Source organism: Mytilus trossulus, chromosome 4 (assembly GCF_036588685.1).
Source record: "Mytilus trossulus isolate FHL-02 chromosome 4, PNRI_Mtr1.1.1.hap1, whole genome shotgun sequence".
In the NCBI taxonomy this organism is placed as follows: domain Eukaryota; kingdom Metazoa; phylum Mollusca; class Bivalvia; order Mytilida; family Mytilidae; genus Mytilus; species Mytilus trossulus.
This window is the reverse complement of record NC_086376.1, coordinates 65513226-65585314: the sequence shown is the minus strand read 5'-3', so window position 1 is coordinate 65585314 and position 72089 is coordinate 65513226. Positions and strand designations below refer to the sequence as shown.

The 72089-nt window shown below is 30.6% G+C and overlaps 1 protein-coding gene across 4 annotated transcripts; it reads left to right on the top strand.

Annotated features, from left to right (window-relative positions):
- The first annotated feature begins 14886 nt into the window (after positions 1-14886).
- On the top strand, positions 14887-62564 carry LOC134715769 (furin-like protease kpc-1). 4 transcript variants are annotated; one of them, XM_063578196.1, is made up of 21 exons: positions 14887-15309; positions 17934-18038; positions 26683-26772; positions 28958-29110; positions 36822-36898; positions 38479-38567; positions 39616-39788; positions 41020-41232; positions 42334-42434; positions 43304-43407; positions 44928-45045; positions 46158-46489; positions 46873-46994; positions 47473-47561; positions 48499-48686; positions 49659-49802; positions 50148-50244; positions 53732-53841; positions 54047-54147; positions 54810-54981; positions 58754-62564. In XM_063578196.1, exons 1-21 carry the CDS (start codon positions 15082-15084, stop codon positions 59023-59025), a joined length of 3078 nt encoding a protein of 1025 aa, XP_063434266.1. In that variant the 5' UTR covers positions 14887-15081; the 3' UTR covers positions 59026-62564. The 4 variants fall into 4 exon arrangements, with proteins under 4 accessions (XP_063434266.1, XP_063434269.1, XP_063434267.1 ...); XM_063578199.1 differs by lacking the exon at positions 58754-62564 and adding an exon at positions 57041-58633; XM_063578197.1 differs by lacking the exon at positions 58754-62564 and adding an exon at positions 56156-57018.
- The last annotated feature ends 9525 nt before the right edge of the window (positions 62565-72089 follow it).

Below are 72089 nucleotides of genomic sequence, written 5' to 3'. Positions count from 1 at the left end.
ACTGATGAGGAATGCCTAGTTGTTTCTCGGGTGTATAATGACATTCATGGGTCATTTTATTAAAAAGATGACCAACCTTGACCTGGTATTGATTTTTTAACAATGAAAAAAAAGGCATGTTACATGTAGCAAATCACAAGTTCAAATTTGGGTGGCATCACTTTTACTGTTCTTTAATAATGCCTCTTTATAACCTAATATTTGCTCTGCTATTATTTTGGGTTTCAAATCAAAAGAAAAAAATCAAGACTCTGCTTAACTTTTGTTAAATGACCTTTAATGAGCTATATTATATGAAATACTATATTATATATTATATGAAAAGTGAAAGGGGTGTTAGGGGCAAATTAATTTACCTTGTATTGTATTAGAAAAAAAAAGAAGCAGTCCTAACATTGAACACAAATTACTTAACCTAACCTATAAGTACATCCTTAAATACTATTTTTTTTACAGATTTTATTGCTGAGATGTCAGTTTGATCCAAAGACATCTGAGAGAAAACCAGGTGTGAATATTTTTAAGGAATAGAGAAATAGAATTTCCATAGTTTTTCCAAAGAAAAGGGTGAGTGAAATGATATTTGACAAAAATATTAAATATATCATAGTCAAACCATGTCAATGCATTTTAACTGCTCAATTATATCTGCAATATATGTACATTTTTGGAAAATATATAATTTATTTGTATGAGGTTATTGAAACTGGACGAAAAGCCTCAGGAGTTGCACTACACATGTTTGATCAATAAATAATTCTTATATGATTTGCATATTAGGGAATACATTGATATAATTGGTGAAGAGAACTTCCGGTAGTTGATATTGATGTCGGTTATTTTTCGATAGACGATGTTGACCAAATTTCTTTTAGTAACCAATGTAAACAAAATGATGGCCATCAAAACCCTGACATTATTAAATTAATTTCCACTATACGTCACTAATACACAAAAACATTCGTTTGAATGATAACACAAGTTTTTGCAGTCTTTTTATCAGATAGCAAATTTATTGAGTACATATTTTTGCGTTAACCATCACATATATTCATGCGCCAGGCATATTCAATGGCATAAATATACAATTTACATGTTATAGAGGTTCAACAAGTGTGGAAAATATATTTCCTATCTCCAATTATTAAGATTTATAAAGAGTAAATGCCTTTTTAAAGTCACTCACAAACATATCATTAAAGTCTTTCAGACTTTTGTTGTTTGTGAGTGAATTGGTCAAGATTATTTTAAAATATTTCCTTCATATTTTAATTCCATTTCAGAACATTAAGAGCATACAACTCTGATTAATATAACAATGGGAAGGGCCAGCATTTTTATATATAGAACACAAAATTGTTTACGTAAATTGGTATCATGTCGACATCCGCAGCAGCGTCATCGTCGTCCCAAGACATGGTTTCCGAATAATAATTTTAGTATAAAAATAGAAATAAATAAAATTTTAGCACAATGTTTATAACCAATAAAGAAAGCTTGGGATTGATTTTGAGGGTTATGGTCCCTAAGGTTTAGAAATTTGGGGCCCTTTCAATAAGTTGTGTATAAGTATTTCAATTGCTCTGAAATTGTACCACAATGTTTAATATTATAAGTATAGAAGGTTGGGATTTGAGTTGTGGAGTTATGACTCAATCTGTTTATCAATTAGCGGCTGAAAAGGGGAAAAACAAGGGTTTCCTTGTCAATGGACAATTACTATGGCTTTGTTTCTTTCAAGCTGGGGTAGTATAAAGCTGTGCCATGTGGAGCATCTGGTTGACAAAGTTTTGTCAGAATTCATAAGTTATTTGCAGATCATAATTTGAAGGACCAAAAGCAAAGGGTATATCAAAATATGATAATTTGATTAAGATAAACTTGATTACTCAACATAATTCAGAAACACTGACAATTTAATTAACTGAAAATCAGAATTTAAAACATAATACATCAAATATTAGTAAATAGATATTTGAATGCATTGTAATACAGCTATGATTCCACCAGGACATTTTTTCTTCATCAACTATTACAAAAACCTCACTTACTCACAAGAACATGCGTTTAATATGAATTGGTTTAATAAAAAAATGCTTTCATTTAAATAAATTGATGCTTATTAACAAAAAATGATTGGTAAACACATAAAATATATTAAGATGAGTTTTTTTAACAGAATTAAAGTACATGAAATGCACAAAAACCAGTATATATGTATTTATATTGCATGGCCAAAGTTTATTGAAATACGTAGATACAGAGGTAATCCACAATATAATTGAAAGTCAGGTTATTTATACATAAAGAAACTTTTATAACATGTAATATTCAAAACTTTAAAAAGATTTGTAATATTTATCATTTATAGAAATCATCAGCAGTAACAGAACCTGGTTTAAGGTGGTACCAAACACTACAGGGAGATAACTCTGTAATATCAGCTAAATGTTTTAATTATGTAACCTTGTGAAGGTAATATAAAGCTTCACAATGATCAAAATTAGTGTTTGTCAAACTGCTATATAACCAGTGTATTTTTTATGATAAAACACTTGGTTCAAAGTTTTTGATTTTTTTTATATTTTTGTAAAGGCTCAAAGTAAATAATTGTCAAAATTTTATGAAAATTAAACGAGCCAAATTAATTTTAGTCACAGTGTTGGGTACCACCTTAAAAAGCACTGGGGCCTGGAAATTAATGATGACAACTGATAAAGACACCATTGAAGTAATGTTGGACAATGGCATCCAAAAGAGGATGACATTGGAAAAGGTACAGAAGGTAATAAAGCATGAGGGTTTATAAGATTTCTCTAATATTTTTCTATAAATGAACTTTATCTTATACTTAATAGAAAAATGAATTAAAAAAATGGGGTCACCGTTCATTTACGCTCACAATCTGCCTTCGAAAGAAGGAAACATTTTTGTTAATGTCCTTTTTTTCTGTTGAACTAATAGGTGAACTAGCTGTAATATTGTAATACAAAAAGAACCAAATTACAGAAATCGCTCAAATTTTACAATTAATTAGTTTATGTACAGCTTATTGGCAAACAACAATAAAGAATATAGGTCACCGATGAGTTAAAATTGATATTTCAATTTTAATGCCAAAAAATGGCATTTTTGCATCTAAGGGAGATAATTTGGAGCTTTTTCAATGATATCTACATTTTAAAATTCACTTGGGGCCAACACGAATTGATTTTTTGAAATGATTTTTGTACCATATGATAAAGTAACACTTTCTTAGGTTAATAAATAAAATTTGCAATGAATAATCAATGTTTTTTTTTAAATTTATCTGTGTGGTCTCCACTTCTATCTTATAAAGTTTGGCAAAGTTGAAAAAATGAATTAATCCATTTATATTTTTTCTAATTTTTTTTTGGAGGGGGGGTACTCTTTACAATCTTGTTTAAACCATGTCAATTTCTTTTAGAAATTAGAGACCATGAATAATATTTAAGTGTAAATAGCAAATTTCATGATAAAACCAATTTTTTATCTTTTTTTAGTTTAAAATCACAAACTAATCTGCATATGTCATATATATATGTATTTCAGGTGAAGGAAGAAACAATCAGGAAAATTCATGCCAAAATTATTGAGCGATCAATCCCCAAATATACCATTGCCTCTTTTACAAAATTAAAAAGAGAAACAGAAAAGGTGGCGGACTACTCTTATGGAAAAATTGCTACCAATGTGCAACAAAAGAAGGGATTAGGTACATTATTTATCATATTAAGTCATTTTATATAATAATTCAAAGTCAGCTTTGAGAACATTATTTTGAAAGAATATTATAAGTTATTATATATTATAGGAGAAATTATCGGGGAAATAAAATTCGTATCGGGTGAGGCGTATTCCGTATTAGGGCATTTGCACACTGTGTATCCTGATTTTGTCATTTTACCAATTTAATTATTAGGACAATGTCAACAAAATATACTTGATATTTAATCTAAAACTGTGAAAAATTAAAATATTATGGGAAAATTCAGCAAATAAGTATGTCATCAGGGACTGCCCTTTTAGGGGAGAGCTTTTTTATAACACTGAAGTCATATGCTCTTCTGATTGGTAGAAAATGTTTGTAATAAATATTTTTTGGCAGATGGATCAAAACTAGAGTTTAAAAAAAAATAATTATGAATGTACTATTTTTTTTACTAAAGGGTTGAAAAGTAATGGGGGTCAGTAAAGGAAATCAGTGCAAATCTACATTGTTTGTAAACAAGGCCATGTGAATGCCCAAAATTGCTGCATGACCCTATGTTTTTATTGTTGCAAAAGATAGGGCTACATTTGTACTTTCATGAATGTTATATGAAAGTTTCCAATTTCTAAAGGTAAATCAGGTATACATTTAATTCCATACATAGATTAGCATTAAAGTCAATGTGAAGTTTTTTTTACTGAATTACCCCTGTAGGAAAATATGCACTCTTTCACTGTATGTGTCCAAGGCCAAACAATAATCAACAAACTCATTTCCTGTAAATGTTAGTGTAATGGAAGGATTTTGGAACCATTTGAAGTTGTTTTTTTACACAAATTTCTATCTTAGCTGCAGCTATCCAGGATGCACTGAGTGTACTGTGAGAGGAAGCATGGGGTATATGGTAAAAATCAGTTTTTGTGTGAAGATTGAAAGAAACAACAGAAATTACACTTTAGAGTTATGATATCAATGAAAGGCATAAATATTCTCCCCATTTACATCACATTTTGCACACATTTCTCCTCATATTGTATATAAAATCATATGAAAAAAAGGGATTACCTCCCTTTGACATAGTGAATTTTTTTTTTGCTGTGTTCTCCATGTTAAGTTGTAGAACAAGTGGTAAATAAGCACTTTTCTAGTATTTTAGCACTCGAATAATCTGACCACATGAAGGTATTCATTTTTTTTTACATAACACATTGCGTTTCTTTATTTAAAAACTATACCAGACAACTTCATGATTACATGGCTAGAGGTATAGGGGGAGGGTTGACATCTCAAAAACATGTTTAACCCCGCCGCATTTTTGCGCCTGTCCCAAGTCAGGAGCCTCTGGTCTTTGTTAGTCTTGTATTATGTTAATTTTAGTTTCTTGTGTACAACTTGGAAATTAGTATGGCGTTCATTATCACTGAACTAGTATATATTTGTTTATGGGCCAGCTGAAGGACGCCTCCGGGTGCGGGAATTTCTCGTTACATTGAAGACCTGTTGGTGACCTTCTGCTGTTGTTTTTTATATGGTCGGGTTGTTGTCTCTTTGATACATTCCCATTTCCATTCTCAATTTTATGGGTAAATTTTCAATTGATTAAAAATACTTAATTCCATCTCGGATGCTTTCGACATTACTCGTTACCTTTTGACATTACTCATTACCTTTTGACATTACTCGTTACCTGTTTGTACAAAAATTTATCGTTTGTAATGTATACGCATTTGAAAAATTAATCATTTGTTATTTATACGCATTTGATTGGTTAATAAAAATACCTGTTCACTTCAGGTAAATTTTCATAAATATTTCCTGGTCATTTCGAAAAGTTTACTGGTCAATTCAACACGTTAAATCACTTTTAAGAAAATACACACATTTCTTATTGCATGTAGGCACAAATGATGTTGGGAATGGTTCATCCAGTAAATTGATTATTCAATATTACAATAATTTAATTGATTTTGTTTGCATTTAAAGATAATAGTTTCAGCAATTTTGCCAAGACCTATAGATTTTGATGACACAAAACAAACTGTAATAGAATGTAATAAAGCTTTGGCTAAGTTAACTTTAAAGAAAAATATTTTATTTGTCAAAACTTATAAGCAATTTGTTCAGCAACCAGGATCTATTTATAAAAGTAAATGCTTTTGTAAAGATAGATTACATTTAAGTTATTTTAGTGTTTCAGTTTTAAGAAACTTTTGTATAGGTGTAGTTAATCATTTGTAATTATAGAATATTGTACATGTATTTACATGTATTTTTGGTCAAGATACTTTGTGGTTTTTAATTTTATTTTTCAGAAGATGATGGTCAAGAAAGCTGGGCTAGACCATTACTTCTACATCTGGTTTACCTGTGAACCTATATTAGTTTGCAGGATTCCAGTAGTAACTGTTGTTTGTATTATCAGGTATGTTTATATTATAATGTAGTTTTTTCTTTAACACTGCACACTTTATAGTGGTCGTTGGTTTGGTGCATTTATATATTTTGGAAATTAATATTTATCAAGAATATGGACTTTAAATGAGAAATTATTTATGACATATGTATGATTGTATCTTTTTATTTATGCCAAAATATGATTATCATTACTTATGTGTTGAGTTTTGTTTTATTACATCGAAATGGGAGTGGAGGGAATTTCCTTCATCTAGGATTTTATGTTAAATAATTGCTTTTGAATATTTTAAATTGTTACTTTAATTTTCCAAATGCAAAGTTTGGTTATACTAAGTCTTATTTATTCATATTGGCACTATTTTTCTACTTCAGTTCTGGCTATCTAGTTTTGCCAAAAATCCATCCTGATGTTGGGGTAACAGGAATTTCTGCAGAGTGATTGTCAATGACATTTTGTGATCTTTACAAGTAATTAAAACACAGATTTAGTATAATTAAACATAATTGTTGTTTTATTTGGTATCAAACTGCTTAAAAAAGCCTTTGAAAAGTCTTGTTGTGACCTTTTCAGGGTAATTAATAAAAAACTTCCATATAAGGAAAAAATTAACTAAGAGTACACCAAGTCTTTAGTTTCTAGGTGTACTTGCAATACTATTCAAAGCAAACACAGAAAACAATTAATATTTATTAAATAGTTTTTTACACCATTCTTTTAAAAACAGTCAATGTGCAACTTTATATACCAAATATACCTTGGACGCAGTATGGGCTGTATTAAAAAAAAATCTCTATCTTTACAAATTCAGCATTTATGAATGTTGTATTGAAACTGGAACTTGAAAATTGGATACCTTACATGTTTATTACAAAAAAAGGGGGAAAAGAAGTAAAAAAGTCCCTTATAGGGGTAAATTCAGTAAATAAATATACGTCATCAGGGACCGCCCGTTTAGGGGAGAGTTTTTTGTATAACACTGAAGTCATATGCTCTTCTGATTGGTAGATAATGTTTGTAATCACGGCCATGTGATTGCCCAAAAATGCCCCATTACCCTATGTTTTTATTGTTGCAAAAGATAGGGCTACATTTTTACTTTCATGAATGTTATATGAAAGTTTCCAATTTCTAAAGGTAAATCAGTTATAAATTTAATTCCATACATAAATTAGCATTAAAGTCAATGGGAGATTTTTTTACTGAATTTACTCCATTAGGAATATTTAGCCACTATTTTTTTTTTTTTTTTTTAGGGTAATGGTATAAGGGAGATAATTCCAATTGTCATAATCAAATTGCGAGAAATTACTCTAAATCAGGATAATATTGTACATTATTTTGCACAAAATCAAGAACCTATGATGAAAATAAGATTAAGGTGCATCAGAATCAAATATCAAATATAGATTTGGCATTTTGAGTGATGTTTATGCTAACTGTTAAGTACAAAATTATACACATAATTGATAATGACATAAATCTTATATAAACTGGCAATTAGCATGAATAGGATTATTGAGTCTCATTATGTAAAGCAGTCACAAATAATGAAATATGTACTTAAGAAATAAGTGATGCAAGCTATATTTTATTGTAGTTTTAACTTAGGTAGCCATTATATTTGTGATTATTTTTGCTCGAGCGATCAATTATTTCAATTCTGAATAGGACAATTAAGGTAATTTCTATGCCTGATAAGTATAAGTGTAAAAGCATTTGTGTAGGTTCTTCCATGAACCTCCCTGTGTATTTGTAAAGAGCAAATGGCTGGCACTGAATTTTCAGGGGAGGAGTTTGAACAGCCAGCATGAACGGTTGTCGTATCTAGGTCAAATATGTCAATTTTGGAATGCAACACATTACAGTCATAATAAATGAATTGCTAACATCAGGTGCACCAAAAAAAAGTTTGAAAGTGTTTTAAAGTTCAGGAAATATATTAAGTGCATGACAATTTTTCTGAAGTAGTCAATATACACATGTGCAAACAAATTTTATTGGAATTAGTGCATGGGTTTGTTCACAAGGTTTTTTGGTTCATTCAACCTATGCCAACATTTTGAAATTTAGGTATAAAATTGTATGAAAAAAATGTTGGCATAGGTTGAGTTATTTATTACAGATTAAGTGTTATAAAAACATAAATCAATTAGGGGCTAATCAATTTACAACCAGTTTAAGCCTACCGTTAAAGTATACTCATAGATGTAATACCCATCTATGATATACTCAATATACAAAGTCTTTTACAAGTACAAGTGAAAATGTAGGCATAATTATGTGTGATGATGATCTCTATTCCACATAGGAATCAGTTTAAAATTAATATAATGAAATAATGAGGAAAAGAAAGAGTTATATGGATTTTTTTTAAAGGAACAATCATCTAGTCATATTAAATATATATCAGTGTCATTCTCATGAATAATATAAAATATATGATCCAAATATTAATTCCACTGCATACATAGAATTAGACAATTTCACTAATATGATTGTCTCAAAAGTCTTTCTGTAAGATATGCTCAATCAACTGGTGTCATGATATCCTTGTGTCTCTTGGGCAAGTTTCACAAAGATATCTCAGGAGTAAGACATTGTTTAGGATGGCTTTACGGTATATTCTAGTCCTTAGTGGGTTTCACAAAATGAGCTTAATTCTTACATTTTCTAAAGTTGGTCACAAGAAAGGACTACACGAGAGGTTTCTTATGATGGTCTTAGGATAGTCACAAATTTGTTTATATAAATTACAATTTTGCAAATTATCTCATTATTATCTCATTATCAATTCGGATGATGGAGTTCCAAATTAGAGACACACAAAATGTAACCATAAATCTCGCAATTCAAAATAATAAATACAAAAAAAAAACCACACAGAGTACTTCAATTTTTTAAACTAAATAATTCAAAGTAAATATTATTAAAAGGGTGTACTGTCCAAAAGTCGCTGCCTGTAAATGAACCAAAATATCATTCTATTTGATATTTATTTCAAATTTTATATTGCAAAATTAATTTGATTTAGAAAAATAATCTGTTTAATTATGGTATCTTTGTATATTGTGTTGCTTGTTGAAGTATGTTACATATTAAACACAACAAAATAATGAACAAAAATTATCATAAAAATTTGCACCGATGAAATAGCTTTTTAACTATCTTTTTCTCAAGTATTGTTATATTCAAGTGTTTTTCAACACAATTTTGCCAGTATCAAAGGTTCTATTTAACAATTTTTGCCCTTTTAGAATTTTTTTAAATTATATCATTTTACCTATATGTATACAACACAGTTTTGTTTTGTTTCTGAATTTTCAAGGAGTAATAATTTAATGCTTAAATATACTGACTGTATTTTACCTTTTATTAATTAACTGTTGCTATAACAACACCTATTGTATTTTGATTGTAGGCATAGGTTGAATATATTTTTATCAAATGTTGGCATAGGTTGAAGACACCGTTCACAAATCAAAAGAAGCATTGTCATATTAGACTAGTATATAAGATCCATGCCATGTATGATAATAATAACAATAAAGGAATTGTCATCTCAAAGATGGATTTTTATTGCCTATAAAAGCAGAAGTTAGAAAAGCAATCATTACATATATGACCGTATCTCATTTTTTAGTTTATAAATTTTTTATATTAAATGTTGTTTTATTTTTATTTTGCAGAGAATCATTTCACAGACCTGCAGGAAATGCATGTTGCCGAATTTGGAAGTAAAACAGTAACAACACTGCCAGGAAAAACAGCCAAACAATATTTTTGTTTAAAAAATTGGAAAGACTTATCTGCAATTTGTTTTATTTGATAAATATACAGCAAAAAATTACATTTTTCTTTCTTAATTCATGAATATTTGATATATATGAGTTACATTTTTAAAAAATGCATGATTTTATAAGTTACTTATAGAGAATATATTGTGTTTATCTTTTAAAACCAGAAAGTTATGTATTTCTGTAAAACGATAAAATATGTCAAAGAATCTGATTTTTCAGTAAATAATTTAAAATTACGATATCTTGTAAAAGAGCTTCATGACCAATCAATATTTTTAGCTAATTTTGTTCCTTAACTAATGCTCCTCTGACTTGTTGTAAAAATTTTAAATTATTGTTTTTTTTAATTTTAACGAAGTACATTGTACATCCTTAAACCACATGGAGATGTTTTTTGAAAATCAGCTGAAAATTTTATTCATGTTCTACAGTTATGGAAATATTAAGCCTGTTTTAATGTTGAGAATTAGTGTTTTTCAAACTGCTTTAATCCAATGAAAGTTTTTTGCTGAAGTTTGTGTTTCAATTTTTTTTTTAAAGTTTTTGATTTGTGAGAAGGTCAAAGTTGATTTTTGAAAATATTTATAAAAATTCAACAAACCAAATTAATTGAAGTCTTGGAGTATGGTACAACCTTTACGTGTTACCTGTTGACGCTTTAGATTTATTAATTTGTAAAGACCATTTTACTGATTTCAATTTTTTTCAAATTATTTCCTGAAAATTTGAAATTGACAGACCTGTATAAGGGAAGATAAGTAAAAAAAAAAAAATGATGATAATTTTATAGATGTAAACTATTAAAATATTTGGTTAAGATTATTATTATTAAGATATATGTTATAAGGTTCCAATAGACTATTTTCTTATTTCATTACCAACTTTTGACTGGTTTATATTATTTTTAGACAGGTTACCTATGACATCCTGGTACTCGGTCAATTGAGAACAATGTAAAGGATAACATCAATTTAATTGATGCAATTTGAGGGGAAATTTTACTATTTTCCGATGAGTTTGTTGTGTAAAGAAAATATGAATTAATGTATTTTCCCCAAGAATTGTACCGATTAAATGTTTAATGTTACTTCTTTAAGTTGCTCTTATTTGACTGAGCTTGTGACATTTTTGTCGCGAAAGCAAGAAATAGCAATCATAGTTTTCGTCGGGGTGTCAATATTTAGGTTACGTATGGTTAATTTTTAAACGACTGCAAAATAATTTTGCATTTGTATAATGGTATGATGTTGTCATCGTCTGTGTTGTTGTCTATGTCGTCCTCCGAAGACACATTTTGAGTCCAGACAATAACTTTAGTTTAAGTAAATGGATCTCTGTAATTTTATAATAAGGTTCAATAGCTCCAAAGGAAGGTTGGGATTGATTTCAGGATCATGGTCCATCCTTTTTGGAATTAAGGGCCCAAAAGGGGCCCAAAACAAGCATTTTCCTAATTTCAGTATATCAACTTGTGTATTAGCATTTCAATTGCTATAAAATTGTACCACAATGTTTAATGCCACAGGTAGAAGATTTGGATTGATTATGGGGATAATGGTCCCAAATGTGTAGGAATTTGGGGCCAATAAAGGGGCCAATTTAAGCATTTTTTGTTTAGTTTTCAGTCATGTTTAAGTGTATAAATCTCTCTGAAATTACACCACAAGTTTACATACTACAAAGAGATGATCGGGGGTAAGGTTCAAATCATTAAGCATTAAGGGACAAAAAAAGGGGGAAAACAATGGATTTTCTGGTAAAAAAACAATTTAGAAAATTTAAAAGCAGTGAAGGGGAGGTAATCCGATTGAAATTTAAGAACACTGTTATATATATATGTTTTGATAACTTGGTTACCTCCCTTACACTGCTTGAAAATTATGAGTAGCTGTAAATTTTATTTTTGAATTTACTGTTTATTAATATTAATTTAAACCATGACTATGTCATTTTATATTTCAATTTTTATGATGTATTTAAATGTGTAGTTATTGTTGCCAACTCCATTAGAAATTTGAATTGAGATTATTTTTTTAGGAAACGATGGAAATGATTCAACTATCATTTAAGACAGATTTCTATACTCATTGAAGCATACCCGTAGCCAGGGTAACTAATAAACACTGTTAAAATCGATTTTCTGTTCGAATTGTGACTGTTAAAAGTCGAGTTTGTGAGTCAAACGAACCCCCCTTTGGAATTTCCTGGCTACAGGCCTGTGAAGTATAAAAACTTAAAACATTTCGAACACTTGAAAAAAAAAAATTTTTGGTTGAAATTTTATTTTTTGCAGTTGAACTTGTAATGTGGGATCCCAATTTTTTTCCTTCAAAATATCAGAAATATTTAGGCTAGTGAGGTTATTTTTGTGGTTTCAACAAAAACAGTATAATTTAAGCGAAACATTGCAAAACTATACCAAAGATATGTGAATCTGTAAATTAGTTACCTTAGCAATATATAATTATTTTTTTTTATTTGGTCATTTGTTTTAATATACAGTAACTTAAATTTAAAATATTTGTAGAGAAAAAAAAAAGGATAGCAACTATAACCAGTTAATGAATGAAGCAAAAGGTACTTTTTTTAATTTTTATTTATACTTACACACAAATGTAAGTGGTTACCTATTTTTTTTTAAATGGTTACTATGAAATATTAACTGTTACTTTATTTTATTAATAGTGTATTTCTTATTTATGTATCATCTGAAGTGCTGTAGATAGCATTTCTTTTATAGAAAAATGTATATCAAATAATGAATTATATAGACATAAAAAATGTCAGTGTAGTTATTGTACATGTACCAGTAATAAAATTTAACAATATTTTCTTTCAGTTATTTATGGATAATATAGTGTATATCAAAAAGCTGTACACCATTGTAGGTTATTGCTTAATAATGACAAGTATGTAATGTATCTACCGTTTTCTGTGCATTTAAAACATTATATTATCTGTGTGAAATAAAATACAGGATTAAAAAATACAATGCTAGTTGACTACAGTTTGTAACCCAATAAAATTTGGTATGTAAACAAATATATTTTTGTTTTTCTTTCTTGCTTATTACATGTATATCCCTATTACACTTTAAATAACAAATCTGCAGATTTTATCGAAGTATTAATTTCTTCGAACTGAGAAGGCATAAGAATTTAAACTTCATTGTTATTTACGATCTCAATAATTCAATTATCTCTGATTTTATTATATGCATTTTTAGACTGGAAAATTGCAATTTGGCACCACATAAAAATGTGTATTCTAGAGACCACAATTCAATGTATACGTGAATTACATAATGGTAATCAAAGTAAGAAAAATAACATTAGAATATGCCATTTATAGGAAAAGCTAGAACATTGATATAGTTTTATAATATCAAATTTTTGGCATCAGCTTTCAACATAGAAATCTAATACTTTACAAATCAGAATCAGTATGTTGGTCAAGTATACATTTCACTCTGTGACCAATGATTTCTGATTCTCAATATGTAATTACTGGCCACTGGACATGAAAATAAACACAAGTTATCATCTTCTCTAGAGGCATTCATCAGTAGTTTCTTGCATTTTTTGTTTTACTGGTTTGTTTTCATGTGCATTCAATACCTTAGGAAATGTAGTTGGTGCTATCTTGGTGGACCAATACTTTAAGACAGTTGATTATAAAGCAGCATTTAAATTTGTAAGCCATCATTAAAAAAGCTATGTTTAAATAATTGTGAAGTCAGAATCACCACATTTTGGGAAGTCAGAATCTGGATAATTTTGGATGCCAGCATCCCATTATGTGGGGTTACCAGCATCTCCTTATATGGGGATGCCAGAATCCTCATATTTTTGGATGGTCGCATCCAATCTCATGTGATGTCATTATTCTAGTCTGTTGGATGCCAGAATCTAAAAACAATAGGAAGGCAGCATCCACTTACTATTCTATTCCATATGAAATTTAAAGAATTACATAAACATCTATCAAAGAAGATGATGTCATTTTAATATTTTTCTTCATTATCAGCAGACACTTTTTTGTTATATGCTATATACAGAAATAGGCAGTGTTTTAATACAAAACAATCTCAAAACTACAAAAGTTATTAATATAATGCAGAGAGCATCCAATATCTTTGAAAACAAATAAAATTCATAATACAACATCTGTTATTCAAAGAAATTTACATTGTGACATTGTGTATTATCATGTGACGATGTTTGTATTTGTGTTTGCTAAATTATGTCCCATATGGGTGTATTTTTCAAAAAATACAGAAGATATGTTTAATGTACACCAACAATGTTTGACCCCTGTATTTATTTTAAACTTGCCTGTGAAATCTTTTAATGTTCATAATAGATCATTATGAGCTATTTAAAATCATATGTCCTAATGAGTGAGATTTAATATTCAGTGGCGGATCTAGAAATTTTGGCAAGTGGGGGCCCAATGGCTGCTTTATAGGGGGCCTGCTATCGTCACACTTCAGTGATTCCCAAATTATCTAACCAATTTTTTCTACAAAAGGGGGGCAAGGCCTCACCCTCAATCCGCCTCTGATACTTACAATAAGTCGCTGACGAAATGATTTCCCTTAGGTAGATTCGAAAAATAAATTATGTGTTGCAAACAATGAATGAAAATAATATCCAAATACTGTATTGATCTGCATTATTCAGTGCATGTGATATTCAATACAAATATTTTCCTAAAAATCCATCAAAATATTTTCATTTCTGCAAAACAATGGTGAAAATATTTTCAATAAACAAAGAATGTCTGTTAACCTGACAAAAAAAAATCATGAATATTTATATTTTGGTCCCAGGTGTTAACCATAAATATAATGCTTCAGATTTTAATAAACAACAAGCTTCTTTGAAAGCTAAACTTGTAACAGTAGGCAATCTTTCTTTCCACCACCAGGGGGCGCCTGGAGGGATCATTGGAGTTCACGGAAGTAGGATGTAAACTTCAGAAACGTGACGTGTTTTGGTGTGAAAGATGTTTTAAACGAAATACACAAAAGATTCCGACATATTGTCAAAGAAATGATATAGAGTTCCAACAATTCGATCTTCTTATACCGTTGTCTCCATTTGTAGAGGCGGACTTACAACAGTTCTTTCATCATGAAGTCTAATCCATTCACATGTCTTTCTTTCCAAAGAAAAACCTTTATTTCTGGAAATATCAGCAATTACCGGACGTTTATTTATTATTTCTTAACCTTATTAATTTTATCTAGTCACATGTGCTCTGCATATTATGTGAATCAGTTTGCCGTCCATATTAAAGGGGGGAGCGTCACAAAAGCGAATAATCTTGCAAAGGAATTTGGATTTATAAATCATGGACAGGTCAGTATTTTTAATTTCTTTGGGACAGATGAAGTATTAAAAGTAGTATTATTAAGATTCTACTATATAAGTAATCAGGCTGATGGTTACATATTACCCGGTACACAATGCAGAGTAGTCAGAAGATGAACTGAACATTGTAAACAAAAACAAATATATATCAAATGTCAAGATAATATAATTCAGAAGAAATATGAACCCATACATCAATGAGACAGCAACCCAACAGACATCTCTCAATCTGCAAATTTACATTTTGTATCTTACACTTAGTGTTAAAGTTTTGATGTATTATAAATACAAGTAAAATACTAATTGACAACTCTATCTGCACTTTCCCGTAATATTTGATATACATGTACATGTCACATTACCCTTAAGTTCCTTTGCCAATAGAGTCTAGTCTGAGACTGTTCTTCATGCTTTGCTCCTCTCTAGATTGATTAAAAAATATTAATATTAAAGCATAATTAACTTATTCAGATACAATATTGTAGTGTTTATATTTGGAAATACACAGTCATTGGACAAAAGTGAGCCCAGTCAAAAAAAGTTGTATCATTTCAACTAAAATCGATATTTTTCAAAAAATTATTACGAAGTAACTGTATGAGCGATTTTCATAATATAGATACCAAAAGATGTAGAAATGTCTGAAGTTTTATTGTTTATTTGGTTACAATATTATTCAGGCTCATTTAAATTTTCTGACAAGATGAGCACAAAGAAAAATATTTCTTGAAAAGATTGCTATTCTTCTAACCAAATTAAATTAGTAAAAATTTGCATTTGTGTTTAGCTCATCAGATGATGAAAACCAATCTCAAGAAAGTTAATATGACTAAATAAACAATAAAACTTCAGACATTTAATTTTACATCTTTTGGTACATGTATTTATTTTATAAAAATCTCTCATATTCATACAATTACTAATTCTTGGTAATATTTTTATTCAAAACCCACATCAAAACATTAAAAATAAAGGCCTGCTTTGGAGCAGTAATTCTTCATAATAATAATTATCACTGATTGTTGTAATAATTGTCTTTGATCATGTTGATGGATAATAATAAAAACAACATTTTGTTTTGATAAACTAGTCAGCTTGGAATACAAATGATGTACATGTATAACATGTATGAATTGTAAAACACAAAATTGAGAATCGGACAAATGTACCCAGAATCATAAGATTCCTACATGTACATTGTATACATTGTACATGTAATAATGCGTATAACATTGATCCTATTGTTCAATGACTTTGTTCAGGCCAATTGACCATCATGACCATGGGTCTACCAAAATATAAACTCATTCTGAACTAACATACATTTTGTAATTTACTTCACAATACATCATTTTGCAAATTTAAAGAAAATTTAAAGAAATTTGAAAATTTTGATGTTTTTACTGTTTCCATGACAACATGTACAGTACATGTACATATAATTTTTATGTTACATGTCCTTCATGGGATAGTTTTACATGTAAAGTTAAAGCGTTGCAATTACCCTTTCAATATTTCAGAAGCAGTTTCATGTGAGAATGAGTCAAGGTCTCAATAGTTTACATATATGCATGTTCAAAAATGAACTGTTTTTTTTATTTGCCCATTACAGATCTTATTCACTTTTTTCACACAATTGTCAATACGAAAAATAAGGAGATGTGGTATGATTGCCAATGAGACAACTATCTATTAAAGTTCAAATGAAGTGGATGTACATTAATGAAATTATAGGCAACCATATACATTTGTACATGCCTACAGCCTTCAACAGTGAGAAAAAATATACAGTATAGACAGTCACTTACATGTACATGGACATGCATACAGCCTTCAACAATGAGAAAAAAAAAACATGCAGTACTGTGTAGTCAGATACATGTATGTATATATAAGCTTTGTTTACCTTTTGTGTAAAGGCTTTACCAATTGAGATTTGTTCTATATTTATAATATTAATGGGCAGCATTATAGGAGGATCAGTTGTATGTGTTTTATGTGAAATGAAGGCCTTTTATTACATTTTCACTGAAAATAATTTCATTGTATTGTCGTATTGATCATTTTGATATTAAAAGAGTTTTAGTTCATGTAGTTTGACAAAACATGAATTGTAAATAAAAGATTTGAAAAAGTTAAAAGATAACACAGTGTATGTTCTTCTTACAGGAAGCAATATGTACAAATCGATTTTTAGTTCAATTTTAGGGTCTATTTTGTAGTGGCGAATGGCTTCATAATGAAATTTTCAGCTTTTTTTTTGTTTTGTACATTTAGCAAAATGAGACATTTACAACTATCCAACAGAGTTCAAATTATACATGTGTTTATTTAATATACATAATATGAATAGTTTATTCTTTTTATTGAGGTAATATGTCATGTTTTATCCCCAATTGCATTCTACATCTATCATATAATCAAAACATGTCATGATGATCTCCGCTGTACAATACACATCTTCATAAAGTTTTCGTAATCAAATATTCTTATTCTTATTATATAAACCTTCACACCAATATCTTTATTTTCTGTTTTCAGATTGGTACTTTACATGAACATTATTTATTATTCTTAACCTTCACACCAATATCTTTATTTTCTGTTTTCAGATCGGTACTTTAAATGAACATTATTTATTTGAACACCATGACGTAAGAAAAAGATCTGCTGATCCAAGTTTACATCATCATTCACTTCTGTTTGAACATCCTGAGGTAGGTTTTTGATAAAAAGGGAAGTAACTACATTGTACATAAATTGACAAATTTAGGAGTATATCCATACATGTGTATGTTGTCTAGCTTTATCATTACACTAAAAATTCCATGTCATCTACAGTACCATCCAAAAATATCGATTCGATATCTTTTTTGTCCGATTTCCGTGTTTCTCGGAATCACACCGCGTACCGCGGATTTCACTCCTAAAATCCTCCAAAGATTCTCTCCCAACACCGCGTGGCTGTTAATTGGTTTATTGCCCATCGGATGTACTTAAAATTAACGACGCGTGACAACATAATTGGATTACCCAGATAATTTACCTTTGAACATTTAATCGATCTTGGTTGCACAGGTGTGCTTTAAAATCACGGTATTATAAATTGAGCAAATGTTTTCCTTTCTTTGACAGATAAAGATGTGACAATATCATTTAGAATAAGATAATTATTATCTTATATGTTTTTGTCTTGTGCCATTATCTTTAAAATAAAACGTTCATACGAAAAAGTATGAAGAAAATACTTGTTATTTTGTGTTTCTATTACAGTCCAGTCAGGTCATACATTGTGTTCTTTCAACAAGGACGATTTTGCCACAATTAGTACCTTTTGTAACTTATTCAATAAGCAATATCGGCGCATTAACTGTTCATTATTTAAAAATCAACTGGCTAATAAAATCATGTTGTTTTTACGCTTGGATCATCAAGTAAACTTAGTTTACTGAGCAATGTGAAATATTATGTTTCACCACCTCGGTACATTTATACAGACTTGAATAATTTAAATTACGAACAGAAACTGTAAAATGACAACTCTGTTGAACAAAGGAAATAATTTCAAGTGATATTGATAGCGCTCGTCAATTTCGTTTTTTACGGAACGGTTTTCAAATTTACGAAAGTATTTAAATCAATTTCGTCATTTTAATTTGGAAAGTGTAAAAATATTTTCACATTAAAGTACTATAATTCTACCGGTCTCCATATGTTTGACAAGTTTATGACGCTCAATCATTATACGTTTACAAAATATGTTAAAAGTTGTGATGATAAGTAATCCGCGTATGCTATCCGATAGGTCACTAATCCTTTAATTATTAATAAAATTTATTAAACCTCATAATTGCCCATCATAATTATTATTCCACTTAAAACAGTCATAATTTTATTTTTCAAACCCCCGCCTACAATTGGCAGTTCTTTATCGTATTATTGTCATTTGAAAACAATTTAAAATCACCCCGGACAATTTCCATCATAATTTCAATTAATACATCATCAACCGTGAATTTATAATATTAACCATGGACGTAAAACTAATGTTCAGGTCTACTTTCTTTTTTGAAAGATAAATATTAAAATTCATATAGTTAAAGATTTGTTCTCGTTTATTCGGATAAGAATTATATTATAGATTCCTATTAATCAATTGTAAAAGAACCTTCTGGAGCCTCAATACGATTGCACAAAAATGTCGTTCTGCAACTTTAGAAACCTTGAATGGAATTTTTCCACGGTCGTCTAGAAAGGTCACCTGAGTTTACTGGTACGCGATATTATTTCCCGCCCTTTAAAAACTCGTGCCGAGGATAAAATTGATGTTAACTATTTATAGCATTTAACATTGTTAAGTAAGTCAAGTTCAAGTTCAACCCAAACTGTTGACAACTGAGATGTGTATCTTGGAATTGTCTTCGCACGGCAAATAATTGTTTTTAAAATCTTTTATATGATCACTGTTTAAACTACACAAATTTACATTCATTGTGAGAAAATAAATATTTTACAACAACGAATTATTGCAGCTGTAGAAGTATTCCTGATGTAACCGAAATGACTTATTATCATACAGAACTGCCAACAAATCGTAAAACGAAAATGCCGTAATTATTAAGCATAACGAATGGTAAATACTATTTCCCTTTTTAGTTGAACATACAAAACTTTCAGACACGTTATTTTTATGATTTTCTTTAAACTGCTCTCATTAATTTAGTGAAAGTTTCCGGTTATTTTTACACAATTTAAGTATCTTCATTTCGTAAATAAAATATCAATTTACTTGTGAAGACATCAAGGTCAAAATTAAGTAGTTTTCATTTTTTTTATAAAACTTAAATGCAATTGAAAGAATTGACAACAACCTTTTGCTTTTAAATCATTTATTCATTCCAGCAATTAGATAATCGTAAAAAGAAATTGCCGTAGACTTACACAATTATTACGGGGCTATTATTATGCCTAATGAATAGTAAATAAATTTACCTTTTTACTTGCATATATAGAAAACTTTAAGACACAATTTTTAAATAAAGACTTTAACTTTGAAGTAGAATATTTGGTTTTTAACATATTCCACTATATTTTATAATCCTTTTTATTTTATAAGCAAGTACAAAAAGGTAAAGATATTTTTAGATTGGCCAACAAAAAATACGAAAATGTTTTGACTTATTATTACCACAAATTAAATTTAATTAGTATAAAAGACATTTAAAATTATACACCTGTTTGACACTTAAAATGATACAGTAGACCGGAAATATAATTCTTTATTACTTCAACCTTTACCTGTCAGGTAATCCAATTACCCTATCAGTGGTGTGCTGGTAGAGATCAAAGAAGGATAAGGGCAATTAATTCCTCGGTGTAGAGAGTGAGCTCGCTATCACAATAAACATTTACCTGATTTTGGGAGAGATTACTCCCAAATTCCTCCCAACATTTTGGGAGGATTATCGGAGTTTTTCGGAGTGACTCCGACATTTTCCTCGGTGTAGGGTGTGGGAGAGTTGGTCCTCTTGAATGGTACTGTATCCACTAGAGTTGATGGAGTTATTGTAGTGATCAAATTGTAAAGACTGGATTATTAGGGTTATGCTTTATCATTATTTACCTAATTTTAATACTGTGGATTCGTATATTTTCGTGGGTATCAATTTTCGTGGATTGCTAAAAACTTGCATATTCTTGGATATTTGATTTCGTGGTTTTGCCAATCTCTGTATACAAAGCCTATTGAAAATATGTTATTCGTTGAACATTTGAATTTGTGGTTCAATTTTAACCACGAAACCCACGTAACTTGGTATCCAACGAATAATACTGAATCCACAGTACTTTAAAGCGAAAACAATACCTTCACTTCAGTTTTGTACTTATTTAGATTGTCTACTATAATAGAAGATAGTGAAAAATACATGTATCAGCTGTATTTAAAGGAATTAAATTAACTTTGGTATAATAAAATTATTGTCTTAATTCAAATTTACATGTATTATATGCACATGATTTCTTAACAAGTTATATAATTACAACATGTAACACATTTTAAGCTTTTCCTAATCCCAACCTGTCACAGGAACAGTTTATTAATTTAATATGTTTTAGAACAAAATGTGATTTTTTTGTTCAGTGAATTCTATTATTAAAACTACATGTTACATGATATATAATGGTATAATTTTATGCATGTACATTGTACATTTAAAAACTAACACAATGTTTTTATTTATATACAAAATGAAATCCAGTTTCAGATTCACAGTAATATAACCCTTTATACCATAATTTCGGTAGTGAATATACACATCCTTCACCAAATGATTGCAATCATATATTTTGTATTATAAATTAGATTGATATTTGCATATTATAATACCAGTAATGAGTGACTTGCAATAATAAATAATAAATGCACACATTAGTTTCTAAATTTACAGTAATCTTTTTATTATTATAATTGCAGTTTTAAAAATCTATGAATTGTCTGAATCAACACTTTATTTAGCATTAATCTTATTACTTCATATAAGGAAGTATGTAAGAACTGGTTTCTGTCATTATTCTTTTAAAGTTATATATATATGTGACGCTACAGATATGTATTCATTTGTAATTGATTTTTTTTAAATATTAATGATCTGTTTTGGCAGCACATTCATTATTCATGGAATTTTAAAAACTAGTTAAAATGTTAAAATGTTAAGTATCTTGTGTTACTTACTGTTGAATAGCAATACTCATTGTAAACTTTATACTTTTGTTATAATATCATGTAATTTGCTAGCATTTACAATGTACTATCAACACTGTTAACAGTTTGGTATTATCTGTTTATTTTTTCCCTTTGTCTGGCACTTTTCTATTTTTCGTTATCTATTGTTGATCTGGAAAAGAGTATTGAATTTTGAAAATATATCTGTTTTCACTAGTTATTTACATACACAGTGATAATGAAGATGCAAAGCTTTCAGCGGTAAATTAATATGCATATTCAGGACAAGAACTTGTTAACCAAATATAATTATTACCCTGCTTTGTACTACACCAAGCTAGATTAATAATGTGGTGGATCCAGGGACCCCCCCCCTTTTTTGTGGGAAAAAATTTGTTGATTATACCCCCCACCCCACCCCCCTTATGAAAAGTTCTGGATCTACACTGCAGTCTGTAGGAAGACATGTCATCTTACCCAGACACATTATTTTGACAGATATGACAATGTGTAATCACTCCCAAGTCACCAGCAAAATATTATATGCAGAGTTATCACTCCAAGTCACCAACTAGGTACATGTAGTATATGACAGACTGTTATCACTCCAAAATCACTGGATGTATGTTTTAAACTGGTAAAAGCTTTATAGATGAGAGAAACATGCATCTGGTGGACTAAATTTGAATCCTGGCGTCTATGATGAGTTTTTTCACCTTCCTACACATGTTCTATTCATGTTTATAGTTCTTGTTTGTATTTTTTGTGATTGAGCACCAAGGCCAAACATTTAAAATGAAGTGCAGACTAAAAGTATGATATAAATGTTGAAAAGTGTTGGAAGACTACAAATCATATGCATGGCTGTAGGTAAAAAATTGGGCCCAAGAGAATATATATTTGAAATTGACAGAATTTAAAAAATAACATTTGTGTTTGTTTACAACTTGTAAGATAAAAAAAATGGAGGCAGAAATTTCTTCTTTCATTGCATTACATGTGGGAATATTTATGACCATGTGCAAAAGTTCAAGGTCCTCATCAATGTTTCCAATGAATTATGATCAGCATCTATGTATTGTCAACATTAAAACATAATTGTGAAGTAACTTTGACATGTCATAGTAAACATGACCTCTTAATTGTTCTATTAAGGAGTGCTGACACCTACTTTTTCCATTCACAAGTTATGGAATAAAAAAAGCGGAAATTGATAAGAAATCTTTGTTATTAATATCATGTAAAAAATAGATCATTAGTATTCATTTGGTAATATTGACAACCTGTCCTTTTATGTAAAGGTTTACCAATATCAATCACAACCGGTTAAAACTGGCAAAGAATGAAGCAAAAATCGCATGTTGATTTGACAGATTGTGTCTGTAATTTTGAGAGAAAGTGAAGACCTACTGTCATAATTGGATTTAGAATATAGTATGTTTGAACAATGTCTGTTTTTCAAATCCTTTGATAGAAATGGATTTTGTTTAAAAAGATATGACCTGTTGTAAATTAAGATTGAATGTAAAGAACAATTTCAAACAAACCAAATAATAATATGATTTCTACTTTATTAGTCACAAGACCTTGTCAATATTTTATTTTACGATCCCATAATAAAAGTGTTCAGCATGTAATATTTACGATTTGAGTTCTGTTAACTGACAAATCTGCCTGTTGCTGGTTGTCAATATGTTTGTTATTGCAGCCAAGTTACATTTATACCTTATTTGTAATGTTTGATTTATTAATGATGGCTCAGTGTCACATCCACAGGCGCTTGGGTCTATGATACAGATTTTTTTTTTTTTTTTTTTTTTTTTTTTATTAAAATATTCAATTTTCTTTATTTATAATACATATCTATCACTTCTGTGCATGTCTCACCTAGTTTCGAGTGAATCACTCGAAACTAGGTAAAGTTTCTTAGTATGGATAGTAAAATTGGGTATTTTCTCTGGGTCGTTTAAATCACTCGAAACTAGGTGAGACATGCACAGAAGTGATATTTATGTATTATAAATAAAGAAAATTGAATATTTTAATAAAAAAAAAAAAAAAAAAAAAAAAAAAATCTGTATCATAGACCCAAGCGCCTGTGGTCACATCCCTACAAAAAGGCAACTTAATCCCAGTTTATAAACAAATAACTGTTTCATACCATATGGGTCGGATATGACCTCATTCTATACAGAGAGTTTTAAAAGTAGGGAAAAGGAGTTTAAATGTATCCATTGTCTGTTGGCACTATGGAGGTTATATTTAAACATCCGTTCTTAACCGGGAGTCCTGATGTTATATTGGGGTCATAGATCAAGGTAATCTGATAGCTTTTTGAGGAAGATAATAAGAAGACTCAAGGATCTTGCATCTCACATCCAAAAATCACATATATTAGGCATTTTAGTAAAAGAGTCTTGTGATGTAAACACACAGCTGTTGAAAAGAAGATTGAAACTTGGGGGGGGGGGATGAAAATTTGAAATAGTACATGGATATTGCAAATTGCAACATAATGAATGCAATAATATATTCTATGCTTAACTCTTGTTAGCTAATCCTTCTCTCTAAACCTATTTGGAAGTAGATTACATAATACGGTAAAACAGTACAGTGCTATTCAATCATATTGCAGTTTTCAAGACAAAGTATTGTCAATAGCATCATTGGATAGCTGATAGTTACATTTGTACATGTAGGTAGAAACATGTTATCAGTGTTAAAGGGAGATAATTATGACACCAGAAAAATTCCTGGGAAAACTTTTCTTAAGATAGATTAATTGTGCAGTACTGACAGCATGCAAGTCAATGTACTTTGTGTATTGAGAAGATTTCTCAGCACATAAAACATGCCTGTCTTTTGTTTTTAACATCAAATAAAAGTTCATTCTAACAACTAACACTTGTTTAAAAACCTTGATACAAATTTCTCGAATAACTGATGAAAGTTTTAGGTTAACTAGCTATATTAGTTAACTTGAATATCAATGCATTCTTGAGCATTTGAAGTTCTGGTTAATTAAGTCTGATTTAGCAGAGTTAAAGATTACATCTGATTTAACAGTATCAGAATAATACCATTACAACAGATTTGATACCCTCTGACCTCCCACAGCGCTGGGAACCATAACAGGATTCCTGACTTAAGTACATGGAAATGTTAGATGCAGAAACGATTTGCTAGGCTTGATCCAATTATGGTCCTCCATATTTCATTGAAATTGACATACGATGATTATGATAGAAGGGGTTATAATTATCGTTATAATTATCGTAGGGAAAAGACTGCTTTCAAATAAACTAAAGATTACATGACATGATGATTGAATTACTGCCTGTATGCATGCTTAATGATCTTTCAAAGTGAGCAAATGAGAAGACAAGGTCTTTTCAAACTCTAATAAACTCTTAATAATATTATAAATCATTAATAAATTCACTCTACTAATACATTTATTGGCAGTTCCAATTCCCAGAAGTGTCCTCGCTTTCACTGGCAAGCTTTTAAGTATTTGTGGTAAAAAGTTTCTGATAAATTCTGTAAAGTCGACATCACCATGTTTCATATACAAATTATTTAAAAAAAAATATTTTAGATGATTACGTTTTATTCATGTAATTCTAATATTACAACATTGAAATTTTTGTCAATGTATGATTGAATTGGCAATAACATTTAAGGTTTAAGCTGTGCAAGTAATTAAGAAAAGCATGATTGATTTTTGTGTAATTCGGCACAATAGAACTTATTTGATGTTTGATTGTGTAGTAATAATCAATCTTATGGTGATTCTATTGAAACAGAATCTTCCTGTTGCGGAAAGTTATATGACATTTCTGTATGACAATAGTTATCCCGGAGACATTCAGGGTTCTTTGTTCTGAAGCTTCGAGCTACTGTATAGGCTTTTATAAGAAGTGTTCTTGTAGTTAAGCTGTTATTTCAGAGAAGAGGGAAGCAATGTCAGGCCTCTTTATTATTTCTTTGATTTAAAGATCACAACTGTATAGAAGGATAAGGATATTTTATATCAATTAAGGGCCCCAAAGGGAATAAACATTTGACATGACAATAACATTAACATTCCAGTATTTCCTATCAGTAGTCATACATAATTTTTATTTCAAGTTCCATCTTGGGGTTGAGAAGTTGCCAGTAAAATGTAAAACTCATAGTTGTTCTAGTGTTACTTGTAATATCAGAAGGAAAACACTATATATTCTCTTAGTCCTACCTTATAATGCATATATATATATTATAGATAATTTAACTGATCTGTAACAATAACATCTTCATGCCTTATATATCATGTACTGTAGTAAGCCGCTAGATTAAAACTGACGTGGAAAGGTAACACATGCCCACCGAAAGCTCTTTTTTTTTAGAGCCCAGGTGGTCGTGTGGTCTAGCGGGACGGCTGCAGTGCAGGCGATTTGGTGTCACGATATCACAGTAGCATGGGTTCGAATCCCGGCGAGGGAAGAACCAAAAATTTGCGAAAGCAAATTTACAGATCTAACATTGTTGGGTTGATGTTTAGACGAGTTATATATATATATGTTCTACATGCATTTAGTCTGTTAATGAAGTTACTAGTGAAAGACTTATAATGTTAGTGATTTGATATTTTACAGGTTCACTGGGTTGAGCAACAGTATGTTCACAAAAGAACAAAAAGAGATCTCACATTTAATGACCCAGAGTATAAAAACCAATGGTATCTCGTAAGTAGAACAATAAAATAGTAATTTATTTGAAATGAAGACATTTTGAATTGATTTTGCCATCAAATTATGCAATGTAAGACAGATATATCTTACATTGATGATATAAATGAATTATGTTTGGCAAAAATAGAAAGTTTACTGTTTCATAGGAAATATGTAGGTTATATTGTAACAAGTTTACATGCACTAGACATAATACATTGTCTTATCAGGGCCTTTTATAGCTGACTATGCGGTATGGGCTTTGCTCATTGTTGAAGGCTGTACTGTGACCTATAGTTGTTAATGTTTGTGTCAATTTGGTCTTTTGTGGATAGTTGTCTCATTGGCAATCATACCACTTCTTCTTTTTTATATATTCAGTCAAAGAATGGAAATAGTGTGTTGACTTTTCCTCTTAGACAGTAAACCCATTCTTATAGGCATCCATTTGCCTTTGTGCAAAAATTTCTATCCTTGTTCAAGTTATTGCAACATGTTTCCATTTTCCAATGGTAGTCCATATTCCTGTTTCTCATTCTATTTGCCAATCATACCTGTTTGTTGTGTTGGTAATTTCTTCTTGTCTTTAATATGCACGAACTATTTGCCACTGAACGCTTACCAAACCGCTGTTAATCAAACTTTATTTTACACTTTTTCATTAATTTTTGATTTGACCTGTAGTTTTATCAGTTTTCAGTGCTGACAGAAATAAATGAATTCTCTTTAACAAAAATTCTTTAGATAAAACTTTTGTTTAATTGATTTCCTGGCTATTCCTGTCAAGCTACATGTATTTATTATTTGATACCAGATTATTTCCCTTGTTAGGAAGCATATATATACAAACATGTACTAGTTTACTGCAATGAATCACACCAGTTATGTAAGAAGTAGATAATTCCTTTTCTTAATATTGGGTAAAATAAAACTATAAAAATGTACCTACAATGTGTTTGGTTTCTTTATGTGCAATCTCTTTCCAACCAAACTTTCCCCTAACCATGACCTATAATTGGTCTTTAATGTTTGTATTTTTATTTTAACAGTAATATCATCATATATCAAAGTAATAAACAATTATATGGTAATTTAATTCTCACATTTTCTATTCATCGGAGGGAACTAGTGTTGCTTTGTTAGAGAGAAAATGGCTAATATTGAAAATACGAATTATAGTCAAAGAGTCCAATTCCTGATCCAGAAATGAATACCAAAGAAGAAATTTGTATTGTCTATAACTATTTACACATTAGAACAAGGCTTTTGACATTTATTGTTAATCAATCTGATACAATGATGTAGCAGAATAACTATTTCTGATTTCTCGAAGGCCTCTATATAGCTAGGTTCTAATAGCTTGTTAGAATCTAGATAAAATTTAGAGAATGTGGTATGATTCCCAACGAGGCAGCTATCCACCAGATTCCAAAGGATGTGAAACAATAGGTAAAAGTACAGCCTTCAAGAATGAGCCTGCATGGGCAGGTACACTTCACTCCAATTATAATCTACTAGCCTTTCAGTTTTCCTACCAATGGTCAACTTCTCCCAAGGCCCCCTGGTCTTCCACCATTAAAAACTGACCATAATGAAATAGCACATGAATGTTGAAAGTGGCATTATCAATCAATCAAAAATTAGCAACACTCATATGATATACATTGATTGATTGATTGATTGTTGGTTGCTTAACGTCTAGTGGCAAATATTTCATGCATATTCAGGACGAGAACAAAATCACAATAAAAACAACAGGTAGGTCTTGTCGTAAAAGAGTCCATTTGGGATGATGGTCAGGGTAATTTGAACTGCCACTGGAAAATGAGGGTATATTGGATAGGGTCCGACATTTTGCCTTGCAACAGGCCACCTACGGGCTCTCAAAGAGTTGTTGCAAGGGTTCTTAACGTGCAAAGAACGTGGCACTCTCTTTACACGAGACATCAGATTTAACGTATATGATATACATGTATTCAGTTTTAAAAGGCACAGACATGGTGTGGCAGACATGTCAACAAAAATAAAAACAAGATAACATTTTGCAAAAAGCTTGATTTATTACAAAATTCATGAGCGTTCATTTTGGTTTTTGCAATTTATGTCACAAAATGTCTTAATAATCATGCATTTCTTTACTTTTAAAAATACTCATTCAAACGAATAATTAAGAAAGTTTATTTGATGTGTTTGTTTTCAGCATGAAGGAGGAAAAAGAGGCACAGCAGGTACTGTTGGGTATGACATGAATGTTAAAAGAGCCTGGGAGATGGGTTATACTGGTAAAGGAGTTGTTGTTACTATATTAGATGATGGTATCGAGAGGGACCATCCTGATCTCATAAAAAATTATGTAAGTTCTTCAGATTATATTATCTGATTGTTTATGATATGGAATATACTGTGGATCCATTTATTTTCCAGGGTTCCAATTTTCATGAATTAAGGAAAAATTCTACATACAATCTATCGAAATTTTCAAATGCAACCAGTCCTATGGAGATCTTAAAATCTTGTTCAACTTCCCCACAGATTAATTTAGACATACTGTCTATTGTGAAGGCCTCTTACTGCGTTGAACTCTTGCTGTCTTTAGTGTTTATGTGGTTTTTGGGTTACTGTCTCATTAATGTATACGGTATACCCCATATCTACTTTACTCATATTCATTAGATATAAACAATATATGATTATAATTTTTCAAAATGAATTCTTTATCATTCATTAATGTCTATTGAATGTGCTCTGTTTCAATAGAAACTTCAAATGTTTTCAAATAAGGTTTGCTCATAATTTTCCGTCACCCACATATTCTTAGAATGTTGATTTTAATAACATACTATATATATTTAGGAGAAGTAGCTACTTAATTTTTCTTTACAATCCAATTAAGTATATAAGCATGTACATGCCTTCCTTGTTGGTCTAAAGTAGACTTTTCCTTCTATAGTGTAACCTGCCTTATCCAACACCTAAGTATTCTAACATCCTGCTTTAACTGACACATTTTCACTGCCCCAAAATATGCATATCTTTGCAGAAAAAAACCTGAGTATTCTGACACCCTGCTGAATCAACACATTTTTTTCTGGTTCCTAAGTGTGTCAGATAACAAAGGTTACACTGTACTGCATACTGAAATAATTTTAGACTTAAACTTGTGTTGAAATATCCTTAACATGGACAAAGCTCATGAATTAAACTTCTATATAAATGGACTCCCTCCCATAAAGGGTACATGCTTCTCATTCATCAAGTCTCTTTACATGTTATACTATTTTGTTTATCACAGAAAACATCTGTCCCAATAGATACTGAAATATTTGACAAGCAGAAAATACTTAGTGTTCAGATTAAAACCACAAAAAACAAATACATTATCTATCAAGTGGCACAAACCGTGGCATTTAGCCACTTGTGCTTAAAACTTTGCGATGAATAAAGTTAGGTTAATTCAGAGAAATTGCACACTGTGCATTAAAATTACTTTTTGAGGGGTTTGTCTTTAATTTCCGATTGATGTTGAAAAATACTTAATTTGTATACAAATTTATATTATATACATAAGTGGACTAATAAAACTGAAGTTGATAAATATACATTAAATGAATCACACTAAGGAAAATATTCAGTATAATTTGAATATAATTAATTGTACCTAGGTTTATATACAGTATCAGATATAGCAGTTGTTAAGAGGGCCTTGGGGACTAAGATATACCATTATGTATATGAAGAACACATATTTATCAGTAGTATTAGATCATTGATTTTTGGCTGGGAGATTTACACTTGAAACATCACAGACCAGTTTGACTACAGGCTGAATTATCAAGTAGATATGCATAAGACTATAAAAACAAGGAGATGTGGTATGATTGCCAATGTCAGTGACAACTACCGTACTTACAAAAGTTCAAATGATGAAGTTTAAAGCAATGTACATTTTCATACACATTTTCGTTTATTTGTTAAACTTTAAAAGTTTTATCTATTTTCTCCAAGAATTCAAGTCAATAAGCCTCTATGTTTACAACAGTTCTTCACCCTCTTGTTAGAAATATAAGTATGCGAACTATGATTGCCTTAAATTTTCTTTACAAATTTACCCATGTTAATAGACTAAAAATAATTGGCTGTTATGATATATACAGGAGTGCTGAAATAGGAGTTAAAACAAACTTACTTTAAATAACTTACTGCCTATCAACAAAGTCCAATATATATAATCTATGATTGAGCTAAGGATAAAACTATTAAAAAAAAGATTCTTTAATTGGAAAAGCAATTTTCTATCACAGCTTTTATAAGGATCATTTAAAAAGGCTATCAGTACGGATCAGCATTTCAAAAATTAGAATTAGTTTTGTTGACATGTATGGAGAATTGTACTAATTAAACTTATTAAGAACTAAGGCTTCAACTCTCAAACAAAGTTGACCTTTGAACAATATGGTCATATACATGTAGCTTTTTGACATGTGTAGGTATTTTAATTAACATCCTTCACTTTCAATTTTTTTGTACATGTATGAGTAGTCTTGATGTAGGTCGATCTAGATACTGGTATTAAAGTGCTTTTGGATTTATTTTGTTTGTGTTTTTTCAATTTCTTTCTTAATGTAAAAGTATTTTTCATTCTGCATAAAGTAAGAGTACATCTGCACTTAAGATAGAAAAATTACTCAAACATTATATCTATATATATTTTTTTTTCTTTTTTAATTGTTTTTTCAATTATGCATAGTAAGCAGATGCAAAAAAAATCATTTTATTTGACCTAACAAGTTAAACCTTTCAAATTTGTAATAATGCAGGAAACAAGATACACATCTTTGTGGTAATTTTTATTAATAATTTGTGAAAGTGTCTGTCTAATTTATAGCAGTGAATGATCTGTTTTATATAATTTTATTACCAGTTATAACTGGATCTTATGATAGACATTTCTTATTTTGTGTCTGGGGTCAGGTTTTATATAGAATATTCATATTCAACAATTAGCAATTTGTATTGCTTATGCATTTGACATGTTGATAGACTGCCAATGACTAACACAGTAATGTCCCTTTGACAGAAAACATGCATGTAGTTAAATTAAGATGTATGTATTTTAAAAATGATAATTTTGGTGAAAAGTATAAAGATAATAAATCAGAGAGCAGATATTAATGTTTAACTTAAGATACATGTGTTTTGAATGGCAGATTGATGATGAAGGATTGCAGAATAAATTGTTCTCCTATTTAACCAAGGTATTTTGATGTTCCTTTGCCTGTTCATCTGTCATTTCTTCAGTTCAAATCGTAAAATATGTAGGCTACTTATATACATATTTGTTTACAGGCCAGCTGAAGGACGATTCTGGGTGCCGGAGTTGTCTCCCTGCATTGAAGACCCATTGGTGGCCTTCGGCTGTTGTCTGTTCTATAGTCGGGTTGTTGTCTTTTTGACACATTCCCCACTTCCATTCTCACTTTTACTTTGTGGATTTTACTTAGTCTACGTCTTTGATGAATTTTGCCTCTGTATCATTTTGTTAGCTTATCTTTAAGCACCTTTAATTAAGGTTTGTGCAAAGTCTGTGTAAGAAGTTATGGCAGATTGGACAGGAGATTTATAGTAATTTTTGTAATCCTATTTTGGTTGGCTATCGATTATATAGCTAAATTGGTATACATTACTTTTAATTTATACTTTTGTTAATTAACTTGTTTGCATATGTGTCGCCTGAGTTTTACAGATAAACATTTGAACATTGGTTAATTGATCGTTCTCTAGGTTAATCAGAGGAATTTGAAACTTCATTAACTAAAAATTATTCTTTTTATTAGCAAAACAAATTTGTTAATTCATGAAAGTAATCAATTTAACCCACATACACACCAGATGCATAGGCAATTAAAAAAGATATGTGTTTTGAAAATGTCAGAGAAAATGATTTCAGATATTTGGATATTTGTTCATCATATAGTGTCATAAGTAATAAGTCAATAGCTAGTACGAATCTTGACAGCAAGCAAATCGTAACCCTTAATCTGACTAAACCTTATCAAGGCCTTTGCTTTATATACCAAACCCAAATGTAATTCCCTGAAAAGTTGCTTTAAAATTCAGTAATTGCAAAATAGCTTAAATACGTAGCAGATTCTGCTACAACTCCCTTTTAAAAACAAGATTTATTCTCTCATCCATTAAATGATTTATAAAAGGAATGACAGATTGTATTTAGAACTTTTATCCTATAATCCTCTCATTTATCCATTCCCTCAGCTTAAGTTCATAGAGTTTTCATAAGTTTCATACTTTTTTACTGGTGCTGAGATTCCATGATTTGGTAATTGTTCTTTGGAGACAACAGAAATCAATTTGATTATTAAATCAATGCCAAACACAGCTGTTAAATAACATTTTTTTTTTCAATAATAACATTGGATAAAAGGTTTTAATATCTGTATTTGCTGCACGATGTATATTGAAATCCATTTGATAATAGAGTCTGTTAAAATAGAATGAAATTGTATTCTTGTTATTGAGAAGGTGTAGATATAGTTTAATCTCAAGGTTTGGTTTTCATGGAAATAGACAAGACAGATAATCTTTTTGATGAGTGTCTTGAAAAAAATATTTATTTTCCAGTTATTTCTTTGTTGTCATTGAGTTCATTTCCCAATAAGGAAAATTTTTACATTTTAAAAATAAGAATGGTCCTCAGAAATAATTATAATTTAGAAGTTACATGTAGGGGGTTTCATTGGGTAGTTCCAATCCTGGATCCCACTTACTGATTTGTCAGATTCCCGTATCCCACTTACACTATGTACGTAAGCAATTCTCATTTTAGCTCACCTGGCATCACTTGGCGTCTGGCGTCCGGCGTCTGTCGCTGAAACTATTTCAAGAATCTCCCCCTCTGAAACTACTGGGTTAAATACTTCCAAACTTTAATTGAATGTTCCCTAGGGTATCTAGTTTATAAATTGTATCCGAAGTTTTGATCTATCAACAAACATTGTCGCCATTGCTAAAAATAGAACATAGGGGTCAAATGCAGTTTTTGGCTTATAACTCAAAAACCAAAGCATTTAGAGCAAATCTGACTGGGCAATATTGTTTATCAGGTGAAGATCTATCTGCCCTGAAATTTTCAGATGAATCAGACAATTTGTTGTTGGGTTGCTGCCCCTGAATTGGTAACTTTAAGGAAATTTTGCTGTTTTTGGTTATTATCTTGAATATTATTATAGATAGAGATAAACTGTTAACAGCAATAATGTTCAGCAAAGTAAGATTTACAAATAAGTCAATTTGACCAAAATTGTCAATTGACCCCTTAAGGAGTAATTGCCCTTTAAAGACTTTTTTCACAATTTTTCATCATGTTGACTTACTTTAAAAAATCTTTTCCTTTGAAACTGCTGTATCAATTTCAGCCAAACTTAGGCTAAATGAGTTTCAGAGTATCTAGTATAAATTTTATATTTTTTTCCTTGTATGTCAAGAAACATAGCTCCTATGGCTAAAATAGAACATTGGAGAAAATGATTATTTTTTTTGGCTTTTGAAGAAAATAGGACGATCCAAAGAACATTTAAATAAATTGAAAAGCCAAAATAATCATTGATGAGAGATTTAACCAAAAGAATTAAGGTGAGCGATTCAGACTCTTGAGAGCCTCTTGTTTGTCATTTCCCGGGTTCCGCTAGACCTTATTTCCTGTTTTCACAACACAATAATTTGACTTTCATGTGTCCCACTTACAAAATATTGGCAATCCTGCGTCACGCTTAGACCACAATGAGACCCACCATTTAGGAATGTGGATTGGGTGAGATGGCACTAGCTTTACTGGTATCGTTGTAATGGGCTGCTCATTGTCCAGTACACAATATACTCAATTCTCGGAGAAGTCAAACCAGAGACATAAAAAATTATATTTGATGATTTTCCTTTTTTCCACCAAGCACGCTAAATTCATAAGTAAGAGAAAAGATGGATTTTGGGAATTTGAATAAGAGTGTCATTGAATAAAAAGTATTGGAACTTTAGTTTGATGTTTGTTGCTGTTGTCGATTTATTTTTCTATGGTTGATTCTACCAAATGATTAAAGAATTTTACTACCTTAAATAAATTATAATCAAATGCAAACCTGGTGAAGGTTATTCCAGAAATTATTTTATTTGAAAAATCCTGAAACATTGATAAAGTTGGATGAAAATAAAATCCAAAATTGTAATAAAGAGTCTTAAATCTAACAAAATTGAAATCTTTATGAGTTATCTGTCAAATTCTTGCTTGATTTTGTGTGAAAAACTGGTCATCAAAAGGACAGATATTTATTTTATTTTGTAAGGTAATTGGTTACAGCAAAAGAGCATTAAGGTAATAGTTTTACATCTGAAATCCATGTAAATTGTTCTGTTACAACAGAAATCAATGGCAGTCTATGTATTAAGACATATTGCAAGAGTTTTATTTCAATTAGAATAGGTTTTTGATTAACTATTAATGTAATCCTTTAAGAGGATTTTCTGGGAAATTCTTGGTTTTCTTACATTCAGAATCTGTCAAGCTTTTGAGGAAATTACTAAAGTTTAAGTTGTGGAAAGGAAATAGTACTTGTTTTGAGGTCAAAATATTGCTTTCGTTCAGAGAAACATTATGTATTAATTATTAAGGAATGTTATTAACTAAAGTAGCATTTGCATCTAAACTTCTCTTAAACCAGTCTCTGTCTTCTGAGCATGTTTGTCAAGCTTTCTAGGAAAGTACAAACGTTTAGGTTGTGGGAAGGAAATTGTACTTGTGTTGTGGTCAGAATATTGCTATCTTTCAGAGAAAAGATTGCTATCTTTCAGAGAAAAGATATTGAGTACAAGTGTTTGTTTTAAGTCCCTATATACTAATAAACTATTCTTCCTTTTAAATTTCATATTAATTAAAATAGCATTGGCACCTAAACTTCTCTTAAACCTGTCATTAATTTGCCGTCTGCTGAGCATGTTTTTTTTTTATTACACATTACTTAGCTATTGTGTTAAAGATAATCAAATATTTTGTCTGGGACTTTTTTTTATGATGAGTTTAACATTGTCAGCAATTTTCAAATTTGTAGGTAATCATTTCCTCTGCTTAAAAATGGAAAGAAGATAAATATTAATTATTATATTTGTCTGAAAACTTGATCTTTAAAATGGCAATATTTTGTATTACAGATAGCCTAACATATCCTGTTTGAGTTGTTCTAAACTTTAGTAAGATGATTTGTCCTAAATTTATGACAGACTAACATTATTTTTATGACTATTTGATAGACTTAATACTTTAGGGGATTTTTTTTATAGTCCTGTAGTGTTCTTTATTTTTTTTGTTCCGTAAGCATTTAAGAAGACATTATTCGTTAAGTGATTAATATTTACAAGTTCGTTATCGGTATTACGAGTAATTTTTTAAACAGAAAGCCCTAGGAATTAAAAAAAATGAGAAGCAGACGGCTAAAATTCACTTCCGTACTGGTATTCTTTTTCATTTAGCAATAACAACAGTGTTATTGGAAAAAATGTTATAGAGAATCCCACATGTTTGTATATACAGTATCTTATTAATTAGCGCAAGAGTGCTTTATTGTGCCTTATTGAATTTTCCGCCATTTATATGAAGATGAGGTTTATGGCTATATTATTTGGATTTAAGGTCTTTTGTTTTGTATCCATGCAGTTGTTTTTGTACATGAAAAAGTAATGAGAATTGTTGTGAGTTGTTTTGAGTGTCAATTTAATTCCTACGATATGCTGAGTTAGATTCATATATGAATAGCTTTTTTAAGTAAGAGTTTTGATTTGTTTGAAGAAGAATCTCAAATGGTCTTTTAAGTCCAATACATCAAATACTGAAGGAAAAAAATTAACATTACATTTTATTCTGTGTGGGGTTAGCATATGGATCTCTTTGCCAGTGTTTTTAGCCATTGCCGTCATCTATATAGATTTACAGATCTAAACAAACATTCCTAGATATATTTTGAATAATTTAGTAATCAATGTGTGATTTTATTATTTTGCAGGATCCATATGCTAGTTATGACGTAAACAACAAAGATAGTGACCCTATGCCAAGATATGACCCCACTAACGAGAACAGGTAATAAGCCAAGAACAGGTGTTTATTGATGTCATAACATAAACAAACGACAATAAATTAACAAATTAACAAGGAAATTACATTGACTATATCTGTAAATAGCAAATAAACATGTCTAAGGTTGTAAACCCACGTTTGTGCTCTCGTCAAACCGAGGAAGAGATTAATTTCTCTTAAAAATGATTATTATCAGGGAAATTAAATGTATTTCTGCTTATGTAACAGATATTTGAAAAAGTGTGATATTGCAAAATTATGTAAACCAAGTCAGTAGACAACAATTAGTTTTCCTTGTTATTATTTATTAAGTAGAGTGTACTTTCCATTTAAGTGAAAATGTAAAAAGTTTATCCAATTAATTTGTATTGTCAAGTTATGAAATTACAACTTGAACATCTCTTAGATTAACCATTAAAGTGCTAAAATTAACAGTAAGAGTGTAAGACAATATTTCATCTGCAGTAAAAATGATGAACAATTTCACCTTTCAAAAAAAAATTGCAGTATGATTAATAAATTACTTAGATTTACATGTATTCTTATGGGAAAGTATTTACATATCGTGATGTTTAACTTATTCAGCAGCACTTTTTTGTCATGCTTGATTAATTTTCTAATTACTTTATCAACCACAGTCAGCAAGTTGACAAAGTTTTAACAAATTTCTTTGCATCCATTCATTTGAAATTTTTCTAAATAAAAATTATAGCTTGTAAATTTTGAATGAATGGATTCACAAAAAGCTAGTTAAAGTGTACATATTCATGCACAAGTCATTTTTTTCCCTTGATTATTAACTTCACAATAAAGTTGATGTCTAGCTATTTCCAAATGATTCTTATCGTTTATTCTTATGTTTTGATGTTACACTCATGTCCCCCTCCTATTACTGCTATTGTTATGCCCATTTCGTAGGCAATGGGGGCGTTAAGTTTACACTTGATAGTCTGTCTCTCCCATTTGCACTTCTGCACTCTGAATTAAGTTTTCTTCATCCAATTTCATGAAACTCTTACACAATGCTTAGAACAGATATTAAAACTAGCAGTTAGAGTTCAAATTTAATTTAAGTAGTGAGTCACAAACATTTTGTACCACTGTAAAGTTATGCCCCTTTTTAACTTTTCAAAATTGCAAAGCTCTAGCAGATGGTGTTGTGTCCTTGGATACAGTATTCTTTATTTGTTATTGTTATGTCATAAATTAGGCCATTTGGTTTCTCATTTGGATTGTTTCATATATTGTTATGTCTTGGCCTTTTATAGCTGACTCCATGTATATGGAATGGGTTTTACTCATTGTTGAAGATTATGCAGTGATCTTAAGTTTCTTTATACATCCACATCATTGGACTGATTGAATAAAAAAAACAGCAGGATAGTTGATAATCAAATAAGCAGGTTGTTTTCAACTTTAATATCAAAATAAAAAAATATGTACATGTATATTAAAAGAAAAAAAAAGAATACAATTTTTTTTTCAGTTATTACTTGTTATGAGTGTCAGCTTTGGTAACAGTTTTATTTACTCTGACATTGAAATCTGTTTTATAATTATTAAACCAATTTATTTTTCTGTAGACATGGAACAAGATGTGCTGGTGAAGTGTCGGCGTCTGCTAATAACTCAAACTGTGTGGTAGGAGTAGCTTTTAACTCAGGGATAGGAGGTAACATATATAACTATCAGAAGATGTGGTATGAGTGCCAATGAGAAAACTCTCCATCTAAGTCACAATTAGAAAACTCCATCCAAGTCACAACTAGTAAAAAGTAAAATATTATTTGGCCTTCAAAACAGAGCCTTGGCTCACACTGAACATTGTCATGAGGGTGCACTCAACTCCAATCTTAATTGACTAGGATTATCAGTTTTCCTATCGAAGGTTGGTAGTTTTCTATCAATCACACTGCGCGTCACTCTATAAAGAGACCAAAAAAATTACTAGTGTTAAACCAACAGTGTCATCTATATAAAAAAACAAGAAACATGTATGCATGTATTTAAAATTTATTTTTAATTAAGATTATATCCTGTTAAGTTTGAATGTTGACTATGTTCATTTAAATTGAGAGGAACATAGCAGGTATAAAAAAAAATTATGTATTTTTATCTTAAAAGGCTTTTTCCATTATGTTTTTCTTCAAAAAAAGAAATTTAATGAACAAATCTACACTTGATATTTCGCACATTGTGTATATTTTAAAGTATACTCTTATATGATGTCATTCAATGATATCACCCAATATTTAACAATATAATATTAGCCTTCAAGGAAAACGTTACATACTGTTAAAGCTTACTGTACAGTAAAAGTTTTTGTTGGAAGGTGGATGAGTGACATTTAACTGCTTATATACACGTCATTTGAACTTTGGTGGATAATTGTATCATTGGCTATCAGTCCACATCTCTTTATTTTTAAAGTGTTTTATAATGTTTAAGTTATAAATAAAGACTTAGCTTGATTGTATAATTAAATTTCATATTTTAACAAAAATTCTGTCAAGTTTTCAGTCATTCTCAGAATTAAAACACAGGTAAACTACAGGTAATTTCATGCAAACCTGTTCACTCAAACATTATGCATCTCAAAATTAAAATTACATGTAGTACAAATGCAGGTCTTAACAAAAATAAACGAACTCTATAGTCTTTATCTCAAAATGCACATGTTTTTTTGTTTCTTGAATTTTTAATCAGACCAATCTTTACAGGTGTGCGTATGTTGGATGGTGAGGTATTTGATGCAGTTGAGGCCACATCATTAAGTTTTAATAAGACTCATATAGACATCTACTCTGCCAGCTGGGGACCAGACGATGATGGCAAGGTGGTAGATGGACCAGGACGTTTGGCATGGAAAGCTTTTGAAGATGGAATCAAATATGTAAGGACAATAAAGTTGTCAGAGGGATAGAATTTTACACATAGTTTTTGTCCCAAATGACACAAAAAAAATTTGCTATATAGTAGATGAATATGTACAAGTAATCAAGATAAGTAAGTGCTGGTATTTAAAATGAGTGATTCCCCTGTTCAGTTTAATTATCGGAAATCCACTTTACTCCCTTCTTCCCTATGTGTACTTCCTGTATATATATAATCTGTTTATCGGTTTATAAAAATAGTTTAGAAGTCAAAATGGGAGTCAAATAGATCTCATAATTCCTTCTAAATCAACAATTTATTTTCACCTCCCAATTTTCGTGATGGATTTGAGTGTAGTGTCAAATTTAACAGTCCCTGAGTGATATTTGAAGTAAGATTGTACTGTGGTATATACATAATTAAGGGAGCTACCACTTGATTTTAATGGGGGGGTGGCTAGGATGAAATTTGAAAAAAATAGGCAGGACAGGAGTTTTCAGTAAAAAAAAAGGCAGATGAGACACTTGCAAAAAAAAAATCAGGACGACAATTTCAGTAAAACAAAGTCAGGATAAACTAAAAAAAAAAGGCAGGACCGAACAGAGTGAAAAATAAAAAGGCAGGACAGAGATTACAGCTATAAAAAAAAAGGCAGGACAAAATTTTTCATCCTAGCCCCCCACTCCCCCCATACAAATCAAATGGTAGCTCCCTAACTGCAGACTCCAATAAAACTTATATCAATTCTACACTATAAGTTAAGCTGTGAACCTTTAATTGCTTTCCGTATTTAGAATTCATGAAATAAGGTTACTGATGTTTCTCCATTTATGGTCTGTTAGTCTTCATAAAAGATAATTGGTATTATTAGTCATGTTGGTGAAACCAAAAAACAATATATTTAATTTAAAATTAAGCAAAGAAGGAAAGTAAGATTTATAAGATAACATTAAATTGAAGACCTCTTTTCTTTTAAAAAATTGTGGGTATTGATTAACTACAAATTTAAATGATCATCAAAGTGCTTATTTTCAAAAGACTTGTATTCATACTATGGCAAAAAAACAATTTCAAAGAGCAACAAGTAAACGTTTTCCTCAATCCACAAAAATTAATCACTGTAGTCTGTATGATTGTACCCCGGTAATCATCATTCACGATCTAATTTTCAGAGCTGTGGTGGTAAAGGATAAACATTTGTATGAGCATCAATTAAACATTTTTATCACAACCCATGATATATTTTTCAGGGCCGTGGTGGTAAAGGGTCTATATTTGTATGGGCATCAGGTAATGGTGGCAGTGCTATGGACAGTTGTAACTGTGACGGGTATACGAACAGTATATTCACTCTGTCAATCAGTAGTACCTCAGAACATGGAACACGCCCCTGGTACCTGGAGGAGTGTGCTTCTACATTAGCTACAACTTACAGTAGTGGAGCATACCATGAAAGACAGATTGTAAGTTTATTGAGACTTGATCAGTCGGAAGAACAAAAGACCATTGGTTGTTACTGTCGGGTCTAGGTTTAATGATTGCTAGAAATAGAATGATCATGCTTAATGAAAACTATAGCTCTCAGTTTTCAGTTAGGGAAAAAAATAAACGTACTATTTGTTTTATCACACTTGAAATTCTCTTGGTAATTTCACAGATTTTTATACCCCCGCTTTAAAAAAGGGGGGGGGGGTATGCTGTTTTACCTCTGTCTGTCCTTCCGTCAGTCCGTCCGTCCCATGAATATTTTTCGTCGCATTTTTCTCAGGAACTACAATACAAGGATTTCTGAAATTTGGTTTCAGGGTTTATCTAAGTCAGCTATACCGTGTGATGCATTTTCAGATTGATCACTTGACAACTTCCTGTCTACCGAACACTTGTATGATTTTACACATGATAGCCAAGTTGAAAATTTTCGTCACATTTTTCTCAGTAACTAAAATACAAGGATTTCTGAAATTTGGTTTCAGGATTTATATAAGTCAGCTATACCGTGTGATGCGTTTTCAGATTCATCACTCGACAACTTCCTGTTGACCTAACACTTAAAATTGAGAATGGAAATGGGGAATGTGTCTTGCATAATTTTATTTTCAATTTCATAGATTAACCAATATATATTTGAAAGTATACAAAACATTTTTCATCATAAATATTTTACTTGAAATACATGCTGATGATGCACGACTCAACAAAAATTACCTTTTGTAAGGTAAAATGGGGCTAATTTTGAATTTTATAGGGGCGTGCATAATTTATCAATAAGATATTAATGTCAGTGAATTTCATGATATTTCTTAATTTTTCAGCTGAATTATTGGAAATTTAACTTTTTTTTTTAGTCCAAAGTTGTTTTATTGAATGTTTTCAAATGAATATTTTTTTAGTCCAAAGTTGTTTTATTGAATGTTTTCAAATGAATATTTTATTTGATCATTTAAGAAATGTAAGAATTTTTCTTTTGACAATCCTGGATTAATATAAGGAATCTAAAGTACTATGTGCAATTACTCTGTGCAATTTCTATTACAAATAAAAATCTAAAAATAAACGTTTTGTAGGTCACCACAGATTTAAGGAAGAGATGCACTAGTACACATACTGGTACTTCAGCTTCAGCACCACTAGCAGCAGGACTTGTCGCTTTAATGTTAGAAGCAAAGTAAGTGAAGTTATTTGATATATATTAAGAATAAATTCTACCACTGCATTGAGTACGATACGATATTTATCCACTCGAAACAGTTAAATTTTCAAATTTAAAACAAGAGTGAATTATTGTATTGCACAAGATTTGGTGGTGGAATCAATTTCTCAAATGATTTTTATGCAGTATGCAGTCAAACTTATTCCTTTTCTAAAAAGATTTGTTTTTTCTATGTGACGTCTTCATGCATTGTTGCCTTTTTTCATGACATCACAATAGGAAATTAAGAAGAAAGCAAGAAAATTTGACGTCATAATCGAAATTTGACCAATGAATAGCTGAGATCAAACGAACAACACATTGATTAAATAAAAATAATCAATGGGTTAGGAAAAGGATAAATTGGTTAAGAATTAGAGAAATTAGTTTTAACCATTAAAAATTTCAGCTGTAAAAAATGTTTATATAAGTGCCATGAAGTTAGCTTTAATTTTTACTTAATTTTAGTTTTAAGTAATTTTATAGATTCAAGATGCAAAACATAAGTGAACAAAAGGTCGATATTACGTACATACATAAATAAGCCAAATATCTATACAGTAATTGTAATACAATTATTTAAAATCATTTCATGTATGACCAGAGCTAACACACATTTCACAATTAACTGATTCTTGAAGAGACTGAATTGCATTATGTTAGTTATAAATGATAAATTGTTTGAAGATGTTTTTATGGAAAGAGCAAGGAATTCTAAACTCGTACATCTGGCCAGAAAAGAAATATGTAAAGTTTTTTTAATTAAAAATTAAAAATGTGATAGACTTCATAAGGGTATAAAATAAATCCATACATATTAAGAAATTGTATAATGACTATTTCAGTCCTGGTCTGACATGGAGAGATGTCCAGTATATAACCTTACTGACCTCAATTACAGAACCATTCCAAGACGGAGATTGGCTTATAAATGCTAAAAATAGAAAAGGTAAAGTTTGTAGTACTGAATAAAACTTGAATGCTAAGTATCTCAATGTCCATGACTATTATAGCGAACCCTATTGAACCTTTCTATAGATTCACCTGCAAGTTACCTGTCCATTTAAACTTTTGTAAGTTCTATTGTCCCATCTAACAAATACAACAGGTATTGTTCTCTGTATAGTTTATTCACCAGGACCTTTAAATTTCTTCTAAGAGAAATATATCACTCATTGATTAATTTACCTGAGAAAAAAATTTATCTGCTAAATTAGATGGAAATAACATGTGTACTATTTATAAAAAACTGTATATGAGTTTGAATGTATTATATTTTCAATCTGTTGAATGTAAACACTGATTCAAACATTAATAAAAGTTGATTCCTAAAAAAAATTAACATTATTCCTATTTCCAAAAACAAATTGATAAAAAAAAACTAAAAATGTTGATGTTTACATATTAAGGCCTTCTTAAAAGTATTCTATAACTAAACAAAAACTAAAAAATGCAAATTTTCATATGAACAATACTTTTTATTTTAAAAACAAACTGTTTATGATTAAGTTATTATTTATTTTGAACATATTAAAAAAATTATTATAAATGTTTAATAAACACGAAATCACAGGCATTTTTTTTATGTGAAACATGTAATTTCTATCAATTTAGCAGATAAATTTTCTACTGAGGTAGATTAATCAATGAGTGATATATTTCTCTTAGAAGAAATTTAAAGGTCCTGGTGAATAAACTATACAGAGAACAATACCTGTTGTATTTGTTAGATGGGACAATAGAACTGCCAAAAGTTTAAATGGACAGGTAACTTGCAGGTGAATCTATAGAAAGGTTCAATAGGGTTCGCTATAATATTGAAATATGAGATGTTACATACATTCATTATTATAGTTAAATAAATTTCTTGGACATTTGGATAATCATAATAACATTTTACTCTTGACAAGTTCATCAAAAGATTTGCACTTACCATAAACGCCCTTTATATATTTTGAGTACATTGTCTGCACCCCTCAATTGGCAATGAGATTCCTGTAAAAAAAAAATGATTTGAAATTGTTAGAAAACATCCAATGAAACTCTGGTAATTTCAAATCATGTGTGATGGTTTTTACATAGTAAAACCAAATTGAAGTGGAAATGCTTGTTAATGATTGTAGAACACATCACAAGTGTGAGAATAAGTCAAAATCGCATAAGTAACAATTTAGAAACTTGTGTATGGAAGTTCGAATAGTATGTGTTAATGAAAACAAATACGGTCAGAGTGTAATGAAAATCAATATTTAATAGATATCACTAGAATAAGACTAGAATATGACTTTGAAAAATAAACCAATTCCATCCTGAAGTGAAATATGTTTGACATTCCTATTACATTAATGTTTGAAGGATCTTAAGCTAAAACAAAACACATGCATCAGTTTGAAACAGCAAAACTAAATAAATAACTGATTACGTTTTGCAGTTTTTACATCATAGCTTTACTTTTATTTATACTTTCAGTTAGTTTGAAATATGGTTATGGACTGATGAATGCCACTGGTATGGTAGATTATGCCTTACGATGGACAAATGTACCAGAGAAACATATCTGTACCATGAATTCTCCTAAAATAAATGTGTAAGTAGCTTAACACTGGACCAATGTATCAGAGAAACAAAACTGTACCATGAATTCTCCAAAAATAAATGTGTAAGTTCCTACCACCTAACCCCTTATTTTGAAGAGACCCTCATCCTTGATTAAAAATTGTAGATGTTTCCTTTTAGAGTGTCTGGTAATTTGAGAAATATTGAGATACGTTTTGGGAAGAATGATAGCAAATTGAGGAGTTATCTTCCCTTAATTTTTAATTTCTAATGCATTTTAACCAAATTATATTCTGTATTACCAGATCAGTTTAAGGAATTGAATGTTATATTTATGAACCATTATACATTCTGAACATAAATTCATGTTGAGTGGGTTTTTGTTTGTCATTTTTTCACCACTGCCTGATTCTTAGGCAGATTGGCACTTAAATAGTAAAATTAAAATCTCATGTTATGGGAGTAGTCAATTTTAAAAATGCATATCATTTAAAGTTAGCAGCATTTACTAAAAATAAACATAAATTCTAGAATCTGATTTCTTTGTTTTTGTTGTAAACGATTATAGAAAAAAAGTTATCCTATTAAAACCTCGTTCTTTGTTTTTAAGTGTTTGATGATTAAGGTGATAATTATATTAAGGAGATATTGATTAACTGTTTGATGGAAGGGAGTAATCAATATATCAATATAAAATTCTGAAGTGTACAGTTTCATGCCAATTACCATGAATAATACATCTTTAACTTAAAACTTCTTATGAAAAAGAAGTAAAAAAAGCATAGATAAATATTTGGAAAATGCAAAATAAAGTTTAGATTTCCTTATTTTTTTGTTGGCTACGATAAAAGAGCTGGTAAGAAAAATTAGCACAAAATGCTGTGAATTCATTATTGTTAATGGGGTATTGATCCTCATGGATTTTGTGGATATAGGTAAACCACATATTTAATTGTTCCATTAAGTATGCTATTAACAAAATTTTGTTTACAGACTTTGGCAAACAAAAAAACTAAATATCCATTTAAAGTTTTTTACAATCCATGGAAATGGTTCCAAGGAAATAAATGAATCCATAGTAGGTTCATGATTTAAATAAGATTATTTTATAAAAAAATATTTGATTTCATTTTGATTTTTCAGACAAATAACAAATGCTCATTATGAAGATTCAATAACTACTGATGGATGTAAGGGATCTAGTAATGAGGTCAACTACCTGGAACATGTGCAGGTCAAGATAACCTTAAACTTTCATCGCCGTGGTAACGCAGTCATTCATATAACATCTCCTAGTGGAACTAAATCAACAATACTACCTCAGAGACCTAATGATATTATGAAGGGGGGATTCAGAGACTGGGCATTCTTATCTGTTCAGTTCTGGGAAGAGAACCCATCAGGAACTTGGAAATTAGAAATTGATGATCATCGTTCAAACTCTGCCTGGGAAGCTAATTCTCCACTGCTAAAAGGTATGTAACAAGGGTTTAAGTAAAGCTAAACAATAATAACATTAAAAAAACTTGAGTATAAGATGAAATTTTTATTCATGCAAGTATGTACCGTCTTCCAAATCAACTTCAATGCTCAAAGACTGACAGACAGTTTTTCAGGGATTAAAATACAATATTGAAGTGAAATTTTATTCAAGGCTGACATAAAAAATACATGATTTTCCTTCTCCAATCTTAAAGTGAATCCATATAGTGATCTGACTCTTAGTTATATACTGACTTATGTGGTGGATGTGCAATGTAGAATATGTAATAATATAGATAATATGATTGAATAGTGTTGAAGTTATGCAACTAAAAAGGGAGATTACTTAGTATGTTATTTTGTAATTATTTTTCAGGAACTTTAACATCTTGGTCGTTGGTATTACATGGCACCAAGTCTAATCCTATTAATTTGAAGTCAGATGTAGGCAGATCAACTCCTCCTACTACACCTGTCATGTCAACTATACCTCCTAAAGTAAGTACACACCAGTACTGTGTAATGTAAACATATTCATATGGTGATAAAAGACTCCATTGAACAATTACTGTTACTGATACCATCTGATTGGACTACTATAATAAGTAAATCTACATTTCTCATTGAGATCTGTTTCATTATAAATAATTTGCATTTAAAATAACTTGAACATTTGTGATGTTAAATACAGATCAATATTGATATGAGTGGATAATTGACAATCATAATTATTTTGGTAAAATTGAGAATGGAAATGGGGACTGTGTCAAAGAGACAACAACCTGACCAAAGAGCAGACAATAGCCGAAGGCCACCAATGGGTCTTCACTGCAGCGAGAAACTCCCGCACCCAGAGGCTTTCTTATATATGAGTGTCATGTATGACTGAAAATTGTCCATTACCATCTTAGGTTTATGGTTCTTTTATCAATCATCAGTTTAATTGTGAACTAATACTTACAAATACTTTGCACAGAATTGTCATGAAGAGTGCCTTGGGTCTTGCACAGGAACTGGACCAGAAGATTGCCTAGCTTGTAAACATGTCAAGTTAGAGAGTAGTGGGTATGTATATTACAATATAGCATTTATATTCAATCTTAATTGACAAATATTGCCAGTTGCCAAACTTGGTTGTTTTCTGCTTCCTCCAAAAATAATGAAGGCTAACTGACAAGAGTGGCATTTAACAGCAACAAACAGTTGTTTTTTAGGAGTATGTGGTCTGTATGGTCTCACTATTCACTATTCACTATTAATCAGTCAGTCATTTCTTCCTTCATCCGTCAATCCATGAATGATAGATATAGGAAGATGTGGTATGAGTGCCAATGAGATAACTCTCCTTCCGAGGCACAATTTGTAAAAGTAAACCATTATAGGTCTTATACTGGTTAACATTTACAAATTTTAAGGTGAAGGTACGGTTTTAAACATGGAGCCTAGGGTCACAAAGAACAGAAAGCTATAAAGGGCCCTAAAAATGACTAGTGTAAAACTATTCAAATGGGGAAAACCAACTTTATAAAAAAACAAGAAACACTTATAAACCGCATAAACAGATAACTACTGAACATCAGATTCATGATAGATTCATCATTGTTCTCTAATTTACTTCTTGTTAAGAGAGCATTTATACTGATGAATGACAATATCTGCGTACAAGGCACTGGAAATCTCATAACAATTTAAAACAACTATAGCCATATGTTGATGATAGAGATAAAATACAAAATTATGGTATAATCTGCATCCTTTGGGATACATCTTATTCAAACAAGGTTTTGCAAATTTTGGCATTTCAATTTTAGGAAACATATATATGATTTTGGTTCTAAAGACATTATATCAACTGTGTTTTTCTTTGGGTACAAAAAGAAAAATATATACAAAAAGGATAAAAAAAAAAATGCCAGTAGAGATTTGTCATTACATTGTACTTAGATTATAATTCATTTCTTTACTTTCAGCCTCATTATTTAATCATTTCTGCTTTCAACAGGACTTGTCTGCTGACCTGTCCAACAGGAACCAGAGAATTCCAATCAGTGTGTTTACAATGTGATGCTAACTGTGAATCTTGTTCTACTGTATTTAATAAAGAATTATGTATGAAGTGTAAAGATGGCTACTTAATGATTGAGGGAGAAAACCGTTGTCTCACATCTTGTCCAGAAGGTTACTTTAGAGGTAAAGATTTTAACCCTGAAAGGGTTATGGTAATAGATCATAGAGGTGGTTTCTCAGATCAAATCTTAATGGAGGGTGAAACATTTTTGCTTTGAGATGAGATGTGGAAGAGACACATCCTCCAGTTATACAGACCAGATAGTGTTGATGTTCACATTGACAACCACACATGTGCCCTTAGTTTTTAGCAATAACTTTCTATCTCATGCGAGATATGAAAAATTATCAAACAAAATGATCAAAAGAGAAATACGCAAAATAGTGATAAGTTATTTCTTTCACACAGGTACCTCTGAACAAAAATTACAGTTTATTGAATGACCTTAAAATTTTCTGTCACATTTTTCTCAGATATTTTAAAAAGGAGAACATCATTTCAATGAAGGATAAACAAGAATTTCAAGTTCAACTTCAACTTCATCAAAGACTACCTTGACCAAAAACTTTAATCTGAAGAGGGACAGATAGATATCATTCAAAATTCATGATCAAAAAAGCTTTTGAAGATGTAGATGATAAAAAAATTCCCCAATACTTTGGGCAAAAAAAAAAAAAAGTTGATGACTTTTATTTGGTTTAAAATTCCAAACAAATGTTAGGGCCTAACTTAAATCCATATTTTCAATTCGAAAATTGATGTCGGATTAACAAAACTTGCAGCATTCTCTTTATGGTAGTGCAATATTACATTTATTTTGTAGTACTTAATTTTAGTTCTGTAAATACAGAAATTATTGCAAATTTTGAAAATTAAACAATATAGCTAAATTAATTTTTGTGATTTCAGGAAAAAGCTCCATACAGATAATTGTACAGGATATCTGATGTGAGTTGTAATTGCGATAAATCTTATTTTTTTGAATTTACAGTAAATTGGTGTAAAGGCTGTACAATTTCAATTGATTTATAATCCAGAATTAAAAGTTATACAAAGAAATTCTATATTTAATTTGTTCTATTTTATTATTTTAGACAACCCCTCTGTTGCTGTATGTATGAAGTGTAGCAGCACATGTGCCACATGTATTGTAACTGAGGACATGTGTACCAGGTGTCCCGTAGGAATGATCCTTAATAACAACACATGTAAAATGCCAAAAGTCATTTGTAATTCAGGTTAGTTGTTAATTTTAATGTATAAAACAAAAAAAGTAAACACATTTACCATTGCAAAATTGTTGATGTCATTCTAAAAAGAATATTGAGAGACAGATTCAAAGCAAAAAAAAACTGTATAACATAAACATTAGCTTGTAATTTGAAGAAGAAGAAAAACTTGAAAATTTTCCCTCATTTTTGTAAACATTTTTAATGAACTGAGAAGAGAAAGTTTAAAAAAATGAAGTACATATTTTTTTGTACTGTTTAAGGAAAAGGGACAATTAACTCTATATAAAACACTAAATAGTGATTTATTGTTTTGTAATATCTTAGAATTTAATATATCTTCATTATTAACAGGAGAATATAAAGATTCTAACAATCATTGTCACAAATGTCTTCCTGGCTGTGTGGAGTGTACCAGTGGTGATTTCTGTACTGAATGCCAGCACAAATGGTAAACTAACTACATTACAGAGTTATTCCCCTTTTAACTGAAAAAAAGTTATATGATAGTAATTGGTAATATGAAAAAAATACAAATCTAGATACTGTGAAATTTCTTTTCAAGAATATTCAGGATATTGCTAAAGGGATAAGAAATATTAAGAAAACTTTACATATTCAGATGTAATAAAAAGTTAGATTATAAATTGGTTTCAATCATTAATTTAAGTTATAAAAAAAGGGTAAAAATATATGTAAGAATAAGTTTAAAGATGTACCGTATTGTGAATCTACTAACAATTTGTCAATCCTACATGAAGTATTTATGTTCACTCTATACTCATATCTCAGAGCACAGAGAGTAATGTCATATTTATCCACGCATGATGTCTTCGTGATCCGTTTTGTATCAAAGAAGGAACAGATGAGATGAACTTGGTAAGTTCTGTTTGATATATGTTATAATGAATGCATCATTAGAAATACCATAAATTTAGAAATTATTGCATTTATTTGTGATTGCTGAAGAATCAATACACATGTGAGTTTTAATAATTGCGATTTTAGAGAAAGCTGCATACAAATATATTAACTTTCAAAACTTGAAATGCAAATTTTGTTTTTGCATCACTTTTTTCATTGCAGTTATCAAATAATCACAAGAGTTTCTGAATTTACAGTTTATTTGTTTGTATGTTAATTATTTTTAAACTGAAAAAGAAATGTCTGAAGATATTGGCGAGATCAAAGCTGCACTTATGGGATCCATACCAAAAAAATACACTTATAAGTTTGAAATTCACTTATAACAAGAATATTTTCATTTTAGGAGTCGTGTTGATAAATTTTGTACTCAAAATTGATTTTCTGGTTTCATGAAAGTATGTTGTGGCTTTTTGTATAAGATTATTTATATTGAAAAAAGTTTAGTCCACCACAAGATACAGTTCATAGAAGGTGTATTCAACATTTGTTGATAAACACAGACTTGATAATGAAACACAAAAAGGCAACACTTTCAAAAGCAACATTTTATATGAATTTAGAATTTACCCTTAGGAATAAAAGGAATCAATGTGTGAAATTTTAATGGGTTGTCCAGCATGAAGTTCTATTTGTGAATACAATATTATGCAGGTTATATTTAGTAAACCATTAGTCCGCCACAATTATGAGTCCATGTTAAAGTTACTTGATATGTAAAAACTAATTAATAATGATAATAATAAATTAATATTTTTTGATATTATGTAACAATTTATGAATTTTAATTTATTTGAAAAGTTTGTCGACATAATTTTTTTTCAAAGGAATGTGATCTGCATGTCATTAATTTGATTGATTGATTGACATTTGTCTATAGTATTGAATTGTGTCTGTTATAGCATGAACTTAAAGGCATGAATCAATTTAAACATTAACATAACAGAGAAAATAAATTAATAAAATTTGAAAGCTTATCTGAGGAATTCAGAATGAAAGGATTATATAAATCTGTTTTAACTCAAACCTGGGCTAAATTTCTATTTAATGATTATACTTTGGAAGATGAAACCAGGCTCTTGTTAAAAAAAAAGGTATTAAAAAATATTTCTGATTTTCTTTTTCAGTCTTGTAGAAGAAAGGGATAATTCCTCTGAATCTGAAAACTCTGACGAATCTTCAGAGCTGAAACTGGATTCATCTGAGGAGTCAGTGCAGAATGATGAGAATGCAGCAATGACAGCAGAAAACCTGACCCAAGATCCCTACATGGAACTTCTAGTAGAATACCATAATATCAATATCAAGATTATGCAGCTTGAGGAATGGAAATTACGCCATGAGTTATTGGAATCTATTGGTCTGCCACCAGGCTATGAACCTCCATGATTGAACGAGACAGATGATTGGCAATATTTGCTAAATCTCAATGAAATATAAAAAAATATATATATATAAAATGTGTCATTTTATTGCCTTCTAATATTGATACAAGGAAAAAAGTTTGTTTTGCCAAAATCTATTGCTTCACACAAATCTTATATCCTATTAGTATCTGGACATATAATAGCATATAAATGTCCATCTTCTGTTCATCTGTCTGTCTGTTTGTCTTTCTATTCTAGTTTTGTACATGCTATCCCAAGGTTCCAAAACCAGTTGTTACAATTTTGTATGCCTTTTGCAACACATGTACACATGTTTCATCACTTTCTTGTATAAAGCTGACAATAAATCATGTTTTCTTTCTCTTGTTCTCTTGGTTTTTGACAGATCTGACATTTTACAGTAAGAAATGAAGGTTGTGGGAATATCACAAAACATTTTTTTTTATAAATCTGACAATGTCTCAAGTTGGCTTATTGAATTTTTATAGTTTAAAATTTTCTCAATTCAAATTGATTAGGCTTTTCTCAGATGTCTTAAGTGGTATTATCAATTGATCTAGAAGTTAACAACTAAAGGTCACTATAAGACCTTCAATACATCAAAACTTATACTGCATTGTAAGCTTTAAAAGGCCCTGAAAAAACAAATTGACGTCAATTCAAACAGAAGAAAACTAAAATACTGATTTATATGCAAAACAATAAGCAAAAACAAATTTGATATACAGCAACAAATGACAACCACTGAAGTACTGTCTCCTGTTTGAATAGATCAAAGTCAAATCACATCAAAATATCGTAAAAATTGGTAACATTTGTCTGGTTAAAGGTATAGTAAGTAAATAACATTTGTAGTGAAGATTGGAAATACTAGGTCATAGAATAACTGTCTCGCGTATCAAAACAAAGTATTGTGGATTAGTTTATTTTTGTTGATACCAATATTTGTGGATTAAGGAAAATTTGTTTTTTTGTAGATATTTGATTTCAATGTTATGCCAAAGTCTGCATACAAGTTTTTAGTACATTTCTACTTTCTTGAACATGAAAATTAGTATCCAACAAATTAGGATAAATCCATAATTTCTTTGCGGAAGTTCAGATTTGTATTGATATGAGTATCAACTCCAGTTTTGCCAAAGAAATCAACATTTACATGGATTCATCAACAGACTTGTCAAGTGGGACCAACATTTGTTATCTTTAACAGACTTCCTCAGTGAAACAAACAGATGTATTCATCTTGGCTTGGCCAGAGAGTCAACTGATGATTTTGTTATGACTATGACTTTGTCCATGATTACGTTTATTTCATGTCACAATCACACAACGTTAAAATATTGAAAACAACGTTGATATTGTATTGCATATTCATGGACATGTTGACAAAGACACCGTCACAACAATCATCAAGATTTACATTAAGATCAAACATCAAATGGCGACATATGATTTCTTCAGATATTGCAGATCTAATTTCATTATCTTTTCTGTACTCTTTTCTTTTTTTAATTCGGCACAATTAATTCACTTTAGGTCATCATCTTAAAATTTTTACACTTCAAAAGAGCTGGCACAAAGCGGTTGTGTAATATTGCATTTTTAAATATAGTATATTTTTTTCAGGATTATGTACAACAACAAATGTCTGGAGTCCTGTCTATCTGGTTACCTACAGTATATTGTGACAACATCAGATAATCAGTTAAAAAGAGAATGTAGAAAATGTCTAAAAGGTATGTGATATTTGTTAAAAAGATGATAAAGAGGCAGGTTTGAATTTTCTCAAAAATGTTTCATGTAAGCCATGAATTTCTGCAATTAAGATCACATATTAAATTGAGGCTGTTTGTTCCATGTTGGTTTTTTTGTGGAAATAATAGTCCATGAAACTTTTAAAGAATAATGCCTAAAATATATTAACTTTCTTTTATGTTTCAGATGATTGTAAATCTTGTGAAAATGGATTTTCTAGGACCCTAGAAGGTTGTGTAAAGAATAAACAATGTGATGAAGAATTTTATTTTGATTTTACTTTAATGGTATGTTCAATTATTATTATTATTGTTTTATTTAACTCTTAACATTAATGGTATGTACTCATACTGTTTTTCTTCTTACACACATACCCAATGATATAAAATAAAATAAAAACATCTTAAAGTGTATGTATTATTCTGAAAGAGGAATGTTGTATAACATGTAAGAGGAGATAGATATTAGAGGACGTGGTATGAGTGTAAATAAAGATTAGTGTAAAACCATTCAAAGGATTAAAAAAAAACATTTTAATAGATATGGGAAGGTAGGTATGAGTGCCAATGAGACAACTTTCCATCCAAGTAACAATTTATAAAAGTAAACCATTATAGGTCAAGGCCTTGGCTCACACTGAACAGCAAGCTATAAAGGGCCCCAAAAACTACTAGTTTAAAACCATTCAAACGGGAAAACCAACGGTGTAATATATATATATAAATTATGAAACACTTATGAGCCACATCAACAAACGACAATTACTAAACATCATTTTTGAATGATTTGTGTCACTGCTGAAAGATATAGGGCCAAAGAAACCAATATAGATAGATATATAGATGTGGGATGTCCAGAGACAGCTACCAGATGGTACAAATAACAAAAAGACATCTTTAAGTGGATGTTATCATTTTGAAATTCTTTAATATATAATTTTTGCTTTCAGGAGTGTTCTAAGTGTCACTATTCCTGTGAGACATGTGAACGTATTGGATCTCAGGGATGTACATCATGTAAATCTCCAAGGGCTTTCAGTTCCTATCTACATGCATGTTTACCATGCTGTGAGCCAGGGAAGCAACCCTCTGACTCATGTTGTAACTGTGATATTAAAAAAGGTAAATATAGGTTCATCTGCTAGCTTATTCATATCTAGAGGCTAGATAAGTTACCAATTTCTCTTTTCAAAGTGAAGCATTTGATGGATGGGGCAAGAAAGGGATTTGTTTCTCTAAGTTTTAGTGGATTCATACATTTTATGTTAAGCTGTTTTGTTTGGTTTTGTCATGTAAATCCGGTGGTTTTGGTTCTTTTTTGGACAATTTCCATTTATGAGATGATAAGATAAATGTAGCCCTCATCAAATTTGCTATTTTGATGTCACATTAGATAATTTTCGTTCAAGACATTGTCTCACAAAAAAAAGAAATCCAAATAATTCATTTGAATGTTAAATTTGTCTTCATATTGTCCTAATATCATCAGAGAAACAGATTCAATCACTTTATATTCCTGATCCAATATGTCTGGTCAGTTATGAAATTTAAGAACTTTAAACGCTTTGCAAGGCTGGCATTTATAAAGAAATTTGTAAATTTACTGTCTATGATGGTGAAATATCATATCAAGCTTGGTGACCAGGTATAATCTATCATGCCAACTTCCTCTGTTGTATTTGTCTCCGTTAAATACTCAGTCATGTTATGTCTTATTTATCAGCTTCTTAAAATCACTTTCACATGTTCACACGTAATTGCATGTCACCTGACACCATAAACACTTTATCACATTATCACATTTGCCGATTTAAGAATCTAGAGCACTATTGGTAATTTACTTGTTTGTACTCAATTATGACAATTCAGTCTTCACGCTGAGTGGCAGCCCAGGCAGGCAAGGCTATTAAAATTGCTCTCAGGCCTGTAAAAATCAGACCTACAGGCCAACAAAATCCAACAAAAATTTTCAAAAATTGAGCTGCGGGCAGACATTGGTTGAATTTCAATTATTAAGTTGTTGTAAGCCTAACATAATAATTTTGTAATAAATAAAGTGCTTTAGATACTCAAAAGGTAAATTGACAACTTGAAGCCTTTAAAAAAATTAATTATCAAATATTGAAGTGACATATTCCCAATGAAATCAAAATATACTACAGCATAATCACGAGACTTTTGAAGAATGCATTGTTTAGTTTTTCATAAAACTACCAAATTGTACGTGGATTGACAGACAAAGACAATTTTTTTTATCTTAAGAAGTTAAAATGAAACTTGCATCTTCTACTTTCAGAAAAATGTTTATTAAATGAACAGACATCTTTGAAAGTGAAAGCAATCTCTCAAGCAGCTGTGATATTGACAATAAGTGTGATTGTAATCGCTATTATAATCGTCTTTCTCATTGTTTTTCTTTTTTTCACCATTAGAAAAAATAATCAATCTCCTCTTTCATTGTTGCCATGGAGTTCTACTGTTAAATATGAACCAGTACAAAGTGATGATGATTATTTATCATAGCATTATTTAATATTACAGCTCATGTATTTTTTTACGTACGAAGTACAGTAAAGTTGAGTAAGCTTATATGTTCAATGGACCATGAATTTGTTTCTTACATATTCATAGGGTAACAGTATTCAAAATAATTAAAGAGGAAAAGCCAAAAAAATGTGATGGAACCAGTTTTTTCACCGGTTTGTGTCTATGCTTAATACAGAATTCATGGTTCAGTAAATACTAAATAGAACTTAAAAATCTATCTACTACCAACTACACACTAAAAAATTAGCTATTAATATTGATATTTTGAAATTATTTATTGACTCAAATATTTTTAAAGAATATTTGTTCACTTATGAATCCATGACAACAACAAAATGTTTGAGTGGCATTGCATAATAATTTTTATCAAATATGTTCATTTTTAAGTGCATATTTTTTTTTATCGAATCTCAATTTTGTTAAAAATTTATTGCAAACAGCTGTACATGTATTTAGACTATTAATGAATTAAAATGAGCATGAACATTTTTGTGTCAGGGTAATAAGGCTGCAATTTAAAATTACATAACTGGATAATAAAATAAAATTGTTGCACAGGGTTTTGTGGAGAGTTTATGTAGATAATGCAAGTTTTATGTATGTTAAATTAACATTGTCATATTTTATTTGCTAGTGTAACATTAATTTATGGTATATGATAATGGGTACAGTATAATCTTGTATGTCAACATGCATGACATCTTGTATGTCACATTCCTTTTTAGCATCCAAGTCTGCAATGGCTATAGAAGCAATTTGTTTTCAGTTAATAACTACACTCCAATCTGTCTGTCTTTCATATTTATAAGTTTTTCCTGTTTCATATTAATTATAAACTAAACTATGGCTCGATTAAAAAAACTTCACAAGGTTATGCTGTACTAAATGTTGATATCATTGGGAATCTGTCACTTTTCATAATTTATAATAATTTTTTCACTGAATATGCATGAAATATTTTCCACAGGATGTTAAAAAAATAACAATCAATCTTGTCATAGTTGATAGTTATGTACTATATTGTGTATAATTTGAGATTGTTAACTGATTGTTAATGTTGCAAATGAAAATATAAGATATGAATCATGGGGAACACAAAAAACGTTTTTTTTACAACCCCTACATTTTGTCCATGAAAAGAACTCCTGTATAACTGGCCTAATCAATTAGATATTTTAACTTTAAAATCAAAGTACATGTACTTGAGTGTATACAAACAATAGGTTAATTTTATTGTTTGCTATGTGAACTATTAAATTCACTAAAAAATTAAGGAAGGGGACGATAAATGGCTGACCCATGTTAAGAGAGAGTCATATCTCTTGCACGTTAAAGACACCCTTGTAGATTTCGAAAAAGAACAGGCTAATGCAAGGCAGTTCTCGCACCTGCAAAATGGAAAGGGATTAATATAAGTTACAAAACTTGTTTCCCAATCCACTATAAATAAATATGTTTAAACTAAAGAGTTTCCTGATAATTATCATTAGGGTTTATTGCAATTTCAGATTCATCGCCTACCAAGTTTCTCCTTACAAAATTCTTATACTTGTTTATTCTAACACTTAATGGCCATGTATTACTTTCACATTCTTTTCTAGGTACAACAAATAAGAACTTCTGGAAATTTTTTATCAGGTTTCATGTGAATATTTTAGACCATGTGATTCTGTTTCAGATTCACTGCTCAACAACTTCCTGTTTTGTTTACTGTATTCTCATATATTCTAACATCTAATGCCCATGTCTGAAAATTCTGTTGCCTTTTCCTAGATAACTACAAATATGTGCTTCCAAAAATTTGTAATCAGGCTTTTGATATGAATTGTTTTACTGTGTAATGTCTCTTTACTGAATAACTTGTACATTCTAAGTTCTACCACATAAGCGCCATGTTTGAAATTTTCATAGGAAACTGCAGAGATACTGCATTGGCTTCATCTGAACATACTATATCATGTAATGCATTTTCATATATATATCTCTTCAATTTCTTATTAACTAAAAACTAAAAGCTGAGTATCATAAAATCTTTTCATGGAAAAGGTAGCAAATGACCGAAAAAACCTGCTTGACCTATTTGTCTCTATATTTACAACAGCTAATATAAAATCCATGATTCACCTAACAACCAAGATAGCTTAACTTTTGTACATATACAAGTTATTCTGTAACGCTCCTCTCTTGTCATCCTAGTTAATTTTATTTTTCTGATACTGATAATAGATTTTTTTCCCCTAGAGAAACAAAAATTAACATGATGTAAATTCAAAAAAAAAATATTTGTTTTAAAAGATGTCCTTAATGTTTAAAGCAATCTCTGATTCTGATGTTATTTTATTTTCAGAAAAGTGTTTACTTAATGCACAAAAAGGAGAAAATCTTGATTTATTGGCAGACAAAAGACAAACTATCATGATAATTGTTGTCGCTGTTATATGTTTGATTGCAGCAGCAATAATTGGTGGTCTAGTCTTCTTAATTTACGAACTCACGTCAAAACGTAAGACGCAGGACGGTAAATATAAACTCTTACCTAAATCTGACGAGGATGACGCTGATGACGAAGACGATATACCAATCAAAGGTGGTTTTCCTAGGCAGTCTCTAAAAGCTTGATTGATTAAACAGTATTAAATACAAATTATGCATTAAGAAAATATTGAAACAGCTAAACTGGCATAATTTATTTAGCGGAGGGGGCATTAAGTTTTAGTTACCCTGGTCCATCTTTTCATTATTCTTTGGTCTCAATTTGATAAAATCATTGCCAACATGAATAGGTCATTCAAATCAAAACTTTCACTTTGCCCCTGTTGATTTTGAATAAAACAGACAATTATTTTCCCCCGTAAACTTCAAAAATTAAAAGAAGATGATTAAAAAAATATTAAACTTTCATTGCCAGTTTAACACCATAATGCATTCCAATAAATGGGTAAAAAAACAAAAATCAAAATATAAGGTGCATTGTTAATTTTTTTTTTCTTCATGAAAAGTTGTATAATTATATTTTGTACTGAATTGCTTATATATTACTGTATCAAAGATTGAGGTGCCAAACAAAAGGAACAAACAAATAAGAACTGATTACATAATAGCTGAAGTGTAGAAGACTTATAAAAACACCTATTTGATCTCGGTTTTGATAGCTGAATGATATAGGTTACTTCTTAATATTTACATGTACGAATTACATAGCCATTTAGCAAAGCTTTGGTCTTATGTTACTGAGTTCATTCAAAGAAATGATGATTTGATTTAAAAAGGTAAAAATTTCTGTACCAAGTAGACTTCATTTTATTTTTGCTTTTTAAGTTTTTGCATTCCAATAATTTTCTCTTGACTGGAATCATAGGTCATTTAAAACAGTTGTTTCCTTATCAAAAGAGTTGACAGCTATATGAAATATTACAAAATGTTAGAAATTTTTATTTGATGTATATAAATATAGTAAATCTTTATCAAGGGATCATGTTAATTTTTTTTGAGAGAAGTGATATCCAATTATCTATGTACATGTAGCTGCTAGCAATATGGGATATGGTTATCAACAATACTACAACAATGTGATTTTTACACAGCAATTTTTTGTGTGTTCTTTGTTTTATAGTGTTCATATTCTGTGTGAATCCAGTTTATGTTAAATTTTATTTTTTGTTGTTATTAATTATATAGCGATTATTTAATAAATAAATAATTGATAACCTTGCAATGATATTTGTTGAATTGAATGCTTATGTGTCTGATTAATGATTGTATATGTATATTTTTGTTTAGCTGTGCAGGAGCGCAGGTTTTGTTTTATTGTTTTGACATGAATTTATTGACATTTCATTGTTTTCTTATATGATATTCTGATCGGATATGTTAAGTAATAAATATAATGTAATTCCATAAGGAATATTTTAAATCTATTGTCATTTGTTTTCAAACATTTTGATTTTATGAGATAAATCATTGTTTAGAATTCGCCTTTTCAGAATCTAAAGGATTGTGGGTAATTTCATTGTTTGTACACCAAAATGAAATTAATGTTGAGTATGTTTTAAACCAATCACAACATTTTGGTGTACGCTTTTGAAAATATTACCCAGAATGCATTAGATTCTAAAATAGAATTGGAAAATTCAATGAATGTAAAAAAAATCCATTAATTTAAGGGCCAAGTACTTACAACTTGCACATTATAATGTGTTTGCTATTTTAAATTGTTAATTTTTTTCGTCTTTATCTTTTGAAAAACACATTTTTTTCTGAAATCCTTTTATATTTTGAATAAAATTTTGTGTCTACCCATGATGATTGATCAATCCAGCCAGGAATATTTCAAACTGACTTACAGGAACAATGTTATTTTCTGTATGATATAGATACAAGCTGGAGTAAAATGGGGTTATTTTTTTTGTTCAAATTTAGGTTTAATATCCTGGTGGTATAATTAAACTGATAAAAAAATTGAATTAAAATCACTAATTTGATGATCTAGCTTGATTGTCAGGATTAATACGAATATTTTTTTTTATTAAGAAGTTATTATTAAAAACATGATTTATAATTGTTGTTGCATGGGCTTTCATTTTTGAATATGATGCTTTGAGTATCATATCTATTGAATTGTATGCCATTATTATTTCATATGACTTTTCAATTATATGCCTGATTTGTAGTTATTGACATATTTGTGTTTCGGTTAAAGATTGTCTTGATTGGTTGTATCTCCTATGTATATTACAGACATACCAGTTTTGATGATCTTAAGGTTAAATTTTTATTTTTTTTGTGGTTTACCCAACTGCATCACTCAATTTCAAACCTGTTGTTTATTGACTTCCTGCTTGACAATGCATGCATTTCCTTCAAATGCAGTACTACATATTTGAAAAAAAATCTTGTCACATATCTACCCTCTGTTGGCAGCTTCTGAAGGAAAGGAAAGAAGCTGAGGAAGGTCATTCATTGTTGATAGTAGCCCACAAAACATCTGGTATTTACTAGTTACAAGTATTGGCATCCATAGTATTTAATAGACCAATTCAAATTTCTAAAGTTTGGAATTATGTGACGTTTAACTAATTATGTATAAAAAAATAAGACTTCAGTTATCAAATCTCATTTTGAAAAATTCTCTTTCCACTTACACCAAATAAGAGCAATCCAGCTAGTCTAACACATCAATATATGAACAATGTTCTTCTTACAGAGAAGTGCCTTTACAACTTCCAATAAAACTATGATGAAGACAGCAGAAGACAATTGAAAACAAATATTTACTTGTTTTGAATAAAATTGTTATGATCAACTAATTATTGTGTTGTCCTCAAAATATATTTGTATAAATGTTTGAAAAAAATGTATGTGTGATGTCTTTTGATTGTTATTTCAATAGAAAAAGTACAAGCATTTGTGTTTATTGTTGGAGTATCTGTTTTATAAAATAATATTAAAAGATAATATATCATTGGTTAATATATATGTTACATGTGTATTTGTCTTCAAACACCTTTCCAGATTAGAATTGAATTATTAATTATAATTGTGATAAGGGGCACATTATTAAGGGTATGGTTTTAGTGTACCTTAGGTAATTGAACAAATGCATGCAATATATTACATGTAATATAAAAAGTCCATTATTGGTGAAGAATTTTGTGAAAATGTCCATATTTTATTTTGTTATAAATGTCAGCCTGTAGGATCAAAGTCAGCAGTTTTTCTGGCAGACTTGTTTAGTTGATGAAAATGTTGATGCAACTGATACAAGTTACTAAATGATGAATGCTCAGCCTTGCTGGACATTTTCTAAAGTTTTAGCCCCTATACTCCCCAAACTAAAATTGAATCTTTGTGCTTGAACCTAGCGTATGGGAATTTTGGCGCTTTATTCTATTAAGAAACAGAATAAGTATCTGAACTCAAAAGATTTTTTAAATTGAACCTGGATTTACATGTTCTTCTAAAGAAGTAGAGAATCTCGTAGAATACATATTCTACAATTTCATAATTGTATGTGTTTGTTATTTAAAAAAGAGCTTTATTATGATTTGACTGATATGTTATCAGAATGAATGCTTTATTTTGAACAAATCTTAAACAGTTTATACTACGTATAGATGTGCAATCACTTCATTGTGTAAATAAAATCACTATTTTCATAACTGCTTATCATTATTGATTTGGGTCTTGTTGACTAATGGTGAGACCAAATGACTGGTTATAAAAAAGAAGATGTAGTATAATTATCAATGAGACAACTCTTCACAAGAGACCAAATGACTGGTTATAAAAAAGAAGATGTAGTATAATTGCCAATGAGACAACTCTTCACAAGAGACCAAATGACTGGTTATAAAAAAGAAGATGTAGTATCAATGCCAATGAGAAAACTCTTCATAAGAAACCAAATGACTGGTTATAAAAAAAAACATGTAGTATCAATGCCAATGAGACAACTCTTCACAAGAGACCAAATGACTGGTTACAAAAAAGGCAGATGTAGTATGATTGCCAATGAGACAACTCTTCACAAGAGACCACATGACTGGTTATAAAAAAGAAGATGTAGTATCAATGCCAATGAGAAAACTCTTCACAAGAGACCAAATGACTGGTTACAAAAAAGGCAGATGTAGTATGATTGCCAATGAGACAACTCTTCACAAGAGACCAAATGACTGGTTATAAAATAGAAGATGTAGTATCATTGCCAATGAGACAACACTCCACAAGAGACCAAATGACTGGTTATAAAAAAGAAGATGTAGTATGATTACCAATGAGACAACTATTCACATGAGACCAAATGACTGGTTATAAAAAAGAAGATGTAGTATCATTGCCAATGAGACAACTCTTCACAAGAGACCAAATGACTGGTTATAAAAAAGATGTAGTATCATTGCCAATGAGACAACTCTTCACAAGAGACCAAAAGACTGGTTATAAAAAAGAAGATGTAGTATCATAGCCAATGAGAAGACTCTTCACAAGAGACCAAATGACTGGTTATAAAAAAGAAGATGTAGTATCATTGCAAATGAGACAACTCTTCACAAGAGACCAAATGACTGGTTATAAAAAAGAAGATGTAGTATGAGTGCCAATGAGACAACTCTTCACAAGAGACCAAATGACTGGTTATAAAAGGAAGATGTAGTATCATTGCCAATGAGACAACTCTTCACAAGAGACAAAATGACTGGTAATAAAATAAAGAAGATGTAGTATCAATGCCAATGAGACAACTCTTCACAAGAGACCAAATGACTGGTTATAAAAAGAAGATGTAGTATCATAGCCAATGAGAAGACTCTTCACAAGAGACAAAATGACTGGTTATAAAAAAGAAGATGTAGTATCATAGCCAATGAGAAGACTCTTCATAAGAGACCAAATGACTGGTTATAAAAAAGAAGATGTAGTATAATTGCCAATGAGACAACTCTTCACAAGAGACCAAATGACTGGTTATAAAATAGAAGATGTAGTATCATTGCCAATGAGACAACACTCCACAAGAGACCAAATGACTGGTTATAAAAAAGAAGATGTAGTATGATTACCAATGAGACAACTATTCACATGAGACCAAATGACTGGTTATAAAAAAGAAGATGTAGTATCATTGCCAATGAGAAAACTCTTCACAAGAGACCAAATGACTGGTTATAAAAAAGATGTAGTATCATTGCCAATGAGACAACTCTTCACAAGAGACCAAAAGACTGGTTATAAAAAAGAAGATGTAGTATCATAGCCAATGAGAAGACTCTTCACAAGAGACCAAATGACTGGTTATAAAAAAGAAGATGTAGTATCATTGCAAATGAGACAACTCTTCACAAGAGACCAAATGACTGGTTATAAAAAAGAAGATGTAGTATGAGTGCCAATGAGACAACTCTTCACAAGAGACCAAATGACTGGTTATAAAAGGAAGATGTAGTATCATTGCCAATGAGACAACTCTTCACAAGAGACAAAATGACTGGTAATAAAATAAAGAAGATGTAGTATCAATGCCAATGAGACAACTCTTCACAAGAGACCAAATGACTGGTTATAAAAAGAAGATGTAGTATCATAGCCAATGAGAAGACTCTTCACAAGAGACAAAATGACTGGTTATAAAAAAGAAGATGTAGTATCATAGCCAATGAGAAGACTCTTCATAAGAGACCAAATGACTGGTTATAAAAAAGAAGATGTAGTATAATTGCCAATGAGACAACTCTTCACAAGAGACAAAATGACTGGTAATAAAAAGAAGATGTAGTATCATAGCCAATGAGAAGACTCTTCATAAGAGACCAAATGACTGGTTATAAAAAAGAAGATGTAGTATCATAGCCAATGAGACAACTCTTCACAAGAGACCAAATGACTGGTTACAAAAAAGAAGATGTAGTATCATAGCCAATGAGAAGACTCTTCATAAGAGACCAAATGACTGGTTATAAAAAAGAAGATGTAGTATAATTGCCAATGAGACAACTCTTCACAAGAGACTTAATGACTGGTAATAAAAAAGAAGATGTAGTATCATTGCCAATGAGACAACTCTTCACAAGAGACCAAATGACTGGTTACAAAAAAGAAGATGTAGTATCATTGCCAATGAGACAACTATTCACAAGAGACCAAATGACTGGTTATAAAAAAGAAGATGTAGTATGAGTGCCAATGAGACAACTCTTCACAAAAGACCAAATGACTGGTTATCAAAAGGAAGATGTAGTATGAGTGTCAATGAGACAATTCTTCACAAGAGACCAAATAACTGGTTATAAAAAAGATGTAGTATCATTGCCAATGAGACAACTCTTCACAAGAGACCATATGACTGGTTATCAAAAGGAAGATGTAGTATGAGTGCCAATGAGACAACTCTTCCCAAGAGACCAAATGACTGGTTATCAAAAGGAAGATGTAGTATGAGTGCCAATGAGACAACTCTTCACAAGAGACCAACTGACTGGTTATAAAAAAGAAGATGTAGAATCATTGCCAATGAGACAACTCTTCACAAGAGACCAAATGACTGGTTATAAAAAAGAAGATGTAGAATCATTGCCAATGAGACAACTCTTCACAAGAGACCAAATGACTGGTTATCAAAAGGAAGATGTAGTATGAGTGCCAATGAGACAACTCTTCACAAGAGACCAACTGACTGGTTATCAAAAGGAAGATGTAGTATGAGTGCCAATGAGACAACTCTTCACAAGAGACCAAATGACTGGTTATCAAAAGGAAGATGTAGTATGAGTGCCAATGAGACAACTCTTCACAAGAGACCAACTGACTGGTTATCAAAAGGAAGATGTAGTATGAGTGCCAATGAGACAACTCTTCACAAGAGACCAACTGACTGGTTATAAAAAAGAAGATGTAGAATCATTGCCAATGAGACAACTATTCACAAGAGACCAAATGACTGGTTACAAAAAAGAAGATGTAGTATCATTGCCAATGAGACAACTCTTCACAAGAGACCAAATGACTGGTTATAAAAAAGAAGATGTAGTATCATTGCCAATGAGACAACTCTTCACAAGAGACAAAATGACTGGTAATAAAAAAGAAGATGAAGTATCATTGCCAATGAGACAACTCTTCACAAGAGACCAAATGACTGGTTACAAAAAAGAAGATGTAGTATCATTGCACGTCTTTCAACAAAGGTAAAAAATATTTATATATAAATTTACAAAACGTTCTCAGTATTTATCAACATGAAGAGTAAGCATTAACAAATGTTCAAATATTTGTAGAAATTAAAAAAAAAGCTCTGTTATTCGGCTTTTGACGATGCGATTTTTATAAGCATATATGCAATTTGGGAACTCCTCATTACAGAATCATTGATGGTTTTGAGGTCAGTTCAGACCATTTTTTCTAGGATTCCATATGGATTGAAAATCAAATTAGTGTACCTATATAATAAATAAGGATACGGCTACAAAATAAACACAAAATGGGAATTAATGTCGTGATCATAAAAAAAACGTAGTTAAAAAAAAAATAGGTGCAATTTGGGTACCGTCATGTTTTACCTGTACTTTTATATGATTAAACATGTGAACTTTAAACGGACTTCGTTACTAGTATATAGACAGTAGTGAGCTTATATATATGGTGAAATATGTAATATCTAGGACCCCGTTCACACTAGGACATTTTTATCAATTTAAACTAGACCGGTTCACTTTAGATCGGTTTTAGGACTAATGTGAACGCTTTGAATCGATCTTCAATCGGTCTAAACTAAAACACCAAAAGAGGTAGTTTAGTTTGAATCGATCTAAAGTAAAACGATCTTACTTTAAATGTGAACGCAGAGATCGGTTTAAACTAGTACGATTAAATCGAAAATAACGTATGCGCATGTATAGCGGCAAAATTATCCCAGAGGTTCGTTGTTTAACATATATTTCTCTGTTAAAAGACCTTTAAAACAAACTAAAAACATGTTGTCTTCGCCGTAGCATAGATTTCCGAAATATGTGTCTTCTTTTCTTATGTTGAATTATTTTCTATTCAGGAACCGCAGTATTTCCGGCGTCGTGTTGTAACTTCACTGCTCGACTAGTTTTTTTTTTTTTTCAAAATTAAAAGAAAACGCCAATAACACCAGTATCAAAATTTTAACTTGTGATTCAAGAGAAACAATAACTTTATCCAATTTTTATTCAAAGTGTGTGTATCTGTGTATCAACACATGAATTTGATAAATCAGTTCTATTTATACACAATGTTTACAGTTTTACGGGTAAAAAGGTTAGATCGATTGCGTTTTTAATTGTAGTGTGAACGCAGTGGTTCAGATTAGACCGATAGAGATCGTTGTGATTAAAGATAGTGTGAACGCCTACTGGTTTTATTTAGATCGATTCAAATTAGATCGATAAAAGAAAATGCTAATGTGAACGGGGTCTTATTCCCTATAATAATGTTAACGGGCAAGATGGATTAGATCCCGGATATATAGATCCAAAATACACAGAGCAGAGACCCGTTAGGCCACACTTAAAAAAAGAGGGTGGTCTTACTTGTAGTTTTTCTTTAGAAACGGAACTTCTCATTGACTGGCAGCGATAACAATTATACAGCACCCATTTGATTTTCGGGGGGGGGGGGGGGCTATGGATATATTCTGGACAAACTTTTTTTTTCGCCTTCTGCGAAAGACAATCTATTTTTTTGGCGACAAGTCAAAAACGATTATTTTTTTCTTTCAATTTTAGCATTACATATAGTGGCAGCTGAGGGTGGAACAAACATCTTTTTTTCTTAGGGTCAAAAACAAATTATTTTTTTCTCCACTTGAAAAATGGAAATCCATAGCCCCCCCCCCCCCTCCCCCCCAGCAAATGAAATGGTATACAGACGCGATCTCACCATACGTGACTCAAACAAATTAACTACGCGTCACAAATTAACAAAATTAGAAATTCATGTAACGAAAGAAGATTATATACGTGAACAAATTAAGAAATTGTGTTTACATGTATTAAGAATTTACATTTCACAAATCAGGAATTGAATAATTATGGCGGATATTCCTTTCCATGATACAGGAGCTTATTAAAAGTTGGGGCGTCCGTCCGGCTATTGTTGAATGTTAATATAAGCAGTCCTGCTCAGCTATTAGAATTGTAGATGTTAAACCAGATACCTCGTGTAGGGAGATTGTCCTATTCTCTGCACATTAAAACCTTTGTAGCATTTCATTCTTTCATGGTGCCATTGTATTTCGGAAGGCAACATGTTTTTAAAATTTCGTTTCATAAAAATAAATAATGGAGATTGAAGAAGTTCTTACTGAAGTCATATAACAAAAAATCGGTCTTTACGAGCTTTTTTTTTTTTTTTTTTTAGATTAAAACTCCAACTAGTGTTAGTCCCGTTAATAAACGCAATATATTAGGTCCAATCCGTCATTTCCGGTACGATACTAGTAACCTATCTACAGTATTCATTCTTAATTCAAATAATGCGTGAACTATGTTATTTAGCACTCCAGACGTTATGTTTCCTGTGTGTTTGTCTTAAGTGAAGCTCGAAACCTAAAAGGAGTAGGTCCTGTAATGACCGATTTTGGCCTCAAATATCAAAAATCTACCAAATATGCCCAAAAATGTCACTTTTCAGATAGTTTTTGTCAAAAATGAAAGTGACCGCATCCGTGTTCATTCTCAACCTTTATATATGTAATGTATTATCATCAAATACAACTTACATTTCAATATTTAGGATGAACACGAATGCGGCCACTTACGTTTTACACGGAAACCGTCTAAAATTTAACTAAAATGCTAGAAGATTTCAGTAATTTAGCATGACTTATTGGTGCTAGTACCTGATATATTTGCATTGTATTGTAAAAAAACAGCCAATATTTATGTAGCAGAACCATTCGACTGTCCATTAAATAACTAAAAGTTCATTTTAACAATTTGTAAAACTGCTATATTTTGGGGCCAAAAAGAGGTCTTACTGGACCTACTCCTTTATAATAAAAAAAACTCTGATAACCAGTTTATGGTTTGAAGAACTTTTAAAATACCAGACTGACTTAAAAAAAAAAAAAAGGAAGCCAATTCTGCTCAAAGCCCGCCGTGCAAAATAAAAATCACTTCTGAAGAACAACGTCTCTCATGATGGACGTTATAAAGAAAATAGTAAATTGGTCTTATATGTAATTTATGTTTTTCTATGCTTTACACGTATTTTTCATATGTTATATTATTATTCATCATCATACCACACTGATGCTAGACGCACGACTAATTCAAAATCAAGCACACCTTTTTACCTGCATGCTTTCTAGTTACCGCCAAAAAATCCCTGCTTACCTGTAATATATTTTCATACCTGTATATTTGTATTTAGTCGTTGGATGTGTTGCGCAATATTATATATATTTTCAGAGAGGTAAGTTAGTAAATTGATAGTTTATTATAGTGTAATAATCTAATATACATGATCATATACAATATAAAAATCTTTAGAACCGAATTAGATACGGAGGTCTTTATGACAGATGAGACATTTTCATCCTTTTCCCAAAAATATATATGTAGGACTCTAAAGTGCGATGGTTTCGCTTAGTAAGATGCCATAATGGTCTACGGCTACGCTAAAGTGCAATGGTGTCGGACACTAAAGTCATTGGCGATTCCAGGAGGGGGGGGGGTCTAAAAGTTGGAACCACCCTTTTTTGGACGATCAATGCATATGAATGAGGAAATGTGGTTGGAATACCCCTCCCCCTTCAAGGCATCATGTGGTAGAATCCCCCTTTTTAAACTGGATCCGCCTCTGAAAGTGCGATGGTTGTTTGCCTTTTTAAGTCTGATGATATGACACGCTAACTTCCCATGGCGTAACGCGGATATGATTCAAGCAATGGTTTTCTTTTATTGCTGAGTTCCTTTTACATTTTTGTTAGTTTCATTTATTTATCAAGTCGTAGTCTTTCTCTTGAATTGTTTTACTTTTACACTGGTCATTATATAACCCTATATGCTGCATGGACGGTGACATCCCATTTGTCCGACAACCATTATTCCGACAGCCAATTACTCAGACAGCCCACTATTAGTATTCCGACAGCCCATTACTCCAACAGCCCACTATTCAGACAACAGCCCATTACTTCGACAGCCCACAATTCCGACAACCCATTACTCAGACATCCTATTATTCCGGCAAAGCATCTGTCTTATGTTTATGGGTACATTTTCTCTAAAAAGATCAACTCCGTTCTCTTTATATTTGTGGTTGTCCGTTTTGATTCATATAATTATTCTTTCTATGCAGTATATTTTTCTCAACATATTAGAGTTGATACACATGCTTATTGCAACTGCTCATGCAGTTCTTTCCCTCGTCCCTCGTTCGTTTTACGTGTCTGGGTATTGTATTTGTCTTTATATTTCATCGTTTGTGTGTCCACTGTCAGTCTGTGTTGTTCTAGTTCGTTGTTTGTTGGTGTCTTGATCTACCTTCTTTCACTTTGATTTTTTGGTTCCCCCTTTCGCGTTTCCGGGGAGTAAGGCTTCACCACTATAAAATTAAGAAAGGGAATGGTTAATATGTCAAAGCGACAACCACCCGACCATAGAGCAGACAACAGCCGAAGGCAACCAATGGGTCTTCAATGTAGCGAGAATTCCCGCACCCGTAGGTGTCCTTCAGCTGGCCCCTAAACATATGCATAATAGTACAGTGATAATGAACGTCATACTAAACTCCGAATAATACACAAGAAACTAAAATTTAAAATCATAAATTATAAACTACACAAATGAATATATCGGAGTTGGGTAACACTTCCCGTCCTCCTTGGTCGAAACACTTTTTACCCCTTGTGTCACTCATCTGAGTTTTATTTAAATTGAGTTTGTCGCAAAAATAAGGGACTAAAGTAGCGTCAAAATGATAAAAACAAAGAGACAAACACATACCCAGATCCTAAAAAATAAGAGGACGAATAGGGCGAAATATGTGCTCTTACGAAAAACAAACTAAATATGACGTACATGAACATTTCGGCAACTTCTATTTATATTCATGAGGAAAAGTGATATCGGGCCAGTGACTAATAATTATGACATAGAAATATACAGCCAACGCACTTTGACTGCTCAAATAGAACGAGTGCAGTATAAAAGCCAATTACAACTATAGTAAAAAATCTAAGACAATGTGTGACATTCTTGTCCCGCTTGTGTCTTTGTCAAATTATCTTATTGTAAAAACTTAGGATTATGTGTTTTGAGGCAAACTTGAAACTCACTTTTACTTTAAAGATTGTTTTCAAGAAGAAAAATATTTAGATATCATTGATTTTAAGAAAAGTAACTCATATGTTGATTAGGAATCGGTGCTCACCCATAACATTAGAAATTGAAAATGCCAGATACTCCAAAAATCGTATTGTACAGCTCATTTAGTCGAGGAAGAGCGTAAATTTGAGGAATGAACTCTTTCAGCATATTTCTAGCATTTGTCAGAACTTTAAAAAGTTAGATAAACATGATAAATCTTCGATGTCAACACAAGAAAACTTTACTATTATGGGAAAACTGATGATTTTATTGTTAGTTCTTTTCAATTATGTATAATACACGTCTTGATACTGATTGTGCTTTTGATATCAATCAACGAGTTATTTTTTTTTTCTATTTTGTTTTGGCTCCATTTGTAAATGAGGCTTATGGTGAAATAAAGATAATTATATCATATTAGTATTGTAATGTCTTAATGTTGACCCAATCATTATACCATCGCTTCGAAAAAGGGGGATACTATTTTATTTTCGTCAGTTCGTCGGTCCGTCCCATAAACGTTTTCGTTGCATCTTTTTTATGAACTACATTACAACTGACTGAATTTGGTTTCAGGATTTATTGAAGTCGGCTATATCGTGTGATGCGTTTTCGGATTCAATACTCAACAACTTCCTGTTTTCCAAAATATTTGGGCGAGGGTAAAATCATCAGTAGCTCGCACCATCACTGTCGTTGTTCTTGCTCTTTATAGACCCTGTAATTTGGAAATGAAATATTCTTTTCTGTTCCTTCTATATACAGATTTCGAATTGAGTATATTATATAAAGTATTCGAACTACTTTAGCTGTATGTAACATATAAGGAGTTATTTCTTAAAAAATGTT

What these genes read in the sequence shown, in the direction of transcription:
- LOC134715769 (XM_063578196.1), top strand. Translation starts at nt 15,082, where the DNA reads ATGAAGTCTAATCCATTCACATGTCTTTCTTTCCAAAGAAAAACCTTT. An exon ending in GACCCCACTAACGAGAACAG is followed by an intron (nt 36,899 to 38,478) that starts GTAATAAGCCAA and finishes ATTTTTCTGTAG; the next exon opens with ACATGGAACAAGATGTGCTG. An exon ending in ATTTTGATTTTACTTTAATG is followed by an intron (nt 54,148 to 54,809) that starts GTATGTTCAATT and finishes TTTTGCTTTCAG; the next exon opens with GAGTGTTCTAAGTGTCACTA.